This window comes from Macrobrachium rosenbergii, unplaced genomic scaffold (genome assembly GCF_040412425.1).
Source record: "Macrobrachium rosenbergii isolate ZJJX-2024 unplaced genomic scaffold, ASM4041242v1 282, whole genome shotgun sequence".
NCBI lineage: Eukaryota > Metazoa > Arthropoda > Malacostraca > Decapoda > Palaemonidae > Macrobrachium > Macrobrachium rosenbergii.
The window spans coordinates 622,627-694,715 of NW_027100730.1; the positions used below are offsets into that span (position 1 = coordinate 622,627).

At 37.2% G+C, this 72,089-nt stretch overlaps 1 long non-coding RNA gene across 2 annotated transcripts; it reads left to right on the forward strand.

Moving 5' to 3' along the window:
- Positions 1-18,422: 18,422 nt before the first annotated feature.
- Positions 18,423-22,873, forward strand: LOC136838220 (uncharacterized). Of its 2 annotated transcripts, none has more exons than XR_010852907.1 (3): positions 18,423-18,576; positions 19,506-19,587; positions 22,421-22,873. It is a non-coding gene; the product is annotated as an uncharacterized lncRNA (long non-coding RNA). The 2 variants fall into 2 exon arrangements; XR_010852906.1 differs by having other exon boundaries at positions 18,431-18,581.
- The last annotated feature ends 49,216 nt before the right edge of the window (positions 22,874-72,089 follow it).

Sequence of the window (72,089 nt, forward strand, 5' to 3'; positions counted from 1 at the left end):
TACCACCCCGAAATATCTGGTCTGTACTCAAACTGGATAATTCACACTTCCTATGACGTGCCCATGAAAGCGAATCAGAGAACGAAGGGTCTACCGGAACCTGACGACTTCCGGTGACATGGCTAGAACATCACCCAAGGTACGATGCCCTTTGTCTCCATGGGAAGCCACACTGATGACAGGCCTTCATCAGCACTGGCTCGCTGAATACATAGGTACTGTTTCCATTTACCTTTGCCCAGAATATCTAAAAACAAAATGCTTAGCTAAAAAAAAACGAAATATATAAAATTATTATTCCAAATGTTTTTCAGATATAATTGATAAGTCCTGATGAGAGATAAGAGTTACGACAAAAAAATCGAATGTTTTTTTTATCTATAATATAGCTCAAAACTAAAAGAGTCGCTAAAATAAAAAAAAAGGATAATAGAATTACTTTTTATTATTATCCTGGCTACAAAAGCAGAAATTCCCTCGAGTAAAACGAAAAGGGAACTGTTAGCATTTATGGCATAGCGACAGAGAACACAGTCAATAAATCTTGAGTTATGACTTTATTTTCAAATCCAGAGAGAGAGAGAGAGAGAGAGAGAGAGAGAGAGAGAGAGAGAGAGAAAGGAATCAAGCCAAATATGAGGCTGATAGAGTTTCATAGCTCCTTGATAATATATGTAGGAAGTTAGATTCTGGATCCCTTCTCTGGATTATTGATCTAAGCAATAACTCTCAATACGCTGAATGTGATATCCTCATTTCAGTTTGCTCGATACGTTCAATGATCACTTTCTCCGTAACAATGAAATTTTCCACCGTTTGAATTAAAAGTCAGAGAAGCAAAGTCACTAAAGGCGATAATGTTAAAATCATGATTTCTTTTATTGCTCCAGGGGAAAGACAAAGCGGCCATTAACAGTCGCAGCCCAATAGCAACCTCCACCAATTAAAAACTCCGTGTTTATGTTGCCATAAAAGTGCTGGGTGTGAATATGAGTGTTCAGTAATTGGTTCGAGTTCTCGGAAAAGGAGTTTTGCAACCTACATAAACTTACAATGTTATGAAAGTTATGACAAATATTTCAATAATTTTGCACTTTAGGATAATAATAACAAAGAAAAGTGGGTTAACGGTTTGTACTCCGTTTTGAATCTCTAATATCTTGAACCTCTAAAAATAAAAATAATAGCAAACTCGGAAGGGATAAATCGCGAAATTCGAAATAGAATATATTTTCCAGACAAGATAAATCTTTGTGATTCCAAATGACTCCTCGCTCCATAAAGCACGTTTTTTATATATATGGACAAAAATGCCTTGGAATTGTGCCGAACGATTACTGATATTTATACCAGATCCCAATAGTGCTAATTTACTGGAAGCCCTAAATTGCAAACGTTAGGATAATGAATAAAAAACATGATTGCATCTATTTTTCATTCATTTATTCAGATGCTTCGCTTAGGAAATTTCGTTAAACGTAACTCTTTGAAGCAGAAATAATACATCATGTGCAATATAAGGCTCTTATGCATATAGAAAATCTTCAAAGTACTCTTAAAAGAGTTACGCGAGAGTAAAAGGAATAAGGAAGAGAGAGAGAGAGAGAGAGAGAGAGAGAGAGAGAGAGAGAGAGAGAGAGAGAGAGAGAGAGAGACTCTGCTTGTCTGTACGTTTGCAAAAGGCCTAAATAATTTATGCAGCACAGCGACCATCATCATTTATCTGTTAGTTTGTGTGTGTGAGAGAGAGAGAGAGAGAGAGAGAGAGAGAGAGAGAGAGAGAGAGAGAGAGAGAGAGAGAGAGAGAGAGCAGTGTAATAAAGTGGAGATGTGTTTGCTAAGTCTACCCCAGTTACCATCCCAGAATAGCAGAAAGTGTTTGTCTTTCCTCATACAACAAGTTTCTATAGGCCTTTTCATCTTCTTAATTCAGAGAGAGATGAAAAGGTTTCACTGTTACTCAAATGAGACGAGAGTAATTATGGTGTGTAACTGCCTCATCATAATTAACAGTGGTTAGAGAAACAAAAATCAGTTAGAATACACTGCACGTAGTTATAGGCGCAATAATGAAGCCAACTTTCGGCAGGAAATGTCATGGGATACGTAAAGTGGGACACATGATTCAGGTTTGAAAGAGATCCAGTTTTTTCCTTTGTTATATGCTAAACCTTCATCTCACCACAGCCACTGAACAGGGCTATTTTCAGGTGTTAGAAATTGATCATGAACTTTGCACCATCGCACAATGTCCTTGAAACCGAACATGTGCACCAATGATCAGCACCCAAGTAGCCTCTTCGCCCAAGCTAAGACCAGGTAGAACCAGGCAGCTTTTTCCTGATAACTCCGCAGGTGGGCGTAGGGGCTCCCCCAGAAACCCCAGTCCCTAACCCGCTGAACGGTGAGGCCATCTTTCCTGTTGCAATGTGTCAAATCATGTATGAGGCTGGATCTCGGGACCTCACTCTGGAAAGTCCAGGCGAAACCAACTACGGTGCCATAATTTGCCGTTCTTCAAGATACCCCCTGGCAATGAGGGACAGTTTGAGTTCGTGTAATATGGTTGAAGATCTTATTCCAGCCGGTATAGACATCCCAAAAGATCCCTCGTCAAACAAGTCACGATCCTAACCAAAGTCGGTCAAGGAGAATCCTTCAACATGAAAATTTGCGATGTAAGGACTGCATCTAACAATACCACCACTGGTCATACACCTGGAATTAAAATAAATGTTTTCTTTACAGATGTAAAGTAAACAGACTGAGTTTAAACCTTTGACATTCAATTCCAGTCTCTGTCTCCAATGCAGCGTTTTCTGGTGGTGGCATTTTTGCAGTCAGGTGTCAGTCCTTCTATTCAGAGGATAATCTTATTAAATTTATTTTATATTCAGGTTCTGGATCCCAGAAGGTACGCACTGATTTAAAAACATATATGTAATTATTCTCTCGTGTTAACACTGCACCGTTATACAGTACTTCCAGGACTCTATCAGTAAATAATTACATATTTTTCCATTTACAACGAGAGCTTTTTTTTATATAGGAGACACAAGAGGCGATAAAACATATTTACAAGTTTCTTGTGTACATAATATCCACCATCTGTTTCGTATTTTAGAAAGGACAAAAGACTTTCTAGCATTACACCCATTCATATGGCATCGTTCATGAGAACAGCAGTAAACTGTAGGGGGACAGACGTCGAACGAAGACTTGGAAATGTTTCCCTTCCTTGCACTGCCGTTTGATGGTCATACACACACACACACACACACACATATACATATATATGTATATGTATGTATGTATGCATGCATGTACCGTATGTGTGGGTGTGGGTGTAGTTGCAAAAGCTCTTTGTACATCCCGCACTGAAACATTTCTCTCGACTTTAAAAGAGGTTGCTGAATACTAACAACAGGACGTTTGTTACACCCTGACAGCAGCGCACTTCCAGGTAACGAGAAGCGTTTAGGAACCCTGGAGATAAGTATTCCTTGCTACAATAATTCTTCGCTTGCGATTTCAGAGTGTCAGCACGATGGATAGGCGGTGAACAGGTAATTACAGTTTGCCAGAAACACTCACCAAGAGCTATTTTACAAGGTTAAAGGAAATTCAGTCAGCTGGTGCTTGAATGCACTCTGAGGTTTTATAGGATTGGTTAAATTTAGGCTGTCAAGCCAAGCACTGAAAGGGCACTTTCGGCCATTCAGCGCTTGAGACAGTGGAAAGGGAGGGTTGGAGGGGTTGGACAGCAAGATGAAGAGATCTAGGGAACAAATAATGTGAACTACAAAGATCTAAAGTAATCTAAGTAATTGTTATAGAGGTTGGACAGCAAGACTGAAGAGAGGAATAGGGAATGGAGGTAAGGTATAAGACTAAAAGGTGGGTGCAGCTAGGGGCCGAATGACACTACAAACGCATTTTAGAAATGACTGCAGTGCACCACGTGAAGTGCACGGATAGATAGACAGATAGACAGAGAAAATACACAGATAGACAGATAAATAGACAGATAGACTATAACTTATAACAGACTTGGAAAAAATTCACGCTTCCAATTTGCTATATTAATGATAAGACAATGTTTAGTTTCATTTTCTTTTAGCTGCTGAAATTTTCCACCGAAATGCTCAAATGAAAACTGCCATTTGTATGTTTGCCTTTAATTCACTAATATTCCAAGGTTTCCCTGGAAGAGAAATAAACCTTTCCAAATGCCAGTTCTATATCAGATTCTAAAACACAGGAAAACTACTAATTCAGCCAAGGGAATTTTAAAATCCCTCCGAAACGCCACGTCTCGTCTCCATTGTGCATAGCACCGTGGAGGAGTCGAAACAGATCAAGTGAGACGAAACGTCACAATATCCTTCCCCCTCCGTCAGAGCCAAACCCTGGCCGAGCATTCGACTGGAAGCTGGCGATTAACTTATCTATCCGAATTTGAGGTGGCCAGCAGGCATTTGGGCAACGACATTCCCTCAACATCCGTCGTGAGAGAGAGCTTTAAGGCGAGGGGATATGTTTCCCCTCTGATGATCGAGAATGTCCGAGGGGAGAAGCGGAAGACGGAATTCCAAAGGGCCAGTGTCCTCTTGGAAGGGAAAGGCAATCGAGATTCGTGTCACGGAACCCCAGTAAAATTTATATTTGGTAAATCATACTTGGGAAACTTGGAATATTATATGATATCATTCCCCCACTGCAATATTAATTTTTTATTCCCTGATTCATAGCCTGAAAGAAAATATTTTTCAGGTGATTAGAGTATACGTACTGTCAATTATAAGATATGATTATTTATATATATATATATATATATATATATATATATATATATATATATATATATATATATATATATATATATATATATATATATATATACATACATACATATATACACATGCAACCAACCACATAATAGTACCATCGTCAGAGAGATAAACTCGATCCTGTATTTTTAGCCATATCAGTGCATTAAAAGAATCCATGAACTTGGATTCCTCTACGCCTGATTTATGTAACGAAGGAAGTCTTTTCCTATCACTTGTCACAAGAGTCGTCACATCTTGCTTCTGTTCAGTCTATCTATCTATCTTTCTATCTATCTATATACACAGCACCCCGCCTGATTCCCCAGGGCTCATATTTCCCCTAAACATTTCTCCCTCATTCCCCTCATTGGCAATAATTTCATTTCATTGCCTCCTCTCGGCAAGAGGGAGAGTCAAGCTGACGCCAGTCGCGCTTTTTTTGTTTATTTTTTCCTTTACATCGAGAGCGTTACTTCACTTGCAAACGTTCGTGTTAATTAATTTCCCCTTGGCATCATTCCTTGTCTCTTCCATCTTTCTTTTTTTTTTTTTCATCCACATCATTTCTTATCAGGTGAATTGGTCCTCCCTTGTGCGTTCCACCCCTGTCTGTCTGTCTGTCTCATTCTCCCTTTCTCTCTCGTTTGCATGTTATGTACCAAAAGTGTGGCTATTTGAGCCCAGCTTCTTCACATATCTCTACTCAGGACCAGCTAAAACCCAGCAGAAAATGATGAGGTAAAACTTCACAAAACAAGTAATGACCGTTCCCTTCGGAAGCCTCATTGAAAGTAGTGCTTGTGTTTCTTACCTAACTTCCCCTTCGTGGAAGTTGGACCCGCTTGGCATTGGGGGCGACAGAAGGAGAAAAAATATCTGTTTTGGAGCATGACAGCAATGTCAACACCAGCAATAGTACACAGTATAAAACCATTCGTAAAGTTATCATTATCTACTGTAAAATACACAGCAATGTGCTCTTGAAATGCCTCACAGACCTTATTCTATTTGAAATTCCTTTGCTACACCTCACAGTTAGAGTTGCTTTGTTACCTGCAAGCCCAACAGACATTTTCTTTCTTTTATATATGAAAAGAATTCATGGAAGAATGCTGATAAGTTTAACTGAAATGAAGACAAGAAAATGCAATCTTTGAAACACCTTGATTCCTGAAGGAGTTTAGTTATTTTGCTAGCTAAAAAGACGCTCTCATTTAGTGCTGCTAAACACATTAAAATGAAAAATGCGGTTATTCTGATGCTTACTTCTTTTTGCTAGACTCAGATTTTCAAATTAGTAAAATACTGAAGACTCAAATATTTCTCAAATCTTCACATTCAAAAGGAAAACTTTTCTTTTATCATAGTGAAATAAAATAAAAAGAAAATCAAATAACGAGTGTTATCCCACTTAATTATAAGATATAACAATGAATTGCTGACGATCACGTGTCATGAAACCTAATAATTATAACAGGTTTGGACTTTTTAAAAAGTTAACTTATCAGTATCAAAACTTGCTAATCATAGTGACAGTTTATTTACTTCATAAAAAAAATGGTTTTAGCAGAGACATAACAGCGCATATTCAGGAAATAAAATGACGTTATTTTAATTTCAAAACTAAATCCTTTTTCTTCCGTTGGCCGTTTAGGAAGTTGCAAGAAGATTGATGATCTATGAACGCTATCTCGTTTCGAGAAAGTATCAATCAATTAGTATCTGTCTATATAAAATAATAACAACTGATTAGTTATGACCGAGATAAATGAATATCTCGTGTCTTTATCATTTCTAAAAGAAATTTTATTTTTTTCATAACCTCAGTACAGAGCCATGACTTTTAGCTCATTTCTAAAATGACACATGAAATCGATGATGAAAATATAATCTAAAATAATATTACATCAATAAGAAAGATATATAATTTAAGTTGTCATAACTCACATGCAAAGCAGTATTGGTATTCCCCCATAATGCTTACAGTCAAAACTGTATATCTGTGCTAAGGAGACATTTTGTCCACGCAAAGGCCATCATGCATGTGACTCGATCCACCGAAATGGCGACTCTTTTCAGATGGCTGTCACTGTGCCATTTGGCACCAAGCAATGAAAGCAACACGATCCTCACGTTCTCTAACTTCGCCGACGATGCGGTATCCATCAGAGCGCACTTTGCTTCCGACACGGGCAAAGTTATGCTCCCGAAATTTGTGGCTGAATCTCATCACATATTCAACAGCCCGGCCCCAAACTCCGGCAGGGTTAATGGCGCATTCTCTGTGAATGCATTGCCAACATAACATAATCTTTAATCTTTGCAAATGGAAATTTGCAGTTGATAAAGCAAATTATTGATTTACTTTAAACGAAACAAAAATGAAAACTTCCAACAAACAAGCCCACAGGGGCCACTGACTTGAAATTCAAGCTTCCAAAGAATATGGTGTTCATTTGGAAGGAGTAACAGAAGGTAATAGGGAATACAGGTGGAAGAGATCGACTAAAAAAAAAAAGTGAATAAGATCATAACTAAATAGATGAAAATGAGTGGTAAATTATTAGAACACAAGCTTTCGTTCTGTATTATTTTCGACATTTTATGAGTCATCAAAAATGCTTGACAAACGTCACTACCTCAATCACAGTTGAATGCTCTACAAAGAGTGAATGTGCTGTTGTGCAGGAAACTCCTCATTCACTGCTCATTGCACTCACAGAAGACTCATCGCAATCTCGTTCATCCCTTTCAGCAACATGCCACTCAAGCTTTCCAAGGATATTTGGTCCTCGTCATTCTTCAGGGATTTCTCGGCATTTCAACCAATACATCGACATTTAGTAGACAAGAACATTTGCTCAGCTGTCCTCGCCTTTCAAGAACATGATTGTTCTTCATTTTCCTCAACTGAAATTATTTTGCCACGAGATAAAAGTAGTTTAACGGAATTAGGTAACAAATTGCCATTGCATCACTAATGTCGCTACAATGGAGGAGCGCACTTACAGCTTCAGTAACATTAAATGCTTCGATATTTTCAAGTGCTTTGCTCTCTGGAAAGGATTTTCGCTGATATTCTTTCTTATTACTTGAAAATCATACAATAAAATAAATACTACTCAGAGGCCACTCTGTTAAAGGTACAGTTTTAAGAAAAAATAAAAAAAAAAAGGACATACAAAATATTTCGAGTAATAGGTGATTTTTGATCCGTACCTGGATATAGACAGTGTAAAAAGATTCAAGTCTTTCATAAAATTTCAATACATTAATCTTCTGTGCCTTGAAAATTGATATGAGTTGGAGAACTGAATTATTGGCCGTTAATTAACCCTCTCCAGTCCAGACGGGCAGACCGGTTGTTTACTCCTGGGTGAACAGTTGAAGAGTTAGACGCATTGGAAGTTTCCACAAAATGCTTTCTAATTTTACCTATGTAATTTTTATTATCACTAAAGTGGTACCATTGGAAAGCTGAAAGTTTATTCTAGCGTATATTAAAAGTTCTCAGAAATAAGATAACACCTACCACCGTTTTAGAGGACCAAAAATAATTTTTAGCATTTCTTATTCTCTTCCTCTGTCTTCAAAGGTCAAAAAACATATTTTCTGGCTAATCAAATGTAATAAATATTACATAAGAGATAGAACATTCCTTACTTATAGTGATGGTAAATATTTCAGTCGAAATAAATTAATATCTTATGAATGACAAGGCAATTAACAGAAGCAACCATCAGGTCCATTACGGGTGTTCAGTTTATAGCCGGCGTTGGGAGCACTGATGGCTAGGCTCGTCATCATTTAACGTTTGCCAGTCAGTCCAAATATGTAACAATATATATATAATTGGGACCAATATATATATATATATATAATATATATATATATATATATATATATATATATATATATTAAGACATGCTGATTAGCTATAGGTTCTATGATGGTCCTGTCACTAAATTCAATGGTCGTCATTGGGGGGCTATAAATTGATGTGGTGCGGGCACCAAAATGTAGTTCTTCAAACGTGTCTAATGAGGACAATGTCCCAAGGTCGGTGTTGTTACTTTTATTGGTTGTTTTGTAATACCGGTGGGAGTAACAAACACCTGTGTGACATTAAAGGCAGTTTGCATTCAGTATTTGTAGCATAGTTTTGTTGGTTATTGCTGCAGCTATTTTTGAGGTTCCGTTATGTCGGATTCATACCGTGCTGCTTTTGATTTTACAGAAAATAACACCTTCTCACAGGTGGCACAAGATCCTTTTTTTCAGACTGATTTATGGTCTACATAATGCATACTGGAACAGTTAGGACAAGGTGATGGTAGCATTCATTTTTTCCCAGGTCAATGTGTAGCTGACAGGGCTGTATGAATTTTCTGTATTGGGAAGTTTGATATATTCCTTGCCTGGTAATATTGGTTTATTGAGGTAATAATGGTATGTAACTTCACCTATCCAAAAATTTTTTTATAGAAATTTCTGAGTGGCACTCGCGAACCAAAGTCATGTTCATTATGAGCCGCGTACCATAAATAAGAAGTAATAGTATGCTAAAAGTAAATGCTGATGAGGGGACGCTCGAACTAGTTGTACCATCCATGTCGGTCACTTTGCCCAGTGACTTTCTGGGATTCGGAAAATGTCAAATTATGTCAATCTATTTTCAGTTCGGTTTTAATGCAATCGAATTCAGCTTTTCGTACTTGGGACCGATGTCAATCCACCTTCACTATGACAGCTGATTGGGAAGTTTGTACACGTGGCTAATTAAGAATCTTTTTCGTCAACGCCGTGATATTTTTCATATCCATTTTACTCTACCTCTTGAATAACTTACAACTTAGGAGAATTTTGTAAGTGCTTCGTCCTCAGTGGGACTCGGATTGCTGCCTGGTTGGGTAACAACCAAAATACAGTGACTATGACCACTGAGCTATGAAGCAAGGTAGAAGCTGATATAGAGTCATCTGTGCATACACCCGTCGAATTCAGATTTTTGTACTTAATGTCGAAATCAACCGCCGCCCCGCCTCCCAAGATAGCTGATTGGGAAGTTTGTAACATGTGGAAGACTATGACTTTTTGTCATATACATAATGACACCATATATATATATATATATATATATATATATATATATATATATATATATATATATATATATATATATATATATATATATATATATATATATATATATATATTGTTCTGAGCAAACTTGTAGGGAAGAGCTAAGGCAGCAAGCTCAAGGTCATTTCCACATAGCTAAGACTGACCATAATCTGCCAAATGCTTAATAGTAACTAAATGTGTAGACGAACGAATGGAAACCAGAACTTCTCGATGATAAACCAAATGCCCTAGCCAGTGAAAGCTAAGTTCTGACCAGTGTATAAACTCATATGAAAGTTATCTTTTTTATTAATACCATTCTGAGTATAAGTTATCGCTTAACATAATTTTGACATTTTTTCGTCAAAAAAAGGAAAGAGATTTACTCGCCGCAGCATAAATGAATAATCCACAGCAGCCACTGGGAACAGGATGCGTTCATTGTGATAATACACAAACCGTGGGTCCCGTTCACGTTTGCAGTCCAGTTGCCATGGGAGCTCTAGCAACATTCATTTGCAAAGTCAATATTGCAGTGCAATGGAGGTTTTTATTTCTTTTCCCTTCACCCTAATATTTTTTTTCTGAATGGCAGTGGAATTTTGTTAAATTTACCAGCCTCCCTAAAATGGGCATGTGTTTGTGTGTATATGTTACTCGTGGCGGTGTGTTCATTTTCATCACTGATTATTTTAGTAATAAAAACTGGATTATACATAACACATTTAATGGTCATGTTGCATGATTGTGTAGTTAACGGACTTACGCTTGCATATACATAAAACACACATACACACTCATATATATATACCCACACACACACACATATACAGTATATATATGTGTGTGTTTATAAATGGATGTATGTACGTGTGTGTGTGTGTGTGTATGTTCCACACACTCTGAGACACATTGACCAATTTCAACCAAACATAGTATACATATGACTTGCCATCTGGGAAAGAACACTGTGGTGGTAAGATATCACTGGCACCAAAGGGTGGGGTGTGGAAAGGGGATGAAATGTAAAAATTACAGAAACGGGAAGGGGGTGACATTTGAAAATAACTGAAATGACAGATATTAGTGTCTAATCCATAGTTTTTATGGTTGCTTAGATTAATAGTGACACTCCTGATGCCCTTTAAGTCCAAGTTCAACCCTGATGGGGGTGGGGGTTGAGAAGGGGGTGGGAAGGTGGTGACATGTAAAAATAACAGAAACAACAGATATTAGTGTACTATATCTATTATCAATTCACTGGTACCAAAGTGGACTGACGACGAGCCAGAGGCGTGGTTGGAAGAGGTAGAAGTGCTGTTCGCAAGTTACACTACCACCGAGATGGAGAAGGCCTTACTGCTCTCCAAGCATATGGAAGGTAAAGCCAAGGCCACCCTCTGCTCACTGGATAGTAGTACAAGGGGAGACATGGCTGAAGTTCGAAGGATAATAACTAAGGCTTACGAGATCACCCCAGAGAAATGGAGACAGTGGTTTAGGGGCCTTCCAAAAGAAATCGGTCAGACCTGGGCTGAATGGGATTATCGCAAGACCTGAGCAGGTCAATGCTGGCTTGATTTCATGACGTGCACTGAGTTCGAGGACCTGTTTAACCGGATGATGCTGGAAGATTTCTTCCAGTGTGCTCCTGGGTCCCTTGCTGTGTACTTCAAAGACAAGCAACCCAAAACACTCATGGGAGGCTGTTGTATGGCTGATGATTGGGAAAACTATAATCCATCTTCCAGCACGGCTCACCGGCGCACAGTGCCACCTGGACATCTCCCAGGGCCAATTCAGCCGAAGAATGGGCCACCTTTCAAGCCAGTATGCAATTACTGCCATAAAATTGGACACTCTGAATCTGAGTGTTACTTTAAAGGGGAGCTATCAAGAAGCACCCACAGAAACCTGTTAAGAAACCTAATGAAACCTCTCCCTCCATTAACAAGCAAACCTCTCCACCCAAAGCCACCAAAGGCAAGCAATCCTATCCAAGAGGCCCCTGCAAAGACTGTGGTGATCCTGGACATTATAGTGCCAGATGTGCTGCCTGCCCAAAGCATGGTACCACTACCATGCATGTCAACTTGATCAGTACCACGTCCACCGTGGCACGGCTGTCTGACATTCCTCACCCTGAGAGGGTGGAGATTCAGACCATCTCAGTGGCACCCCTTGATGGCTAGGTGGACACTGCACCTGTCTGATTGGCCAATCCCAAGTGACAGCCAGTGCCACTGTAGATGAAAAGACTGGTTGGACGATGACTTTTGAGTGGAGGGTTTTACTAAGTCCATCCCTACAGTCAAGCTCCAGGTCACGACACCTTGGGGCACTCAACCTCACTGCATTGGCGTGGTGAGTAAAATTAGGCACGGAATTGAGAGTCTGTTGGGACGAGACCTCCTCTGGGGATGTCCTCTCCCAACGCCCCTCCGTTGCCTGGCTACCTCCGCAATGGAGGCATTGACTGTAGCATCACCTGACAAGAGCACAGCCACGTTGGAGGGCGTGCCACCGTCAATAGAATCATAATATGAATAATACGATTATTCATAAAAGTACTGTATTGATATTCAAATGTGAACAAACACACAGACTCTCTCTCTCTCTCTCTCTCTCTCTCTCTCTCTCTCTCTCTCTCTCTCTCTCTATATATATATATATATATATATATATATATATATATATATATATATATATATATATATATATATATATATATATATATATATATATATATGATCATTTGTTAATTTTATAATTGCCGGTCTTACATTTTCAAATATTTTCAAATATGTGTTTTCTGGCATCTTTTACCTATTGATACCAAAATTTCTACTAAGTTACATTTATTTTCCAATATTGTCTTGAAACTGAAGTTGATACTGACCACTAAACATCAAGTTGGTCGACAAAATAGTATATAATTTTTTCAAGAAGACGTGCCCATGTAACTTGGCTTTTGCGGAAATGCATTTTGGCAAAAGCTATGGTACTTAACCATATCTCGCCTGCCTTTCTTTGTGTAGTAACCAAGACAGATAATGAGTTTCGTGTCCTTTGTACACTCCAGGTGCTTAATGACTCACACTCCTGTTCTTACTTCTCCAGTCTTAATCACAAGGAATACACGGATAATTAATTGCCACAAACTGGTGCAGAGCAACAATGGTCACCGTGGCAGGAAATCAGATAAACTTTCTGTGCTCCTTAGCCTCGGTCCAGATTACAGTCCTTTTCACAGGTTTCGGATATTATATTTTGGTTTCATTTGATAACCAGTTCTCATACATCTAACGTCTTCTTCGGCATGTATTTCTTATGGTAATGGCTACGTGATTATGATCAGCTCACCTGATATATATATATATATATATATATATATATATATATATATATATATATATATATATATATATATATATATATATATATATATATATATATATATATACTTACAGTAGAAGACGGAGCTGCAGCTCTAGGTACATCTCATCAAAATAAATCGTAGGGAAAGGCATCGTACTCAGATCCATTTATTTTGCCGTTTCACTACTCATGGTCGCATCCTCAAGGCTAGAATAAACATACAAACGTGAACATTAAAACAAAGCATTGCACAATCCATAAAAAATTACGCAATATTTAATAAAATTCAATGAACATCAGCATGAAGAAAATTTCAAAATAATTTATAAATATCTGAAAACAGGAAAATATACTGAACATTAAAATTATGTACAAAATATCTGTATGATTCTAAAAATAGTAAAATTACATAAAACACTAAAATAGTAAGGTCATTCTGTTCCTTATCCTCGCAAAGAACGGCAGCGACTAAAAGAATTTCATAAACAGCTGAACAGAGGAGGATTGTTTACTTAAAGACGGAACTCTCTTTCTTATCATAATGGGCTCCAAGATTGTTAGGTAGTTTTCATTGTGTCCTTGACCTGTAATTGTAAAGTCCTTATCGTCAATATATGTTTTACATAACTTAGAGTGATTCCTAATATTTGATTGTTTCGGGGTTTGTTTATCCACTGCCCGTTCAAAAACTTATGCCCCTGTGAGAATCCACTCTCACTTTGGGTAACCTCCTCGTACAACCCACATAAGTCCCGTGATCACATCTCGGGTAACTATATTTATAAACAACATTAGATTTGAGAAGAGGACTAAGGCGGTCTTTCGTTTTGAACAGAGATCCGATTGTTGATGGATTTTTATGGAACGATTTGAAGGTTCAGCGCCGGGAATTTCTTCTTTAACAATTGTCAGGAACTTTTTTCTGAAAAGGTCATCATGAAAAAAAAAGGGAAGCTATCAAACATTTTTAATTTTGATGCCGTCAAAACTGTTGGCACCTCTATGAAGAAAGAGAATATGAAGTGAGGTAGAGAAAAAGGAGTGAAAGGATTGCAGCTAAGAGCCGAAGGGACGTTGCAAAGAACCTTAGTAATCTACAGTGCACCACGTGAGGTGCACTGACGGCACTGCCCACCTGCGGGAGAGTTGAGGAATTGCTTAAGCTGAAGATGGCAGACTCAGTAAAGAATTGCTTAGGCCGAGGAGGGCAGACCAGAGGTCAGGGCGAGGAAGTGAGGCATAACATCAACAAGTGTAAAACCTTCGGCCCCCAGCTGCAACCCCTTTCATTCCTCTCACTGTACCTCCGTTCATATTCTCTTTCTTCCATCTTACTTTCCACCCTCTCCTCACAATTGTCTCATAGTGCAACTCTGAGGTTCTCCTCCCGTGACACCTTTCAAACCTTCTTACTGACTGTCAGTTTCTGTTCCACCGCTGAATGACCTCATAGGTGCCAACGCTTGGTCTTTGGCCTAAATTCTTTTATCTTATCTATGGCATATAAGGCCTTGTCCACACGGTCGGTTATCGCCCGGCTGCGTTCGTCCTTCAACCGGCTCCAGTTCCCTTGGGTGGCCGGTAATAAAGTCACAGGAAAAAAGTCACAGAAAAAAGTCACAATTTTGGCTAGGAAAAAAGTCACAGGAAAAAACGTCACATTAATTTATGGCTTCCGGCAATAAAGTCACAGAGAAAAATTCACAATATTTTTTGGGAGTCATTCTCTATGTGATATTTATATTTATAGTATTTCGTTTATGTTTTACGATAATCCCCAACGGGCTTGTACTAAACACGCTGCAAAGGTGGATATATACCGGGTTAAAATCCTTTGGGGACACTATCTAGGAAATGTTAATGTGACTTTTTTTTTTCCTGTGACTTTTTTACCTGTTCCCTTTTTTTACCTGGATTCGTCAACAACTCTTTACCATATTTCTACGGACTCGCCATAACCCATAGGAAAGGCATTCTCTGACTCCCAGTTTTGTGAAATTGAGTGGCGTTCATTTTTACTATATCAGAAACTTAGCAGGTTTACTGACACATTTCCTAGGTAGTTTATAAAACACGCAGTGGACTCTATTCAGAAACTCTATAAGATAAATATTACAGTGAACGACATAACGCTCATAAGCCAGGACGCGTAATCATTATTCATAAAGGTTCCTGTAAACGACACTCTGAACTTCATAATGGAAAAAATCAACTCCTTACGAAGACCTATTTCCTCTGGGCAGTAAAAAAAAAAAAGTTAAATGAATCAAGCTCCGTTTAATCAATAACATGACCTCTTTTAACTGGAAAGTTTACAAAGACTTGAATGTGGGATAAGCAGCCCGCCATCCCTCTTTAAGCCAATGTCTGTCTGCAAGTACTTTTATGACTCAACCCCAAAAGTGGTTTTGGTGCGACACGTTGATGACATTTCCACCTTCTGGAATAATAGTTGAGGAGATTTTGATACCTATTTGCAGCAAAAATGAATTCACTTCTAGCATTACGTTCAAAACTGATTGAGAAAAGGACAGGAACTAGGCTTCTTAGACATATCAATAGGGAATCATTCAAGGACAGTTTCAACGTCTAAAGAAGACCAACGTTCCCTATTTCCTGCATTCATTTCCTAACTATCATGACATTGCAGTTTCAATGAAGACTGAGGTATCAGTGTAATTTTTTTCTCGGAGGACCAGGAACCTGTACTGACGGTTACATAGACAAAGGAGTCGATTTCACCACCTGTAAACAACTCAACCAGCTGCCTAACTATGTCGGCGGAAAAGCTATGTCTATAGGAACATTGAACCTGATTACCCTTCTGCTTCCATATCGAAGAATCGTAGAGAATGCGCTTATTAATGCCCTTCAAAATAAAAGCGAATTATGCCTATACAGCAGAGTTGATATCAACTTACACCTTTCTTGATGGGTCAGTGGTCAAACGTCACTGTACATCACCCATGGTCAAAAGTGTAACATTGTTTCTAAATAAAGCAACGTTTCCAATATCACTGGTAACGAATCACTTATCAGTTTATAATTCTTCTGGTTGTAAGCTATACGCGAGGTTTAGTGAACTAGGCAATAAACGATATTTGTGGCTTAATATTTGTGTGAGCATATATATATATATATATATATATATATATATATATATATATATATATATATATATATATATATATATATATATATATATATATATATATATGATCATATTTTTAAGAGCTCCACCTAATGTAGTGAACTGGATATTTTATGATATTTGTGGCCTAATGTTTGTGAATATAAGAAAACCCCTCAATAAATGTATAAGACGAATTCGACAAATTCATCATTAGCTACGCGTTACAAATTTACCAATCAGCTATCATGGTGAAGATGGGTTGATATCGATTCAAGTACAAACCTGAATTCGACAGGTGACAGCAAATGTCAACATTTATTATGGTGACGAAACATTTATTATTCTATCTTCTTGGATGTAAGTTAAGTTATTCCCGAGGTGTAGTGAACTGGACATTAAAGTGTATTGGTGGCTTGATATCTATCTATCTATCTATCTATATATATATATATATATATATATATATATATATATATATATATATATATATATATATATATATATATATATATATATATGTATATATATATATATATATATATATATATATATATAATATACATGATCATATTTTTCATAGCTCTACCTACCACACACACACACACACACACACACACACACACATATATATATATATATATATATATATATATATATATATATATATATATATATATATATATATATATATATATATATATATATAATAATCTCATGATAATAATTTTCATAGCTCCACCTAATAATATCGAAACAGGGATTCGAATATCAGGCAATGATCGAACAATACGGTCTGGTTTCAGTAAATTCATTGACCACTCTTCGAATTAGCCGCTAATTACATCACTTACGACAGATGTAAATTATTTATTTAATGCCACTTTCTCCTCCTACCTTCTCAATTTCCCCAAAATTCTGGGATCTGTTTATCACTGCAAGCCTTGAATCCATATGGCAAATCGCCGAAGGTGACCTTTCACCGTAGTGGATTACGAACCTACGCACCTTTGATTATTAGTAATAATAAATTTAATTATAAAAATTACCTTGCATTCATTGATGCGAGTTAATCAGCTCACCGTTGAATCGCCTCAACGAAAGTGTTCTATGCTATTTTTGTCTGTGACCGTGTCATTGTGACGCCACGTTACATTAACCAATAATAATGATAATAATATCCTTTGTTTCAGCTCCGGGTCATAGAACGCTAAGATGAACACAGTATACTAAATTAAGTACGCTAGAAATAAAAAGTAATATTCATGAACTCTTATGCCCAAGCACTGCTAATAATCATAATAATAATTCCAGATAAAGACCAAACACCGATGCATAATTCAGGTAGTTCGCTAGAAAGGAAGAGTAAATGGAAAATCTCCATAATAATAATAATAATAATAATAATAATAATAATAATAATAATAATAATTTTTTTTCAGATGGGCTAACTACTGATACATAATTGGGGTAGTTCACTAAAAAGGAAGAGTGCCCGGCAACTCTCAATAATAATAATAATAATAATAATAATAATAATAATAATAATAATAATGGGCCAACTTTTTTAAAAGGAAGAGTGCCCGGCAACTCTCAATATAATAATAATAATAATAATAATAATAATAATAATAATAAATAATAATAATAATAATAATAATAATTTTTTTCAGATGGGCTAACTACTGATACATAATTGGGGTAGTTCACTAAGAAGGAAGAGTGCCCGGCAACTCTCAATAATAATAATAATAATAATAATAATAATAATAATAATAATAATAATAATAATAATAATTTCTGTCGATTTTCTGATCATCGCCTTAAACTTCTTCGGTGGCGAGGGGGCGATAAAGCGACGTCCCACAAACAGGCAGTTGCAGCGGTCGTTGGCTGTTATCCTCAAGAACAGCTTGTTTCAGCGTCGTAGAGTCCCCGGCTCCGTTAGACAGGTTTCGTTGATACTAACTCGACTTTCTCGTTCATTAGCGTTTGGGATCTCGGCCGTGCTGTACTTGACGATCGTTGACTTTGCTTTGTTTCACTTTGGTTTTGTGTGCAGTCTTCCACAGGGATGATTTCCTCTCTGACGGGCCCTTGTACGTGTTCAAAGTAAGGTACTTAAATTTTATAATTGTCTTTGTGTTTTCTCGTCAGTATCGTAGCTCCTGCCAAATAGTCTTTAATTCCTTTTTAAAGTTTCTTTCTTCATTTCAGGCGGTATTTTGTTGTATAGTTTTGGTGCGCCGTGTACAAATGCTCTCTAGCCTGACTTGCAATTTGTTCCAGGTTCAAAAAGCCTTTTATGCTTCACTTGGATGCCTTTAGGATATTCATTTGAGGTCTAAAGAAGCTTGAGCAATTTCTCATATGTCGTATTGTGAACAGACTTTGCAAGAATTGAGGAGTGAAGGCGTTTTTCAAGGTTTGGGTTGGCGATATATTTCTTAAATATTTAGATTGTCGTACTTTATCTATGACATACAGTTGTCGTATGAAAGGTTTCAGTTTGCGGGTTTTGTATCTTCAAATATTGGTGTTTTCGATTTTTTGTTTTAAATTCCGACAATTTCGACAATAACTGTAAACATTTATTGTTGTAGATTGTCCTTCAACATGGTATTTAAGACTTTCGAAGCCAATTTATTACTAAGCTGAACTAGAACGCTTTGAGTGGTAATTCTGTGCACTTAGGTTTTAAGCTAGCAATCTTGTGCAGTGATGCGGGTGTTTTCATTTTAATTATATGCTGCAATGGACAGTCTTACGATGCAATGGGGTTTAAAAGTGGAGGATTAGTGTTAACTAGACTACCATAGCCTTCCTAATAGCGGGTATATAAAGTTTATTTTAACTTTAATTATTGTAGGGTTAAGTGGCAAACTAGCCATAACACTTTATCAGTATTTATAAAACCTTGCCGCCTCCGTATTCTGAAACTTTCGGATGGCCCAGCTGATTGTAACCAATAGTCAGCCTTTGGTTCTTTCCACTTGCAAGAACATTTTGGGGTTTAATATATACAAATTTTCTTATTTCAGGTCAGGGTGTGTCATTAAGTACGCGTGCCACAATGAGTTGTCTAAGATGTACCGATACCTTACGACTAAACAGGATTAATGGGTGAGTAAGTGTTTTTTTTTAGTGACTTGAGCAGCCCCTCGAACATTTTTTAGTTTAGTTTTTTTTTCAGAATCAAGAAAAGTAATTTTTCATTTTAAGTTTAGGCTTTGTTTTAATGCATTTGGTTTATTTTTTGAGTTTTCAAAACCTTAGTTTTGATGAATTTTTAAAGTTTTATTTTTTAAAAATTGAAAATTGCAAAGTTAAAACTTTTCCAGTTTTCTACATTTCAAGAAATTCTAGAACTTATTTCAGCTTCAGAACTTTTGTTTTAGAGTATTTAATTTTATTTAGTTTACTTATAGTTTAGCATCAAAAGTTTGCGTGTGGTTGTGGGAGTTTGTGGAGTTTGTGTGAGGTAATTTTTGAAAGTTTGTAGGTTAGTAGTTTTAAACTTTTTAAAAATTTGTTTTAACTTTTGCATTTCGTGGTTTGGTCTTGTAATTTCAGCTAGTTTTGTTCTTTAGAATTAACAAAGTTTAGTGAAGTCTCTATTTTGGAATTTTGAAGTTTTTGAGCACTAACAATTTTTAAATGAGTAATTATTTCAGCTTCAAAAGTTTAATGTGGAAGGTAATTTTTGAAAGTTTGTAGAGAAACTATTTTTTTTTTTTAGGTTAGTGGATTTAAACAATTTGTTTTAAAACTTTTGCCTTACGTGGTTTGGTCTTGTAATTTCAGCAAGTTTTGTTTTTTAGAATTAACAAAGTTTAGTGAAGTCTGTTTTGGAATTTTGAAGTTTTTGAGCAGTAACACTTTTTAAAGCTCATGAATAATTATTTCAGCTTTGTAAATTGAGTTTTGCGTGTAAATTGAGTCTTTGAGTTTTTTGTAGTTTAGTCAAATTGAGTTTTGCGTGTAAATTGAGTTTTGCGTGTAAATTGAGTTTTGCGTGTAAATTGAGTTTTGCGTGTAAATTGAGTTTTGCGTGTAAATTGAGATTTCTTTGTTTTTAGAATTTGCGTGTAAATTGAGTTTTGGTTTAAATTGAGTCTTGAGATTTTTAGGTGTAAATTGAGTTTGTAAAGCTTTGAGATTTTGCGTGTAAATTGAGTCTTGAGATTTGCGTGTAAATTGAGATTTGCGTGTAAATTGAGATTTGCGTGTAAATTGAGATTTGCGTGTAAATTGAGATTTGCGTGTAAAGCGTGTAAATTGAGATTTGCGTGTAAATTGAGATTTGCGTTAAAGCGTGTAAATTGAGTTTGCTTTGAGTTTGCATTAAAGCGTGAGTTTGCTTAAAGCGTGTAAATTGAGTCTTGCGTGTAAATTGAGTCTTGCGTGTAAATTGAGTCTTGCGTGTAAAGCGTGTAAATTGAGATTTGCGTGTAAAGCGTGTAAATTGAGATTTGCGTGTAAAGCGTGTAAATTGAGATTTGCGTGTAAAGCGTGTAAATTGAGATTTGCGTGTAAAGCGTGTAAAAGATTTATGCGTGTACGTGTAAATTGAGTCTTGCGTGTAAAAACGTGTAAATTGAGTCTTGCGTGTAAAAACGTGTAAATTGAGTTTTTCTTTGCCCACTTCCCAAGTCCACCTTTGCCGGGGTGGCGGTGCCACCTGGCAGGCAAAGGTGGACTTAGAGTTGTGCATGGTGACTTGGGTCACCATGCACAACAGGAAGTTCAAAAACAAGCATGGTGACTTAGTCACCATGCACAATAGGTATTTCAAACCAACCAACTTCTAACTTGTTAGAACTGCAAGGTTGATAGTTTTCGTGTAGCTAGGACTTAATGGGAAGTTAGATATAGAACTTTAAATATAGGATAGGATAGAATAGGGTATAGAATGTGCTAATTTTATATAGATGCAGGGGTTAGGATAAAGATAATAAACGTTCTAGTCTCTTAAGGATGCTGGGAATAGACTGGGGTAAAAAACGTGATAGTCAGACCTAGGGAGACATTTGACATTGTAAATACCAGAGGGTATTACAGTACTTGAGCCCTTTGTTTGGTATTAGATGTAAGTTTGAATGTATTAATGCAACTGAGAATTGGGTAGGGTAATTGTCTGACATACTTTTATAACTTAGAATTTCATTCCCACTAGTAAGTCGGAACTAGACGGGTAATAGGTGGCTCTTAATTTTTTTCTAAGAGGCCTGTGTCTTGGGTTTTTAAAGAATATTTTTGACACTGTATTTGTCAGGTATTCTAATAGGCTGGTTAATAATGGAAATTGTAATACAAATTTGGGCAGTCTTGTTAATGTTCAGTCAACGTGCTCAACACTCCCACCCTCCCCCTCTTACTCTTCAAGCAAAGCTTTCGTTAGGAAATCGACAGTTCTGATTGCATTGCATATTTTCATTGACTCGTACCTTCATCCACCTTTCCTCCAGCGCCGAAGCTTGCTTCGGGAACCCCTTTCTTATTCTGAATTCCCATACTTAATTTTTCGCCCCTTGGGGTTGTGCAGTTTCAATTCCCTTTAGACTGGATACTAAATTACGTAAGTTGCCAGATAGTGTTCGCATTGCATGGCACCTTGCATAGTTATGCAGCACTAAAGTTAGATGCGATTGTGTAAGATTGGTGCCCTATTAAATGTCTTAAAGGATGGCTCTTTATCCTATCTTTTTGGGAGTTTGAAGGAACAATAGTAATATATGGGATTGTTAATGTGAAAATTGATGGCAGTTTGAAGTAATACTTATACAGTACATGGGATTATTAATGGGAAAGTTTACTCATACGATATAGTATTAATTATAATAACTTTAGAATAGCTGCTGGGGCTAACTGGACAGGCTATTTTCACTAAGAGGGTAAGATATGTCATGGAAACTTTTAGTGCATTCTAAAACCAAACTACTTTTCTTATGCACAGGCTCTTGGTGTAGCTGCCACAGACCATAACGCCGACACTAATACTAATGGAAAGCAACGCTTCTCGTTAACAGAATATCCTGGGAGGGTTCGAAGCGCTCAGAATTGTTACCCAGACAACTAGAACTCGCCTTCTAGACGCTATGCATGTCCTGTGACGGTTCGAAGCGCACTAAATTCAGTTACCCTGACAACTAGAACTCAACTTCTAGACGCTGTGCATATCCTGTGAGGATTCGAAGCACTTCAAATTCGGTTACCCAGACAAGCAAAACTCAATTTGTAGACTCTGCGCATATCCTGTGAGGATTCGAAGTGCTCTAAATTCGGTTACCCAGAAAACTAGAACTTGTAGTTGCTGTGCTCTGCCTACTATTCAATTTTTTAATCTGACTACTTTGGATATGTAATATATTTACGTGCATGAAGACCAGAATATATATTGTCTGTAAACCATTGTCCATTTCTTTAACCCCAAAATGTCATGTGATGGCGAGACTTTGTAATACTTCTTGAAAGACAAAGAATGTCCTATGAAATCGAAGGAATGGTAGTTACTGATTGGTTGGTTAACAGGAACGGTAGTTACTGATTGGTTGGTTAACAGAAGTAAGATGGGGAAATTGGTGTGAGAAATAAAGTAGCTGTAATGGTTTTTAATTTGGATGAGATTCTAGTTTATTACTATTGAATTTTGCAATAGTCTATGCAGATTTAAACTTCCTATTAAGCAAAGTGGTATTGTATTTTGACCCCTCTGATGACAAGAATAATCAATGTTCATTAAGATCATTCCTTACGATCTGGAGATCGCATTCGGCTGAGAATGCTTGTAAAGGGGACTTGAGCGATTGTAGTTGGAAGTGAAAATTCACTTTGACATGAGGTACCGCCAAGAATATATTTTAAGGATCTTAGGGGTTGAATTGAGTCCAAATTGCTATGTAAAGGTTATAGTTAGTTTGTAAAAGTTTAGTTAGGCAGTTTTCAGGCAGTCCTGTTTTCTTATGCCTATAAATTGTGAATTTGTCCCGAGAACGTCATTGTAATTTGTCCCGAGGGCGTCATTGCTTATGCCTATAAATTGTGTAATTTGTCCCGAGGGCGTCATTGCTTATGCCTATAAATTGAAGCCACTGACTGTCGGTGATTACTACAACACGGCTGTAGCGTTGGACTTGTCGGGCTGTAGCGCTGGACTTGTCGGGCAAGTGAGGCGATAGTAATGCAGGATTTTTGCATAATGCGTAGTTTAATTAGTTGGTGGCCGTGTCTCTGGCTCTAAAGTTTTTGCATGTTAAAACTGCTCAAATTCGTGAGGAAAGGGGTTGTGCTTCTGGTCCTTAGTTTTGCCAATCTCTTGGTAATACTTCGTTTTAGAACTGCGAGTAAATTGGGTTCGCTTTAGAATTGAGAGCACTAGGACAAAACCTTAGGAAAATGGTCTTCCTTTTATCCTGGCAACGATCCACAGACTTCGGATAGCTAAGGCTAGTCACCTAATTCTGGCTTTACATTTGGTTTTCGTTTATGCACCGCCACGAAACTTCATTCTTCAATGTCTATACAAAAAAAAGCCAGAAAATATCGAGAACCTTTTTCGTCGGTTTGTTTCAGATTTCCTTCCATGGCCGCCGAGTAATAACTAGTCCTGATAACTACTGTCTATTGACCAGCTAACTACCGAGTTATCTGCCAACCGATGACAAGTTTATGACCACGTGAAAACATGTCATCAAATGCTTGTCCCTCAAATTCCCATTATTCTGATTCGCCCAAATGACTGGTGCCAATTTGCTGGATTTTGATATTTTGTCGCCCAAACGATATAATGAGTAGTCGCCCAAATGGCATATTGACTAATACCCAAATTCGCCCAAAGGAAATGCGCCCGAAGGGGCACATTAAGTTATGGTGGGCGGCAATAAAATCACAAGAATAACGTCACAAAAAATAAAATTTTATGGCAATGGTGAAAATCAGAACAAATTATATTAGGTAATCTGTTTGTATATTTTTTTTCTGTAAATGTTCTGAAGTGTAAAATACAAAATTTAGTAAAATCAAAGTATTATATACATCCTAGATAAATATTCTAAGCAAAAATATTGCAATGATATACTTAACTACTGCAAATGAAAGCTGATTCCTTGCGATGCACCAAAACCAATGATAATAAAATAGAAAACATTTTTGTGGATGAAACCTTAAGTCTGGAATAAAACCACATGTACTGAAAGTATCGGTAAAGTATATTGTCATGTGAATGTGTCATTTTCATAATTTCCGGGGTGTATGTACACAGTATAAGTAAGCTACAGTTACTTATTGTTCCTTACTTGACCTAGACGGCAGAGAGATTAGCGTGTCCAGGTGGCCGAGTGTGGACAGCAATTATAGGCTTATAAGATCACCGCATTTTGTAAAGTAATATTATGTATATAGGTGAATTTGCTCGCTGTAGATAAACTCCTTACAGCTGTCCGTTGCTGAATTTATAATCAATAAGTGACGACAGATAGATCCGCATAACCCTTTAGGCTGAATATATATTCGTGTGTACTTCCATGCTTCTAGGAATTTCACACCATTAGCTATGTATAAATGTCTATTAGTCAGTATTGAAAAAAATAGATAGCTGTTTACAAGAGAGGCAGAAATAAAGTATGTCTACTGGAATAGGTTTAGCTTTGTGTTGAAACATGATTATATGGGATTCACTTGTCAAGTGTTTGTCAAGCCCAAGATATACCACTCTTTCCTTAGCTATGATGTTAAGATTATTATTATTATTATTTTTAAGAATGTTTTGAAGTTCAGAACACAAGCACACATGTATGTAGCGGAGTCAGCGTAATGGGCCTAATGGCCTGTCCACACTAGCGGGCATGCCCGTAGGGCACCTGCAGCTCTTTATATTCTCTCTCTCTCTCTCTCTCTCTCTCTCTCTCTCTCTCTTACTCAGACAATCGCTCGCTCTCTCCATACCCAGCCGATCAGCGTAGTGGGTTACCAGTGTTTGCAAGTGCAGTGCCCGCTAGTGTACAGGGCTTTAAGACCTTCACATGAGGCAAAAAAACAAAATGTTGAAAATTCGAGAACAATCAGTCAGTCCCAAATGGGCTAATCCGGTTAAATATTTTCACATGTAATGCCATAATATATGTACAATGATGTCAGTTTTTAAAAGTCGTGTATTGCCAGGGAATAACTGATTTAAAATATTTTTTTATTGCTTTAATTGGCTATAACTCTTAAATTATGACTGACTTGATTGTTTTTGTTTGATTGCCTGACATCTTTCTCAGCCAAAATTGTGAATTTTTCCCCTGTGACTTTATTACCGGTCACCACAAATTCATGTGACTTTTTTTTTTCCTGTGACTTTTTATCCTAGCCAAAATTACCACTGTTTTCCTGTGACTTTTTTCCCGTGACTTTATTACCGGCCACCGTATAACCAAGTAAAGGGTAAACTATTCAAAATTTCGTGTAAGTGAATACTGAAGGAGGGCCTTTTAGTATAAAAACATCTTACAAAAGGTAAGGAAATGCGTTATGTACAGTATAAATTTGTGTGTGTGCGCGTATAATGGGAAAGTGACTAGGGAGGGATTTGGGTTTATTTATATTTACAATATTTAGTTACTTAGGGGGTGACTAATTAGGTACATTATATTTATATAATATAATTGCATTGTGTAACTACATTATTACATCAGTTTTACATTGTTTCTTGTTTTTATGGGTCCAATAAACTTAATGATTTCCTCCGAAGTATTTGGTTGGTGGTGGTTATGGGATTGACCTTGACCTTGTGTATACAACGTAAAACGTCGCACAATGGTCTGGAAATAAATACTGCTGTACCTTGTTATTGACTCATCACAATGAAATGCTGGACATTTTTTTAATCTCCTGCGGCCTACAATCCATTTCGCCCACATACCCACGAGAACACACACGCGCGCACACACACACACACACATATATATATATATATATATATATATATATATATATATATACACAGTGGTTAATAATCTGTGTTGAACATATCGAAATGAACTATAATTACTATCGATAGCCACGTAGAGTGTAGAGGACTGAAGACCACGAGGAAAATGACAGCAGGTGTCCAGGGAATAGTGACCCAGATTAGGAATGGGGAACTCTTTGTGATCAAAAACCTTTATTATGCCACCTGCAATTTGGGTGTGCCGATTCACTGGACCTTTAGTTTACAAGTGAAAAGGTGCTTTCACACTTGCCCACTCAATACATCATCTCCCAGGCAGCGCTCCTTTCCTTCGCAAATCGCATGCAAAACGAATGAACCAGGTATAATACTATGCAGTACCTGTATGTCTGGAATCAAATTTATCCAACTGTCAGTGGCTCTTTTAAATTACCTTTTATATCTCATAGAAATGAGTATGGGCTACAAATAATATCAATCACTGTTAGGAGTTGTTCTGTACCTAAATTTGTTTTATCCTGTGCGGTTCGCACGCTCACACCACACATACACATATACATTTATATATATATATATATATATATATATATATATATATATATATATATATATATATAATATTGTTATAAACTGGAGGCTTAGTTGGGGAGAGAATTGGAACAATTTAATATAATGTACTGCCAAAGAACCAAGGGGGCCCGAATTTATAAACAAAAAGAAAGTTATTTGAAACTCACCTTAGATTTTCCTGGATTTATAAGTAACTGATTAAGGTCGCCATTAAGAATTAGACTTCTTTTACAACTAAAAGGGGTTTATTTACAGAGACTGGGGGCAAATATGCAAGAAGACAAAATGTAAATTGTAACCAATGTACAGGCACACACAATATATACAGTAGAGCAATAATGCAGTACTTGGCAAATAAGCAATGTAAAATGAAGGGGCACAATCATCCCCGTTATAACAATAACTCGGTTAGGTAAAAATTACATTAAATCGTCTCTGATGGTTATCCTTCACAAGGGATGAACTCCAGGGTAATGGAATCAATTCATTTAAAAAATTTCTGTGGGGGAGTCTTGCAATCAGGCTGCGACCAGGAATGGTTGCGACAATTGGATGGCAGTCAGAATTAGCGGACAAAGATTTGCAACTGAGCAGATGATGACTCCCTGCAAAAGAGGTTAGGAGTTAACACCACACGAAAAGAGAAATGATATCTCCCTATCAAAGTATTACACAAATGCACGTTCTTAAATTCTAAACATTATGTAGCCCAGAAGATAAATATAAGAAATCACGAAATCACAGTCTTGGAATCGTAGTGGATTGGGCTCTGAGACAATGAACACGTGTTGCCGCCACACAAGGGGGCAACTTCAAACACTTGTATCACTTAGACTAATTTGCCCTTAATTTGCACTGGGAAGGGATAATTGGATATTTATCACTGAGTCGTTTTACTTGATTTCAAGGCAGTTATGGGGCGAGTTACGGGATGCGGAATCGGGTCGACTTAACAAAGGGGAATGCTTTTGTGGAAAAAGGAATTGAAGTTTAAAGGAATGGAAAAAATCAAGGGATTTCAGGGAGGAGGGAAAGGGCTGGCGTACTGACTACTTGCGATTCACGAACCTGTTCGACAGTTGTTGGAGCCAAAACACGATCGACTCGGCCATGCATCGACGTAGCATTCACCCAGCTAAGACGGAAGGAACGCAGACTTGCGTCTTCGACGGGATGCCGGAGGTCTCTGACTGCATCTCTGAGACGGCGCTTGGCGTGGGGCCGTGTTTGTCGAAATTTAGGCCTATCTGACCTGCAAAAGTCATTCAGCCAGCAAAAGAGCGAAGGGAAAGGATCCTTAAAGATTAAGTACTTAGAGGTTAAGGTCCTACCTGTCGGCTAGCCCCACTATCCCTTTAGCTCGCAATACCTAACTACTCACACATCACATGAGGGGGGTGAAAAGGGGGAAGGTGATTCCTACATTGGTGAAAACTAGCGCTAACTGCTATTCTCTGGTTTGAAATACGCCTGCTCCTCCCTCGCCCGCCATGCTTTCCCTGCCCTGATAGTCAAATGAAAGAGAAACTGCATTCCAAGAATAATGATGCACTGGCGGCTAAATGAAGGAGGGATAAATCCTTGACAACATATATATATATATATATATATATATATATATATATATATATATATATATATATATATATATAATTATGCATGTGTGTGTGTGTTTGTGTGCGTGAACTGCCTAGGATAATAGAAAGGATTATGAGCTGCAAAAAAATATGAAGCGCTGACTTTGAGATGTTGCAGTGAGTGGGCGAGTGTGAAAGCACCTTTTACATGAGAACGACAATGTAAATACTTATCAACCTACATATTTCATAATAACCACTCACTTATAATTTACTTGTGATTTGTAAATAGAATATCAATGTACAGATGTTATCAATGAAACATATTCATTTATACATGGCAAGTTTCAATTGTTTATATAAATATTAGTCAGTACGTGGACCCTTCAAAAAAACCGATGAACTCAGAAGTCAATATTAGAGAAACCAAAACGCCGGTGTTGACTCCCTTCCCAAAGATACAACCCTACTCATTTTCCCATAATCTAGACTCGTTCATACGCTGTGAACACTTTTGCCCTGTTTCGAGTACATGGACATAAACACGTGACATGCGCACATGTGTGTGTGCGCGAATCCACCGACCTGCACACTGACCAACTTTGATACCCCATGTGAGTGACCAACTTTGATAGTAAATGTGAGTATATATATATATATATATATATATATATATATATATATATATATATATATATATATATATATAATATATATATATATATATATATATATATATATATATATATATATATATATATATTTGCTATCAAAGTTGGTCAGTGGGGTATGCAGGGTGGGTATATGGATTCGCGCACCGGTTGTAAATGCCCCTGGACTACAATATAATCCCCCCTGTACGATAGTGTTGACATATCTTGAAGAATATTTCAAGTTTATATTTGATGGTTCTCTCAGTAATTTTGTATTTTTCTGCACTTTTGTTTTGCATTGAACAACATTACTATATATATGAGCCTTCATAAAGGATTTATTTCTGTTAAATTGTAAATAATTCATTTGCAGTTTACTAACAGGCAGCATCATGAATTACGGCTCGGAGAGACGTTCTCGATTTCAACATGAGGCTTACAGTGAAAATTGCCCTTTGTTGGCGAGTTGGTTGAGCTTCAGACCGTCATTCTCATGGGCTGGAGAGTCAGAGAAATAAGATGTTGCTAAGTAACCAATTGATTCTTAGCCAGGGCCAGCCCTAGGAGCACCAGTGGTCTGCAAAACTAAGCTATACTAATTCAATTTTGTGGATGCAGGGCGACTTGGTGACAGCGTTACAAACACAGGAGTGGAAACAAAGCCAGCAGCAACTAGCGAGAGGCGACTTTCACCTGGGGAAACGCGGGCGAAATGCGCTAGTGTCGCCAGAGAGAACCCGAATTTTGACGCAGTTTTGAATATTATTTTCGGGGGTAGATTATGAATTGACTCGGGGGAGAAAGGTTTTCTTTAATTTATAGAGCTCAAGTAGAGAAAACAGGCTGTGGATTGGATAAATTTTGGGGACGCTATATCCAGCTGTTACAAAGATATGGACGGTTTTGGGGTGGGCTTCTGTGAGAAGCCCTCGATACCTAGTGCGAGAGAGACGGATGGCTTCTCCCAAAAGCCCCAAGACCGGAAAGGGTTAAAACCGGTCCTCTCCCTTTGATTACTCAAAACGAATATCATTTTGAAAACGTAGGAATATTTGGTCCCAGGAAGCCAGAATGAAACTGTCACAGCTAAGAGGGCTGAATTAATTCCTAGTCTAGGAAATTTTTTAACTATTTTAAAATAAAATGACATCATACTTCCAGTCTAGGCTTCAGCCAAAGATCACCTTCAAAGTTCAATACTTGAATTTTCCGCGAATTTTGAATAAAGCCAACTTCTTTATATTTACATGAGACTTCCATTCCTAGGCAGGTAAATCTTGAAGTTTCCTAATATGAAAAGGATCTGCAATGGTAAATATCCCTGAAGATATAGTACATAACAGAGAAAAGACATAATTCTGATTTGTGTTCAGAGATTTATTCAATCGGGACTAATGTATAAATGAAAATCATGTCTCTTACTGTAATTAGAGAATAATGCTACAGGGTCTCCAGACGTTAGGCTGCAGGTGTCAGAATATTTCATGTCGTGAGGAAGGAGGGTGGCACCTCTCCATTAATGCAAGTCCTGTCATTACTTGAAAGAGGATCTACTAGAAATATTGGGGACCCATTGACCTGACTTTGACAAGAATAAAACTTTATCACATAACATAATGCACTTATAATAAAACACGCCAAGATTTATTCGCACGCACAGACATACATGCACCTGCACACACACACATTATATATATATGTATATATATATATATATATATATATATATATATATATATATATATATATATATATATATAAATATATATATATATATATATATATATATATATATATATATATATATATATATATATATATATATATATGTCTGTAAGTATGCATGTATTATGCCGCCCTATTAACAAGGTCATAACCTCCTTCCACATCTGTTTTAAGAACAATGTCATATCATCTTATATCTCAAAGATTCTCCAATAGCAATGGTCAGTCTGCTTACTGGATCAGCACATTCTCTCTCTCTCTCTCTCTCTCTCTCTCTCTCTCTCTCTCTCTCTCTCTCTCTCTCTCTCTCTCTCTCTCTCATTATCCTAGTCACTAACCGAACTAAAGAAGAATAGCAAAAACATGACTACAAAAATGTAATTTATTCAGTAATTTAACATGGTAAGTCGTTTGAAATGAGATGAAAACAATGAAATGGGAATATCTACATCCCAAAATTAGTACCCTCAAATCAACTAAGTAAGATATCATGGTGCTATCAATTTCCACTAAATGGGTCTCTACAACATAAAGTTAAAATAATTCAGCATGACCGAAGTCATGATAAGTCACATTCCCCTCCATGTATTTGACCTCTATTCAATACATCTGAAGAGCAAAGGTTAAAAACACAACTTTTAAAAATAGGCACAGAGAAAAAATAAAAGTGGGATGTTTTCCCACGTTACCAACCCCAAAAGAAATGCACATAATTAAACATGGTAGAATCATCAATAAAAATCAAAGAGACATAGCAGATAAAAATAAATCAGTACATGTTAAACAAAGTTAATTAAACCCATTTAGGTTTCCTTGGAAATAAAGTTCCAGCTCACCTCACAGTCAGTACTCAAAAGTCCTCCAACCAAGCGGATCCTGTCACAAAGCAGTCAAGGCCCCCAATGTTTAGCCTGTTTTCAAAATGGAATATTCACACCAGGTGGCATGCCTATCAGAGCGCACTCACGCACGAAACTGACGATTTCCAGCTAATGGACGCATTCCGATATGAACAGAACATCGAAGAGTTATGAACTCTGTCTCTGTGGGAAGGCATACTGACGCTAGGCCTTCGTCAGCACTGACTCGTTGAATACGCAGGCACTGTTTCCATTTACCCCTTTGCCCAGAACGTCTCCAAGCAAACTGCTTAACCCCCCCAAAATACCAACAATATACAGTAAAAATATCAATATCCGAAAGCGTTTCACATGTCTGTACATGACTCCAAAGTTAAGTTTGCAAAATCGATTACAGGACCTCACTTTGTTGAGTACAAACACACACACACACACACACACACACACACACACACACACACACACACACATATATATATATATATATATATATATATATATATATATATATATATATATATATATATATAAACTGTCTTAACTATATTATATTATTATTATTATTATTATTATTAATTATTATTATTATTATTATTATTATTATTATTATTATTATTATTATTATTATTATTGTTATTATTATTATTATTATTATTACAATTATTATTATTCATTATTTGCAGCTCAAAAGGCTGGTTGAAAATATCTTACTAGATTACGGGAAAGTGTGACAAAATCGATTGATATCATCATTAGCATTATCACTACAACATACAAACCATGATAACTTCTTCAGCGATTTCAAGAGAAAGTTCAGGGTTCAGAGGCAGCCTTCATTTGCCAAAACTCCGCTGGGAAATCTTTAGGCAGCGCAGGTTATCGCTTTCATATCTCGACTCCCTAATGACTTCCTCGTAACCCGAGCATCTGATGCAGCCTTATTTATCTTAGCAAAACTTTTCGCGAAGGATAAACCGAATATGTAATTAGGACCTTTGAACCCAGCGAAACTTTCCGGTTTCCTCTTTACAAGCAGATCAGTTTTTCGAGTTTGTTCATCGTCGTAATGCATTCATTCACGATAGTTTTTCCTCGTTATTCATCTTCTTCTTTAGTCAGTGGCATTCCCACTTTCTGTCACGTAAACTAATGCATTCGCTCATAAATTTTGGTTTACATAAAGTGCACATACATTTTTATTATTCATTTGTGTTCGATGCGATGATGAAAATCAGCATTTTGCCAAAGGATGTGATTGGAAGAAATTTTAGGTCGGGGGGAAAAAGCAGTCGGAATAAATCCCTTACCTTTCATGAAATATTAACTCTTAGTTGTTAAATTTCCAATATCTTTCAGCAGAGTTTCAGTGATGAGTAAGCTTTCTTAATAATGAAGTGATCTCCATTATATTACAATGAACTATTTAGCTGTGAAGTCATCGCAAGTTAAGCATGGCTGATCTTTGATTAACATAGCCAGATTCAAATTATAGCTTTTAAGGGATTAAAATACTATGTTTAATTCTATGCACAGACATATTTCTTCAGTGCATATCTAATGATATTGATTTTAAATACATAAAACGATGTTTTAAGTTATATTCTAAAAAAAGATGAATTAGTAATATAAATATTGAATGGAATAGTTAGTTTACTGATTCAGCTGTCAATGAATTTTGAACTATTTTCTTATAGATAATCTTACCTTTGAATGATACACATCACTACACGCTTTAAAAACATCAACACTGACGTAATATATATATATATATATATATATATATATATATATATATATATATATATATATATATATATATATATATATATTAATATGTGTGTGTGTGTGTGTGTGTGTCTTGTATGAAGTGTGTGTTGTCTTCATAAGTCAATAACAAACATTAGCAAAAACAAATGTTGAAAGAGCCTCATTTGAGAGAATCCTTTCATGGCTATTCGAAATTATTAGCTACATTTCCTGGAAATGCCTCGCAGTTCGGACATGAACATAAGTTCCAACGCAGCAGGGTCATTTACGTCGAAGAAAAACGAAAATCAAACAAAGCACGAAAGCGAGAACAAGAATTATGGGACGGAGAGCCCGGTAAAATGCCACTAATTTATGGGACTGGCAGTTTCCTAAATGCTCTGTCTTTCTGGTTGAATTTTTGCAACTATTCAGCTGTGATATTTAGTGAAAATTACTAACGGGGGTTGTTTAAGGTAAGAATATAAATCCGCGAACATTTCTCGGCATAACTTATAAAGATAAAACAAATTAATGAAAGCTCTTGGAAGACATGACTCTGTCATTGCATCAATATAAACTTGAATGAACGAACAGGAAGTTCTTGATGGCGGAAGTTGCACGAAGTCTTTGAGAACCGAAGTCACTGTCAGTTTAACACTGAGGGAAATGAACCTGACGAATTTCCGATATCTTTCTTTTGGTAAATGCAAATGTAATATATATAAAGTATAATTTATTATTAAAACAAAAGACATTAGTCGATGAACAATATCCAGTTTAGAGAAACCGTGCAGGAAGTAGAAACGGCATTTGGTTAGATTTCCTAGAACATCAAACAGCATAATTCCTTTAACTTTGCAGTATAAGTGTGTAACTCATATTCTATATATTTTATAAGTAGGGGATTCATCCTCATTTCAGCGGTTAAAGAATGAATGTGGCATTGGCTACAACTCTGGCATTTCTGAGGGCAGACCAGACCTATCAGTACTGGTCTTCAGCCCAGGTAAAAATGGAGAGTTGGAGCCAGGAAGGGCTTCTGTCCCTAAAGTATCTGGCGAAATCTATCATGGAATGAACCGTTCAGGAAAGAAACACCTGGAGAAGTTTTATATGTGCATATATTTTTTCTTACAAAATAATGCGATATATATATATCTCAAGTGATGAATCAAGGAAAAGTAGTAGTTGGTATATCACACCATCCAGTCTCATTTCTTTTACTCCCCCTTTCCACATATTTTCATTTCTTAATTCAGCGAGAAAAAGGTGGATGGAGAAGAATAAGGGTAGCGATGAATTTGGGGCGAGAAATGCGTAAGGTCGCCTCCGACATATCCAAACCAATTTTATTCCCCAACTCGCGACTGGGTTGAATCATTTATATGGCGGCTCCTGGGAAAAAAACCTAGATTGGTTTTCGACCTGAGGGGCCTCTCACTCTCTCTCCTTCTCTCTCTCTCTTAGCTGATTCTTCTTTGTATTCTTTTATTTACGTAAACAGACCAGTATCCTTGCTTTTGTCTACATTTCCTTTATTTTATAATTTATTTAATCTTCTAAAGAAAAGACGATATTTTTCTTTCAATTATCTATAATATATTTCAAGAATCTAATGATATAGAAAGAGAGAGAGAGAGAGAGAGAGAGAGAGAGAGAGAGAGAGAGAGAGTCGCCTCCGAGAGAGAGAGAAGCATAGTAAAACACTTTGTTTCCCATGGAGTCAAAACAGGGCGCAAGAATCATACTGAAATCGTTAAAATAATTTTTAAACAAGCTCGCCCATGTGCATACCTGTTCACTTTTCCGGAAACCAAGACTTGGTTTTCATAAGACCCTCCCTCATAGGAGGGGTCAATTCAACTAATCCACCAATAAGAAGGACGTTGTTTGATAAGCCCCGCCAATTAGATTTCTACCAAGGGCTGGACAGGAACTATCGCCCTCCTATTATAAGATGGGCATTCCATTTTGAAAAACCTTTTTGATTCACGTAAAGAGAGACAGACCAGAAGAAGAACAGAGCCTTAGGGGAGCGAGATTTTGTCTTCCTCCCCAGTCATGGGTTGAGAGGAAGCAAGGCTCACACTTTTTCATCTTATTTTTGTAAATATACGATATTTTAATTAGTCAATTAATGAAGTAAGAAAGCTCACTATGTCTTCAAGAAAACCTCCTGGGACTCAAACGTATTACCAGAAATAATAAAGCATCTATAAAGGTTTTTCACTGGGCAACGAATAAAAAGGCGCAGAAGATGGTAAAGAAACATTACAAAAGAAATCATCACATAAAAAAGGTGACATACGTCATTACACGTTTTACCCAAAGTTAAACTATGTGACATCATATTTCCCCAAAAGAAAAATTTGCAACCGCCAAATCATCAGTCAGCAAAAGAAACTTGACTCGGAAAATACTTTCCTGAATGCTTGAACGATGCAGAATCTCTCTTTGTGTTCATCTCGTACAATAAATTGATCTGTACTGCCACCCCCTTCAAAACGGCAATGTCATTCATAATGAAATGGAATGTTAATTATCAGTCATTCAAGAGCAGTTGATATCTCCCACGGTCTATAATAGACACTGTAATCATTATAAAAGCATATCGAAAACAACCAGTTATCAAGAAATATTTTGCATAACGTCCAAATTTGACCCAGTTTAATTTTGGGATCATCTCGAGAATCGTTCGCATGTCACTTGATGTCATAATTCTACATAGAAGTATTATATTTCTGAACCGCAAATGCATGCGTGCATACTTTTGACAATGTGTATGTCCACTTATAAGTATTAAGAAAGAAGGTCCCATTCTCTGCCACTTGTTTTTATTCTTACAAAACTCTCTCTCTCTCTCTCTCTCTCTCTCTCTCTCTCTCTCTCTCTCTCTCTCTCTCTCTCTCTCTCTCTCTCTCTTTGATACCTCATACATTCAGCCAGCGAAAGAAGCCAGAGGATGCAATATCCTGGACCTCCTTCGTGCTACAAACAAAGGAAGGAAAAGTTTAAGGCTCAATAATGATAACGCCACAGTTTTCTTGCCGGTTTTATCTCAGTTTTTCTAATAAAAAAAGCAAAGAAAAAACTATTTTTGCCTCAGGAACCTTTACGTATTTCTACCCTGTGCAAGTTGGAGGAGGGCCAGTAGCCAGGTCAACTCTATTTCCGCCAGGTTTCGGGTTTATTTATCACTGAATTCACTTTCTTTCCTAATTCTTGCTCTTATTTTCAAAAGATATATTCACACGTAATATTCGTTTATGATGTTATGAATAAAGACAAATGATAATTAATTATTCTGAAAAGTTGCCGAACAAATATCAATTGCCTGATTTGATAGTGTTTGTACGAACGGCTCTACTAAAATCAGTAATACTGCTGCTAGTAACGATTAATATTTACTAGTTAAGGCAGAACGCACCACTCAAATATTGGGACTTAACCCTCAGCAAAGTATTGAAATTGGACATACATAGTACCTTGATACATACAAAGCACCTTGATGAGTAAGAGAAAATTGCCAGGCTTTACAAACTGGCAGTGAGTCGCCCACTCTCGCTGTTGCCTTATGCAAAAATGGGGAAAAGGGATAAAGAAGGAAGTATTCTGGTCCAGAAAAAAATGAATAAGTTATTTTAACTTTTTTACCCAAATGTACTAAACAGATTATAGTTCAAAATGTGTTCGTCTGCAGGATAGTTCATTTTTTTTATAATTTAACTGATGAAAAATGAAGGTTTTCCTTAAGAATATATAGAGACAGGATGAGTAAGAGGCAGCGTCTGGGTACTTACTAATTTATTGTCACAAATTTCTGATGAGACATGGGCCTCCGAGGACTGAAAGGTAGTATCTAACATCAGAGCAAGAAAGGCATGATTTTATGGGCAGCTGTGGTTTCTCACACCAGGAAAAGAGTTAACAATTCTTTGTAAAAAAATAAGGAGATACTCCATTACATATAGTTTGAAAGTCTGAAAACGTTTTACAATTACAGATGGTTTTGGTTTTACAAATGATAAGCTGAAAGTTAAAAAAAATACATGAAAATCACTGCTTCAGCCGTCCGTCTCTGATTTGTGTTTTCTGGGAAAAAGCGATGGTCTGCTGTAGGTCATGCTTGCTGTTTTGGACGGCGGATGCCTGGAGAGCCCCAGAGGGGGGCCTACAAATAAATATCTGTAAAATATGTTTGAAGTCATCAGAATTACCTCAGCTACTGGAGAATATCACCAGCATATTATTATTATTATTATTATTATTATTGTCACGAATATAAGTCACCTCTCACACTTAAAGTGCAATAATGCACCACGCTAATGCAATTTACATATTCTATTAAGATAAAAACTAGGCTCGTGAACAACACTGCTGCCTAACAAAGACAGGTTATGGGAAAGCATTGACCCTTCCCAGAAGAATCTCTCCTTCTTCACGCCTTAAATAACCTTTTAATCCTCTGCCTTGATCTAGTGACTGCCCGAGCCTTTCTTGCAGTACTGCCTTTTGGAGGCAACAGAGAAAGTCTGGCATGGTTCCCATATGGCTCGAACGTGGACGAGCGATGTAGAAAAGGGGCTGCCAATCAAGCGACGATATTGCCACCTGGAATGAGGAAAAACATAATTCTTACAAATGCATAAAGGATAAACCACTACCCATGCACTCTCAGAACTAGGATAACCAGATAAATGCCTGGCCCTGGACTCCAGACACTTGTCCTTTGCCTCATCTGCTCCATCAGAGCTCTGATTTTCCCACATGGCTGTTTTGAGCCAAAGTCTTTCTTTGTGGTGAAGCCGCTTAATTCATTCCCTCCCTGCTGGCACTGAAGATGAGGTTCCCTGTCTCCTACAGCAAGGTAATGTACCCAAAGTGAGGTTTTGAGTCAGTCACAACACTATTATTCTTCTACTGAATTTATTTTCCTTTCTAAAGTGAGATATTTTCACGAGACCTGATTTGTTTAGTGCAGTGAGTAAATTATTCAGGTTCACATTTATTCCAATGCCTAGAATCGAGTTGCTTTGGCACCTTAAATCTGTGTGAGTAACTGATGCATTCTCATTACAGACAGTTGCTAGCTGTGGAATTATCTGTTCATCCTTGTGCTTGTACCATGGTTACCATCACTGCCTCTCACCCAACGGTGTCCTATGAAGTGGATTTTTCCCCTGTTATTGTTATTGTGTAATTTACTGTAATTTTAGTTATACGACAGGAATCTGTTCTCATCCTGTCTGGTTTTGCAAATTCCCCGCTCTTCTGATCTACTTTGTTAATATAAATGTAAGTGATTTTAGTGAACTTCAAGCATTTATCTAAACATTCCCCACTGAAGTAAAGTCTTCAGCTTAACCTTATTCTTGACGTTGGTTACCTGAGTCTGCACCTGCAGTCAGAATCGAACCCATGTGGTAAGTTTCCTATTCTTCCCCAGAAAACATAATATTTGGCGACCATTGCCCTAATTCTTGTAGCCTTGCAAAACGCACGATCATTGCATGCCTGCAAACCCCCATAAGCTATCAGATACTAGCTTTGCTAACGCTGGATACAAGACAGAGAAACGAATCTTTAGCATAAAATCCCCATTACAAGCACAAGTGAACAGGTTTCCACAGTGTAAGTACGTTATTTTAGTTTACGTGTTACGTGCAAACCAAAATCGTAACTGTAAAAGCTGTTAGGGATAAGTTAAACCATGTGCATGCTCCACTAACAGCTCACAGAGAGAAGAGAGTATTAGTCATCTGAAACAAAAGCTTTTGGTGCTATCGCATGTTAGCCTGCATGTTTTCAATGCTATAGTAGTCAGGCAGTGAAGTGATAAATCAAGTGATACTGAAGGAAATAGTGCCTTATTTTCTCCCGTGTGTACCAGACGATTTGCAGTCTGCCATCTTTAGTTAAGTAATACAGTTAGGTGGGCCGTGAATTCACCCCTAACCAGCAATTTTTACTCGCTGGCCTCCTCTCTCTCTCCTGATAGCCTTAAAGATAGCAGAAGAAGTTAAATCAACACGATTCCCAAGTTCATCTTTGAGAAATCTTCATTATTCCCGTACTTCAATTTTAGTTCAGGATCACGTGAGCCTAGGAATTGTGCACATGAAGGACTCGCCTCTTTAAATCATTATTATTGTATCCACAAGAAAGCAAACTTGAAAAATTTATTCCTTAATGCAAGTCATTAAAGTCTATTAAATCACACTCATTACACAGTGGAAGAATGATTTACCACTATTGTTCGGCCTTTCCACAAAGTTCTGCACAACCCTTTTTCGTTCAGATGGTCGCTCACGTGCCAACCCTGTCATAACAACCCCAGTCACAAATGGCTCCATACAAGTAAAATAAACACAACCCTCATGATCACGTGCTAGTCAGGCCCTTATTGAGTAACAGTAAATTCTTCTGTGCACAGATCTAGCCAAATATAACTCTGCCCGTGCATGGTGGATTTAAGATTTTTGTACTACCACATTTAATCTCGCGCAATTCAAAAATATGCACAATCTTTTCTTTGTCACATTTTATGCATTTATTCTTATCTGAAAAGCTAGCTAAATTATTTCAGTCATGCATTTAATTGTGTTTCCTCAGAAGCTACTGCTTCCTATTTGCCCAGAGCAATACAATTTCATAACATTTACTGCAAAACCAGTTGAATTGAATGACTGTGATAAACAAAAAGAAAAGAAAATAAAAATCATAAGCATATTATTATTAATTATTATTATTATTATTTTTTTTTGGAGGGGGTGTCCATCACAGCATCCCATGTGACTAGGTGGTTTTTATAGTGTTGGGTTCCAGGTTGCATCCTGACTCCTCAGGAGTCCATCACTTTTCTCAATATCTGCACTGTTTCTAGTAGCACACTCTTCTGCATGAGTCCTGGAGCTACTTTGGCATCTTGTTTTTCCAGATTTCTTTTCAGGGATCTTGGGACGGTGCTTAGTGTTCCTATGATTATGGGTACAATTCCACTAGCATATTCCATATCCTTATTTCTATTTTCAGGTCTTGATACTTATCAATTTTTTCTTTTTCTTTCTCATCTACTCTGGTGTCCCACAGTATTGCACATCAATGAGTGATACTTTCTTCTTGATTTTGTCAATCAACGTCATGTCTGGTCTATTGGCACGTATCACCCTATCTGTTCTGATACCATAGTCCCAGAGAATCTTTGCCTGATCATTTTCTGTCACCCCCTCAGGTTGTTGTTTGTATCACTTATTACTGCAAGCTAGCTGGTGTTTCTTGCACAGGCTCCAATGGAGGGCTTTTGCTACTGAATCATGCCTCTTTTTGTACTGCTTCTGTGCAAGCGCTGGACATTCACTTGCAATGTGGTTTATGGTCTCATCATTCATATTGCACTTCCTGCATATGGGTGAGATGTTATTTCTGTCTATTGTTATTTGGACATATCTGGTTCTTAGGGCCTGATCTTGTGCCGCTGTTAGCATTCCTTCTGTTTCCTTCTTGAGTTCTCCCCTCTGTAGCCATTGCCATGTTTCATCACTGGCCAGTTCTTTAGTCTCTCTCATGTAATGTCCATGCATTGGTTTGTTGTACCATTCCTTTGTTCTGTTTTTCATTCTCCTGCCTCTGTATATTTTTGGGTTTTCGTCTACTTTTATCAGGCCTTCTTCCCATGCACTCCATAGCCACTCGTCTTCACTGGTTTTCAGATATTGCCCCAGTGCTCTGATCTTGATGTTGACGCAGTCCTCTATGCTTAGTAGCCCTCTCCTCCTTCCTTTCATGTTATGTATAGTCTGTCTGTATTTGCTCTTGGGTGTAGTGCTTTGTGTATTGTCATGTGTTTCCTAGTTTTCTGGTCTAGCTGCGGAGTTCAGCCTTCATCCACTCCACTACTCCTGCACTTTATTTGATACTGGTACTGCCCATGTATATGGCTTTCATCATGTTTCCTGTGTTGAGTTTTGACTTGAGTATCGCCTTAAGTCTCTATACATATTCTTTCCTGATCGTGGCCTTCATCTCTTGGTGTTTTATATCCTCTCCTATTATTCCCAGGTATTTGTAGCCTGTCTCATTTATGTGTTTGATGGTGTTCCTGTCTGGTAGCTTTTCCCTTCAGCCCTTGTCACTTTGCCTTTTTGTATGTTGACCAAGGTGCATTTTTCTATTCCAAACTCCATCCTGATGTCCCCAGATACAATCCTTACAGTCGGGATTAGAGTATCTATTTCCTTGATGCTCTTATTATGCAGCTTGATGTCGTCCATGAACATCAGATGTTAATTCTGCTGCCTCTTTTCTTGAGTTGGTACCTAGCATTGATCTTCTGCAGAACTTTTGTCATGGGAATCGTGGCTACTACAAAGAGTAGTGGGTACAGTGAGTTTCCTTGAAAGATCCCTCTCCTGATGCTAACCTCTCCTAGTCTTATTCCAGAGCTTGTAAGTACTGTATTCCAGTTGCGCATTGTATTTTTTAGGAAAATGATGGTGTTTTCCTCTGCCCCATATATTTTCAGGCATTCTATTAGCCACATGTGTTGTATCATGCCGAAGGCTTTCTTGTAATTAATCCATACCATGCTTAGGTTGGTTCTCCTTCTCTTACTATTCTTCATTACCATTTTGTCTATCAGGAACTGGTGTTTTGTGCTCATACACTTCCTTCTACAGCCTTTCTGTTGGTGGGGAATGGTTTTTGTATCCTCTAGGTATGATACCCGTTAGTGACTTCCACAATATTGGTAGGCAGATGATAGGCCTGTATTTATTTGCTATATTTCCCTAGTTCTTGTCTTTCTGGACTAAAGATGTTCTCCTTTGGTCATCCATTTGGGCGCATGGTGGTTTGTGATACAATGCTGGAGTTGTTCTGCTATTCGTGGGTGTAGGGCCTTGAAATTTTTGAGCCAGTATCCATGGACTTCATCAGGACCTGGGGCTTTCCAGTTGGGCATTTTCTTTAGCTGGTGTCTGACTGCGTCTGTAGTGATCTCAGTGAATCTATGTTTTATTCTCCCCATACTTCTGCCTTGACTTCCTGGGGCCATGTTGCATGTTTGTGGTGTGATATGTTTTTCCAGAGCCTCTTACTTGATTTGGCTTCAGGAATTTCCTGGTGGTTGTCTTCCCCTCTTAATTGGCTGTATAGTCGTTTCTGGTTGGTTCCAAAGAGTTTGTTCTGTTGGTATCCTTTATTCTTGTTCATGTACCATTGGATCTTGTGTGCTTTTGCTTTAAGCCTCTGTTTTATATCTTCTATTGTGTTGTTTAGTCCCTTCTCCTGTACTTTGTATATCTCTTTCAGTTCCACTCTAGTTTTCTTGCTTCTTAGTCTCTTTTCTGCCATCTCTTTAAGTTTACTTAAGTTAGATCTCACCGCCATGATTTGTTTTTCCAGGTGCCTTTTCCAAGATGGTTGCTGTTTTGGTTTCTGTTGGGTTGGTTGTGATGGTGATGTTGGTGTTTGTATCCCCATGAGTTCTACTACTAGTCTTGCTTCTGCATATGCCAGGTTACTTTTTTCTGTGATACTGGAGGTGTGTATTAGTCTCATTATTTCATTAACTTCATTTGTTTTTTCCTGTAGTTTCTTTGTGTTGTAGGCTTTCATGGAGGGGATCTTTGTTCTTTCTGTATCTGGCTTCGACCATTGTCTGATCTTTTCCACCCATCCGACCTCTCTGTTACATCTCCGGTGTTCTTCGTGTGCTGTCGTTTGGTAGCTCATCATTTCTGTCATCTTCTGTGGCATCGTCTCTAGTTTGTCTTCTTTTCCTTTTGTTGCTGGGTGTTATTTCTCTTTACAGTTCCTCTCTTTCTGTTGTGGCGAGCCAGTTCTTTTTCTTTATATTCCTTACTTAGTCTGCCAGCCTCTGCTCTGTTTGTGGGGTGTTATGTCTCTCATTCCAGATGTTGACCAAACTTCCTCTGCATCCTCTTTCTGCCGGGTTGCTTCTGATGTAGCATCTCCATATTTCCTTATTTTCTTCTCTTGTCCATTTCTTCTTCTTCTGGTTTGCCTCTGTAGCCCCAGTCTCTGGTTGCTGGTTACTGTCGTTGTGGTGGTCAGTTGCTGGATGACGACCTCCAAGTACCTGACCCTCCTCCCAGTCGATTGGGCTGTATACCTGGCTGCCGGATGAAGCTCCTCTGTTGCCAGAGGTTCCATTTACGTCGTTGTTGTTTAATCTTCCATTTCTTTCCATCATTGCTGAGTTTTGCTATTTAATCCATAGCTGGACCCTACCCCATCGGGAACAGCTGAGTAGACTGGTGAAATTGTGGTAGAGAGCCTTACCCAAGGAATCAACGCCAAGGAGAGCTGTTACCCATCCAGCGACCTACCAGCCCCAATGTTTGCTTAACCAGTCCAATAATGAGTTAAACCACTCTGCCACGGCGCCGATTATTATTATTATTATTATTATTATTATTATTATATTATTATTATTATTATTATTATTATTATTATTACTGCAAAAACACAAAGTATATCACGTACACTGGAAACTACCATAAAACCAAATCGTTTTATAATTTGGAGGTATTTTGTATTTGAATTGACGAATTATTAATGGAATCGGCCCAAAATTTAAAACTTTTCACCCAAGAAGAAAAGGCTTTAATTCAAAAACAAATTTAAAGCATGTCAATTTTAAGATTATTTCACATGAGTTATCTTTCGAATCTAATAGCCATACTCTTTTTCAAGGCACAGCCTGCAGTCCCACGAACAAATATTAGGAATCTATGAAAAAATTGCCCCAGAAATTGTTTCTAAATTCCACTGAGTAGACGAAATCAGTCAAAAGTAACCATTTATTTTCATTGTTTTGATAATTATCTAAACCTTGATTCCAGGATTTTATAGAAATGAATGATTTTACATCAGTTCTCTTTGACACCTGTTAAACTTAACATGTGGCAAAGAGAAAAGAAGTAATATAATTCATTTCTATAAAATCCTGGAGTCAAGATTTAGATAATTATAAAAAGAAAATGTTACTTTCGATTGGTTTTGTTTAATAAAATGAGACCTAGAAACAATATCAAGGTATTTTATGTACTGATTCCAGCCATTTACTTGTAGGACTACAGACTTTAAACTGAAACTCGTCGAACCAAACCAAAATCTAAAGAAGAGGGAATCTGGCGGCAATTTAGGAAGAGTCTAATCCCGAGCAATCTCCCGTGACAACTCTAATAGCCAGCCGGACGTGTCCCAGCGTCGAGGGGAATTGTAAAGGTCAGGGGTCATTTTCCCAGAAAAGTTCCCCCAGACGTCAGGGTGAGGGCTCTGAAATGTGGCGGGAGATGAAATTAATGGGATCAGCGGAAATGTGACGGAAATGTGAGAGTTCGGCTTCGAAGCTCCGAGGGGAACTTCTGACATTCCTCGTCTTTTTCACAGGTTATTTGGATTGTTGTGGCATTATACCAATTCCAAATGGAGGTATAAATAATAATTTTCCCTTTCCTCTCCTACCTCTCTCTCCTATGTCTTTGTATCATGATTATATATATATATATATATATATATATATATATATATATATATATATATATATATGTGTGTGTGTGTGTGTGTGTGTGTGTGTGTGTATATACTGTATATATATATATATATATATATATATATATATATATATATATATATATATATATATATATATATATATATATATATATATATATATATATATATATATATATATATATATTTATATATATATATATATATATATATATATATATATATATATATATATATATATATATATATATATATATATATATATATATATATATTCACGACCACTCATAATTCAACCCCATAATCAATGGCGAAGCCTTGTGCTAATGACAAAACCAGACACTCCTTAAGCATAAACAGAGGCTCCATCAACAGATTCTCGGCCCCCTAAATGAGCCAACATCTCTCTCTCTCCCCAACATCTCTTTCGCTCTAACATCTTTCATTCCAACGTCCCTTTATCTCTAACATCTCTTTCTGTGTCGCTCAGTCTCTCTTCCTCTATACTAAAGGCTTCCCAATAATTCCGAATGACAGAAGACACTCTTCGCCACTTCTTCCATAAGAAGTAACTGACCTACACACTCTCTGTCTCGTCTAATCCCTGAAGATCACATATCAATCGTTTCATCTGCCTTCCCTTTTTAACCCGAATCTTGTGACGCACCTTTCCAGGTACACTGGAAGTGCTTTCACACCTCCACAGTTCCTGACATAGCCCACTTTTGCGAAGATTCATAATTAACAAAAAGTAAATTAATAAACAAATACGATATAATTGTAAGTATTGGAGGTATGGATGCCATAAAGTAAGCATTGAAAAGAATTTCCTTTGAGGATTTTCTCCAGTCTCTCTCTCTCTCTCTCTCTCTCTCTCTCTCTCTCTCTCCGTTAAATTTCGCATTTATGTGATAGTCGAACTGTAACTCTCGCTCTCTCTTTCTCAAGTATCTCTTTGATACAGCATCTTTACAACTGCTTCTATTTTTATTGCACGGTATTCGGACTCACAATGGCCATTCCAATCGCAAAAAAAAAAAAAAAAGGTTCCCAGATGACCAGAGGGAAAGAAAAGATCTGGCGAATCCCAAGGAGGTATTTTTCTGGAATCAGACCCACCGATTCGAACGGTACGTGACCAAGTCGAGAGAAGTTGCAGTAACCATTTTTACGATATTATTTTTTGTTTTTTTACTTTATCGCATCACTACGCAAATGCTCGAGTATTTCTTACGGTTGTTGAATCGGTTTTTCGAAATAATTGGACGGTTCAGTTAAAGGAATCACTTTCTCGTTTTAATTTTTTCTGTCTTATAGCAGAGGCCGTTAGGATTGGCAAAACCACGCCTTTTTCCACCCCCCACACCCCCCCTCCACCCCCAAACAACCCACTTCTGTCCGCTCAAGCACACAAAAGAAGAAAACATGAAAAGAGCCCAACTTGCGCGCAGAACCCACATCTGCCCCCAGTATTCACCGAAGACGATGACTGAAAACTCTCAAGGAAATAATTGGATGCTCTGGAAAATAATTCCTTCCTAAGTAATTAACAAAGTAAACTGCAGCATGAAATTCCCTTATGAGCTAAAATATTTAGCAAAATACAAGTCCCGGACCAGAAATTACATTGACTGTTAGTATTCATGTTGTTGGATACCCATCTCATACAGATACCTGGGTTAGAGAGAAACAACATCTATGAAAATCCTTTTCTGACCGCAAAGGACCTGGAGAGACGAACCATTCAATGGCAATCCTGCTGTTATTGAGCTCCTGCATTTTGGCTGTGTCAGTGCTGCCCTGACCACCGAAGACTCTGAAGAGCGACCGCGCTTTTTAAAGGTGGGAATAAATGGGACCTATTCTTGAGGACTCAATCTTGAAATATTGGTTACATTACACAAAAACCTGACGCTTTTCGGGGACCACTGACTACAGTACAGCAGTCCTCGTAAAGCTAAGTGTTTTATTTACATTTCTACCAATAGATCAGGCTATAATACATATAGAAACGTTTCATTTATCCTACAAAATATTATTATAATCATAAATCCTTAAGCACATTCGGTTCTGGGTCATCTACTGAAATGCAGTATTTGAGGAATCTTAGATGAAGTGTTGATAAAACTGAATATTTTTGCTGAAACTGAAATTTGGGTTAATTAATAAGCTTTTGTGTAACAATATATAAGACTAGAGCATCCTGTTGTCTAGAGCAGCTGAATAAATCTATTTTTATGACAGTGTTTATTACTAAACCCAGCAGTAAGATCAATTTTTTCACAAATGCATTCTAAAACTCAGAACACTAAATTTATGTAAAATTGAAGTGTAAACCTACGACTTTGTTATCATTGCTATTATTTTTCGTGACAATTCAAGAATATAATTCAATAAATATTACTTATTTATAAGATGCGAGCAAAAGAACCTTCGTAATTATGGCTGAATTTGTGACAAATTAAACATATTTCTTAAGCGTTTATTTTCTTTTTTTGGTGAAGGAATCCTTTGTAAGATGCCCCATTATCCAGTCTTTGTTGAAATGGAAGACAATTCCAGCCGGGTATTTTTCTGGAGTCGTGTTAAGTGGAAAGCGCAGTCCATCACCTCGACCTTTCCTTTGAACTGTTCTTTCATTTGTAACTAGGCTTTTTATTTTCTGGATTAAAGGAATCCCATTTGTAGATGAAAGAGAACAAGTCTTTCAATTGTCATTAACGGAAGACTAGTGAGAGAAAAATCATTATGCTTAATATGAAATGGTTTACTTTGCATTTTATGAAACTGGCTTTTTAGTTATATATATATATATATATATATATATATATATATATATATATATATATATATATATATATATATATATATATATATATATATATATATATATATATATATATTTATATCTCGAAGTGTGTTTAAATATTTGTCAAAGTTTTCTTGGCTCACAGTTATGGAATGTTGGGACACAACTTTGCTTAGTAACACCGATCAAACTACATATACACCTTATTTATGAGGCTAGAAAGATATATGAAGTGAATTCAAGCTTTTCTGAAAATATTCATTTTGTTTTCTTTGATATCCGATGGTTATCGGAAGTCAATTCGAAATTTCTGAAACCTTATGTGAAATAAAGTTATAAACAAGCCATTCCCTTTCTCGTCAAAGATTTAGGACCAGGTCTAATGGACCCTCGCGTCCCAAACAGCAAAGCAGATGCAAATTGGGAGGTGGCCCTTTTTGTGTTGTGGTATGAAAATTTCCTTTCGAGCCACTTGATTTAGCTCAGGTCGTTAGCCTTACGGGAAACCGAATTCATTTCTTACTGGCTGAATTGAACTTTTGCCATCACAGCTACACTCCTTTTCATTATGGAGCTCAAGTTAGCAAAGCTTTTATGCCCTCCCTCGGGGCATCCTTGCCAAGTTTCGCTGACCATTAACGATTTTGTGCGCGATTTTTGCCCGTTGATTCTGCGAACTCCCAGCCGAGTGATGAAAGTAACAAAGGAAGAAATAACTGCGTTTCATAAAATTACACCTTTTATAAATTCAAAAATAAATTAGGAATATTTTCAAACGATACGTTACCATTCTAACTGCAAATTTCGTGAAAGACAAGTCAACCATCCTTTATTCTGAAATTGGTTGATGATTCATATCAGATGGGTTCCTGTCCTTAGAATAAAAGTATCATTACTCCATAAACGATTTCAACGAGCTATATTATTTGTCAGTACTTGGGTCAGTGCATGTGGCACTGACGCCCAGGTTGACAACCCGATTACCCGCTGGCGATTATTGACATTGCAAATGCGGACGAGAGCTCTCGAATGAAAGGGGAGGTCAAGCTCCTTTCCACCTTCCAGCCGGCGGCTGAAAACACTCCACCTGCGAGTGTTGACCTTACATACTGTGAATATTAATGCCACCTGGCGATGGGGAGACACATCATCAAATGACGCAAGTGCCTTCATTGGATCATTATCCAGAAACAAACAGGAATCACACTTCATAAAATAGATGCCAATTTGACTGATGCATTTCGTTTATGGACTAAACAGATAATTTTAAGGAAGATGTCTTCACAATTCTCTCAATGATACAAGGGTGCCAGGTATTCTTGTCATTAGTGAACCATTCCGAGCTTAGAATAACTACCTTTTATTTGACTAGCTGTCGATTATTTCATTACTACGTCCTGTCAAACTGGCAATGGATTCACGGCTGTTTGAAAATCTGAACAGAAATACAAAGTTTTATTATTAGAAAAATAAGTTTTTCGTTTGTAATCAAAAAGGTATTCTCTTGACTAGACGAGAATCCTTTTACAGTCATTTCAGCAAAAATGCTCAGAACTGTAACTCTGAAAATTGGATATAAAAAACAATGCTCATTAATTTTCCTGACAAAGGATACTTTGTTTACACAAACACTCACACACACACACATATACTATATATATATATATATATATATATATATATATATATATATATATATATATATATATATATATATATATATATATATATATATATATATATATATTCAGCTATATTCAGCTACACAGGTAAAATCAAAGGAAGGAGTACAAGCGCCTTCATGTTATTTCAACACATTTTCGAAGGACATTGTACCTCGAAAATGTGTTGAAATAACACAAAAGTTCTTGGTGATCCTTTCTTTGATTTTTCCTGTGGCCTTAGCTGAGTATATTGTCACACGCTATTTAGTGACATATAAGGATACACACACAAACACACACACACACACACACACACACACACATATATATATAGTCAGTATGTTTGCCTTGTTCACTTAATTAATTTAATTTGATTGTATTTATGTTAAGTTTTGTGTCAAGCCATTTTGGGCAGGGTTCCGCTAGATCTTTTGTCTCCTCCTCAGCGACCTTTTGCTTGTTTACCTGTTGCTTTCTCTTTTCAGTTATTGCAGTCCTTGCTCAGCCTCTTTGAGAGGCTTTGTTTTTGGTCCCGAGAGGAAGCGCGACAGTCTGTTCTGACTGAGCCATCACTTCAAAGCGTGTGGTTTGGGATACGGTCACTGACCTTTTCGCTGCTGCTTCTTGCCCTCTGCCATTGACTTTGGGAGCACCTGCCCTTATTAATAAGACTGCTGTCAGCTCTACGGATTTAGCTGGCCTTTAGTTAAGCTGCCTACGGGTACTCTCTTTGATCCGGTTAGGGGCATATTACCTACTGAAGTCGTCGGCTAGACGAGAGAGGAATGGTTGGCGCTGCTTTTGCCTGTGGGGTCCTAGCGTCCCTGCCTTCCAGGGGTAACTCCAGACGTGGTGTTTGGTTCTTACTTTAATGAGGAGACCTTGGAACATTAAATTATTTAAATCATTAGTGTGTAAAATCGTTAGGTTATTCTTTCTTTTCGACTTTCTCTTGCTTTCTGGACCCCTGTGTAAGTGTGGGTGTATTGTTTTCTTTTTGTAATAGTGTAATTGTTTTGACCATCATTTTGTAAGGATAACTGTGCTTTTTGGATATTTTGTATTACGAGGCTCAGGTGTTACGTCTGTCCGGTGATTATGTATTAAAATTGTGGTTTTTCTCAGTGTTTGTTTGTCCCCACTGATTCATCTTGCACATAGTGATTGTGCAGTATTTGCACGATTCCACCCATTGTGGACTTTGCTGCTGGTTGTGAACATTGAAACTTCTTTTTTTTTTTTTTTTACAACATTATATAAATATATTATCAGGCCTTTCTGGACAAAATGTCCCAGTTAAAAAATAAACATTAATAACAAGGACTCTAACACAAACAGGCCTTTCTAACTTAATAAGACTAAGGCAAAGTAAAGAAACCCATGAATGGCAAGACAAAGTAAGAATAATTGCTGAACACCAAAATTTCGTGAAGATGCTGCTTTTGAGGAGACATTTCCCCGGGAGAGGAGAGGAGATGAGGGCCCTCCCGAAATGCAGAAGAGAACCAGTGGGACGGTAATTGGGGTTGGAGAGAGGCCGAGACTATTATTGCTTCCATCAAGACAGATGAGGCAATTGCACCTTGTAACGTTGCCAATGAACGAAAGAGAGAGAGAGAGAGAGAGAGAGAGAGAGAGAGAGAGAGAGAGAGAGAGAGAGAGAGAGAGAGAGGTAATAATAATGAAATGCAGATTGTAAACTATTCTTCGTTTAAAATTTCTGCATTAAACTTATGCAGGATTATAGTGTTCATTATTAAGAAAAACATCAAAATTTCGTACATTTGTCCCTAAGGAAATTTAAAGGAAAAAAGTAAAAAAAAAAAAAAAACAGTAAAATCCTATGAAGGCATAAGAATTGTTAAATGATAAAGAAAACATATGCATGCAAGTAAGTGCTTTTCAACACAGTTCTAGTATACAATCAGTTCATGATACAGAAAATGCAAGCATGCAAAGAAGTATTTTACTTTTTAAGCATAGTTCTAGTATACAATGATTTCAATTACAACAAATGTTGATAAACTAGTTTAACTGACAACAATCATCACATATTCTGTTTTTCTCTCCTTGTGATATCGTAGAACCTTCCACACATTTTCTCTTTTTCCTTACGATTACAACTGTCTTATCCATTGCCTCTGTGACACAAGGATCCAGATCATTATTTGAACTTTGCTATTCTTAATATCCTTTCGCGATGTTTGAACACGCAGAACAACTGCTGACTACCTTGAATGTTAGCAGGAAACTTTCTTCCTTCTATTTAAAGTTCCTCATCATTAGGTTTCTAGATGCTTCTTGATTCCGTTTATTTTTCTAATCTCCATTTTCCTTATCAGAGGTGACACCTTTCTCAGACCATCTGAAGTTGTTATTTCTGTGCTATCTGAGATTTTAACTGAGTCTTATAAGTCTATCCAGGTTATTTCGTGTCTGATATGATTTATCGTTAGAGTTTCTTTGTCCTAAATTATTTAGTTTCACTTGCATAAAAAGAGGCACTGTATCAAATGAAGAGTATCTGATTTTGTCAAAAACATTAAAGCACTTTGGTTATCAAGAATGTTTAGTTACTTTCTTTATAACAGACTTGGATTGAAGCGTGCCAATGCTTTCTTTGTGGTCAAGTTTCTCCTTTCTTAGTTTAGTTTCTTGTTATTGTTTTCTTTAAACCAGAATAAGAAAAAGGCATTAGGTGCCATGCCCCATAGCATTTGATCTTCAGATGATTAGTATTTTTTTTTATTATTATTATTATTTTTTTGTCATTGGAAAGATGCAAAAGAATTAAGAAAGGCCCAACAACACAATTACCTTAACCGCCACATTCGCCATCCCGTGATTTTGGTAAAACTGTTGATTTGAGAAATTGTAATTGTTAGAAGATCAAAAGCTTTTAATGCAGTCTTTCCCTCTGCGAGGATGGTGAGAATATAAGTGTTGAAAGAGGCGAATGAAACCTGTTACCGCGCCAACAACCTTAAAGAATTGAAGTCGATACATAAACAGTGATTTCGGAAGAATCGTAACCGCGAAATATTTTCAGCATTTATCTCCATTTCCTTTCTTTCATTTCGACTAACACTGTTGTTATGTCTGTTATAAATATACCGACTGTATTAGATAATGAAGTTATAGAAGAGTATTTTAATATACCATCAATGCACCGGACTACACTATAAAGCATGAAAGGCATTGGAATTTTAAGTTCATTTCGTAAATTTCCAGTGAGGAACATTCAAACTTCATTTCCATACCGTGTATGTGTTTGTATAAAAACACAAGTGATTTGTATTTCATTGTTATCAGATAAAGCAAACTGCGTTGGCGTTGAATTACATTAATGAATCGGTGGCCGGTGGTGTGAGAATGTCTATTTCATTATGAGAGGCGCCTTTTATGCAAATCGCCTTGTTAATCGTGGAGGCCTCCAGAAATATTTCATGATGGAGAGATAACTGGATCGTCAAAGGCCGGTGACGAGCTACCCGTTATATTTCATTGATAGGAATACAACCACTGGCTCTTCTCCTAAATAGGTAGATTTATGCTCATAGGAATATTATTCTCGCGCTTGGCTACCCCAGGCTTCCAAGATCATCAACTTTGTCAAGGTATAACCGGTAAATTTGACATTTTCCTTTTTCCCATTCAAAGTTATTAAGATTTCAACTGTCTGGCAATTTTCCAAGACTCACAATTCAGTAGGCATCGTCTACCTACCATTAACCCCGGTGCCAGCGCCTCTGGAGTTAGTGTGTTGTGGAGTTTGGCAGTGTTGGTAGTCGAGGTTCTTATGGTTCTGCACAGGGTCTCAAGTTCCAGTGACAGAGATCTCATCTGACACGCGTGAGAAATGGAAAGAGTTTTCTTTTTGATAAATATAGGTTTAAAGGATGATGTACTGCGACTCTAAGGGGCCATGCCTAGTTGCCTCTTTCTTTCCAGAACTGTTTACATAGACGAATGAATAACATTCAGTGACAGCATATCTTTTTTATTATTGATTTTCATGGGTATATTACTTGAGTTGAAAGTTTTTGCTCGGGCACCAACACAAGAAGTCAGCCACGATTTTTTTTATTTATTTTTTTCAAAACCCGGGTAAAACTATCTTTACTCCCCCTTTCTAAAGAAATGAATAAGATGAGATTTCATATCGATTTTAATTTTGCTTTCCCAATAATAAATAAATTAATGAATAAAGACATTTACTATGAAATTTTTCGTAGCACCATTTTCTTTTTTGCTTTTTAGCATTTAATAATTTGAGCAGTCTACAACTAAAGCATCTTTTCCTTTCTAACTTGCTTATTCATTTACTGCTCTTGATTAGTTATAAGGAGAAGTCAGCAAGTCTTATCTCTGTCTTTCACTCTCCCCATTATTCCTCGTTTCCTATTAGATCTTTTGTTCTATTTTTTCCAAATATAAAAGTATACCTAAAGTTTTATATTAACTTTACTGACCCCATGTTGGGTGCAGACACATCTCAGGTGAGAGGAAATCTCCTTTGATAGTCGATATTTATCAGATATTTATTATATATATATATATATATATATATATATATATATATATATATATATATATATATATATATATATATATATATATATATATATATATATATATATATATATATATATATATATATATATATATATATATATATATATGTTACAGGAATCAACTTCACTAAAACTAACACCAGCCATTTTCTCCAGAGAACGAAACAGAACTCTTCTCAAAAGAACAAAAAAGAAATTTTCTCCAAAGAACGAAACAGAAATTTTCTCCAAAGAACGAACGACATACTACTTCAACCAAAGAGTGAGAGGCACAATTTCCAAGAGAATTATTTGGTCAAGGACACGTCGTAAAGGCACCACCAGAGTGTCTGCAACAAAAACGAGAAAGCAAGACCATAAAGACATCGCGAGACGGATTCCTACGCAGCGGAGAAAGGATGCAGAAGGTCACTTCAAGAGAAAATAGACTGATAGATAAATGAGCAAATAGATGGAGAGAGTCTTAGTTTCTTGAAGTGTTTATGTGGTAATCCAACAGCTACAGGAATGGAAAGGACTGTTTCTGTGGAGATTTGATCTGAATTCCTTAAACTTTTCGGCAAAAAATGCATATATATATATATATATATATTATATATATATATATATATATATATATATATATTAAAATATATATATATATATATATATATATATATATATATATATATATATATATATATATATATATATAAATATATATATATATATATATATATATATATATATATATTATTAATTGATATATATATATATATATATATATATATATATATATATATATATATATATATATATATATAAATATTGTGATTTTACTTGTTAATATTGTTATTATTATCAAATACATGAGAAATCATCTGGTAATAGATAACTATACAATTGAATTTCCTTCAGTAGAACAAATAATTTTTTTTGTTCCCCACTATTAGTTAATTAGTATGATATCATCAAAGTTTTCTGGTATTAGTGAATTCCCCTGTCCTCGGTAACTGGAAATATCTTCAAAGAACTGAGCTCTGAGTAATCGTTCCAGTCAAAAGAGTGAAAGCACGAGAGAGGAATTTTCGGAACGCTGACATTCCAGGCTGATGGCCTTTTCGGTGAATGCCATAAAACCTCAAATCACTGAGACTATAAAACGCCATATATTCTAAGCAATATCTTCCTTGAAACATTTTCTTCACAACACTTTTCCTCCTTTTATAGGAGTTTTACTGAAAGAGAGGTTTTGTGAAACCAAGACTGATAAATAATTTCAGCGAGAAATAAAAAGGGAACTGTCAGTATTTGATAATCTTACTAAATATATTCTTTCAAAAATAGAGCTTTTAATACATGATAGTGTGAGGTGAGGTACAAGTAAGATACGGAGACCACAGATTACTGATTTATTTACAAAACTTTCACACAGGTCAATAGCTCGTGCAATTTAATGTAGCTCCCGACCTCTGACAGGTCGAGAAAGGGATTAAATTTAAGCATCTGTGTTTGTTCACAGACAGAGATAATATATGAACTGAAACAGAACATTTGATTGAAGATCTTGCAGATATGGCTGGAAAGCTGGCATAATAATTCATACAATGGTAATAATACACAGATTGTGACAATAATGACAATGGAGATATATGTGCAAAAGACATAGAGCCAGTTGGTTCTTTGACCGCATAGTTTCTCTCACTCTTAGTCATCGTGGAATAAAAGAGATTTTGATTGTAGGTGTGTGTAGGCGCCCACACGTGGGCTGAGGACTCCCTGCCAAAGTCTTATGGCTGTAGGATGGTGTACTGTATGTGTGCAGGTTTCCAGATGATCAATGGAAACCCACGTCATTTTCACTACTGTCATCTGGTATGCCTCGGGTCATCTCTGGAGGATGCCTTGGTCCATTCCTGCACTTGGGGGTTGGGGGGAAGGAGCCCTCTGTGTTAATCTACCCACATGAATGTATAGGCTATTTTACGTCCTGCAGATCGTTGGGACACTCACCTTTCTGTTTGCGTGGTAGGTCGTCTTTGCTGGCATTATTCTCTCTCATTTTTCACGTGTCGGATGGCGATGTCGGATTGTTTGTTCTTGGAAGGTGTCTGCTGGCAACGTCAATGGTTGGCCGTAAGGACTTCTGCTGAAATGCGTTGACCGTTGCGTGCGGTGTTGTTCTCAGGCCCGGTAGGACCCAAGGTACTTCCCTCCTCCAGCTCCCACCCTGGCATCCGGCAGTGGGTGATGTTTTTAGCAATCGGTGCAGCCTCTCGATGATGCCATTTGCTTCTGGGTTGTAGGCCTTCTTTGGTCGCCTGGTGTCCCAGAAACTCTGTCGTTTTCTTCTCCCATTCACTCTTGTCTTCCTATTTTCTTTCAGTCTTTGTTGCAATTTTAATGTCTTTGAAATAGTGTTTTAAATTTAGGCTAAAGATTAAATGTCGTCAATGTAGACCATGCAGAATGGAAGGTCCCTGAACAGTTCATCCACCATTCTCATGAATGTTGCCCCTGAGTTACAGAGGCCAAAACAGCTGTAATTCAATGTGTAGGTGCCGAAGGGGGTGATGACTGCGGTCTTCTCAATATCTTCTTTTGCCACCGGGACTTGGAAATACCCTTTTAGCAGATCAATTTTCGTGAAGATTTTTGCTGCATTCATTTGGTTTGTTATGTCTGCTATATTTGGTAGTGGGTATCTGTCTGGTTTTGTTTTGATGTTTAGCTGTCGGTAGACTCCTTGCGTACGGGTGATGCCCATGGGCTGGGGGCTTTCTGGCACATTCCCCACTTATTCCATTTCTTTGGATACCTTCTTCATATAGGTGAGCTTCTCTGTGGCCAGCTGTCTGAATGGTGAGTGGAATGGGAACTTCCGGTCTCTATGTGGTGGTGCTATGTTTTGCTGACTTTGTTCAGTTATGCTAAAGGTCTTTCTTGGATATGTCTTCGTATTCCCGTAGAAGTCCTTGCATTTCTGGTGGTGGGACGTTGGTTGTGATTGGGCATATTTGTTGGTCCTGTTGATTTGTTGATGGTTTGGTTGTGGTATATCTGCTTGGCTTTTGAGGAGATGATGTTGGTGTTGTTCTTGGGATCAGCTGTTTAGCTGCAATATTGACCAGGAGGATGTGCACTGTTAGGAAATCTGTTCCTAAAAATGCCATCGTCACGTCTACCGTGATGAAGGACCAGTCATATTCTTTCCTGCCGAAAGTAATTTTCATCTCCTACCCTCAGTACATTGTCAGTGGTGCCCCGCTGGCTGTCGATATGTGGAGGTTGGTGGGGGGAGCGGGGGTGAGTCGTTCGTTTTGGGCTGGCTGGGATGAATGACTGCATGCTCCAGTGTTCACTAAGAACTCCACATCAGATCTTTCTTCTTTTAGAAAGAAGCACATGAGTCTTTTTCTTTTGTGCCTGGAAGGAAGACAGCGTTGAGCAGGTGCAGCTTCTCTTACGAGGCAACCAGTCTGCTCACCACTGAGTTAGTATGGATGGGTCACGTGTGCGACCCTACTGTATGTATTTTGAGAATAGGCAGCCTTTGTCACAATTTTTGGCTTTGTTTCCAAACCTCCAGTGGAAAAAAATCATATGCCCTGTGGAGGTTCTTGTTTCTTCTGCTTAGGCTTCTCTTTGCTAAATTGTTTTGGGAAGCTTCTTTTGTATATGAGGATGGCTGGCTCTTCTGACTCACTGTCTGATTCCGTGTCTGTTGTCTGCTTGGTCCGAGTGGTGCTGGTACTGCTGCTGTTGGTTGTGAGGGGTCCGCTGCTCTGTGGGCCAAATTCAATTCATCGACCATGATCAGGAATTCTTCTATGGGCACGGTGGAGGCTTTGGGCATGGCTACTGCAGTCTGTTGGGGTAGTTTTGTGATGAATACCTTCCTCACGATGTCCGAGGATGACGCAGGTTGGCTGATCATCTCCTATTGGGCCCTCCAAGTGATTAAGAAACTTATTGGCTCTCTGGGTTGTACTGCATGCTGAAGGATGAATTTAGCAGGTCCTTCAGTAGGTTGTAGATGACGGGGCATCTAATTCTTTGAGCCATCCTGTTATCTGCTCAAAGACGTCATCCTGCAGGAATTCGAGGACTGTGTCTGCTCCGTGTGTTGCCAAGGTGATTTTCTTTGTGTGGAAAATCGTTTTCGCCTTGTAGTAAAATGAGTCTGGGTTGTGGGGCGTAAAGGGCGGGAGGCGTATGGAGGCAGCTGTGATGTTTTCGCTGTCTTGGTCAGGCATCTCTCTGAGGTATGAGTAAGATACGGAGACAACAGATTAATGATTTATTTACAAAACTTTCACACAGGTCAATACGTCATGCGAGCCGCAATGTAGCTCCCGACCTGTGTTTATTAACAGACAGAGATATACATATGAAATGATACAAAACATTTGACTGAAGATCATTCAGATATGGTTGGAAAGCTGGCATAACAGTGCATACAATAGTAGTAATACATAGATTGTGACAATAATGACAATGGAGATATGTGTACAAAAGATGTACGAGAGAAGTTGTGTTCCTCTCGACCGCATGGTTTCTCTCACGGGTTAGTCATCGCAGGATAAAGGAGATTTTGATTGTATGTGTGTGTATACAGTTTAAGACCTTAGTTTTTACCAGACCACTGAGCTGATTAACAGCTCTCTAGGGAGGATTAAACTTATTTTACGTGGCTAAGAACCAAGCTTATTGTGAATCGAACCACATTATAGGAAATTTTCTATCACCAGGTTTCTTCATCAGCCGGGCGGGATAACTCCGGCCCATCAGTGATCTGAAGCTCAACCGACTCAGCCAACGAAGGGCTTGTAGGTGTGTGTAGGCCCGCACACATTGGAGCTACAATAGAAAGTAAAATGTCTCTTTTTCCAAGGCCCAAAATTCGCAACTGTACCAAGTGCTTCTATTTTTTAACTCAGTCTATAACCTTCCCTTCAATAAATGACCAATAAGTCTATATGATAGGAAAAACCTGCTCTTTGTTTCAGAAGAAAGGAAAAATTCAGTAATATAGAAGTGAAAACAATAAATATGCAACTACCAATCAACTTGTTTATCATGAAGGAATAGCCAGTGACTCCTAGATAGGAAATAAATGCTACATATGTTTTTGTAAAGAAAGATTGTAAAAGTATCCATCATTAATTTTTACTGACATTGTGCTGGTTGAATACATGAGGATTTCTTCATCGTCTTGGTTTATCTATATGGAAGACCCATAATTCATAAAGAAAACAGAAGTAATAAAAATATTCACAGCAGAAACGGTCAAAGCTCAACTGCCATGTCAGTAAAAACTTGAAGGTTTTCGAAGGAACCAGAAAAACGGCGCGCATAGAATCGGTTACCCAAGAGACATTGTTTTTCTTCTACGAAACCTCCAGCGGAGAAGAAAGCGAAGGATATTCTTCGAAAGGACCCCACTCGCACAAGCTGAGGAGATTGCCAGTGCGATTCCTTTTATATTTCGAAATCCTTTATTTAGATGGCAGACTGTCAACCACCGAATGATCATTAAAAGTCCATTTGTAATGAACATGACACGTTATGAAACTAATGTACCCATATAGTCTAGAATTACGGTAATAAAAGGAAGAGTCTTGACAAGACATATGTATATATATATAATATATATATATATATATATATATATATATATATATATATATATATATATATATATATATATATATATATATATATATCTATATATATATATATATATATATATATATATATATATATATATATATATATATATATATATATATATATATATATATGTATATATATAATATTCACAAATTGAATACGACTAGATCTCCACTGCATATATTTGACCTTGTTTAAAATACATCAGCAACGACAACAGCAGTAATAATAATAATAATAATAATAATAATAATAATAATAATAATAATAATAATAATAATAATAATAATAAAAAACAGATGCAGCGAAGATTTTATGCATCCGAATTGTTGTCCCATTCCCAGAGTATTTTTACAGAGCAGGAGCATTTCCCGAAAAACAAAACTATGTTGCTACATATTCCATTTTTGTTGAAACAAAAGGCATTACTGAATTGTCCTGGGCCCTTTCGTTGAACAATAAACACAACAATATTTGTTGCTTCGTATACAGATTGCGAAATTGGAACGTTGCTTCATTTTCAGAATACAGCGTGAAGTGTACAGTGAGCTGAATAAGTCATAGGTACAATTGACCAACATTGCTTTTTTGAAAGCAAATTAAACATAGATTGACTCTCAGTTATTATCTTAGAAAATGAGCTGAATCTAATTTAGTCATAAAACCTAAAATTGACATTAAAATCACCAAGTTCAAGAAACAGCTACAAAAGTATTTTTTATTTTCAGTTTCGAAAATAAATAAAATCTAATTCTTTATATTTCATTTTTAAAGATAATTCGATACTGCACTTGGATTTGTTTTATGTATAATGATTATTAGGAAAAAATACTACTTATACTTTTCGAAAACGTTGCTTTCGAGTCATTTTTCCTATCAGATTCCGTTTCTTAATATAAATGTCTTACAAAAATTTTATTCGCTTCATTGTATTTTAAGCACATTGTCAGCAGTAAGGTAAAAGAAATTTTAAAAAGTCACATGTGAGATTATTAACCATTGAATTTAATCTTTAGATGATTTCCAAGACCACAAAAAACAAGAATTAGTTCAAGAAAGAGGCACAATTATCATCCAGCCATTGAGCAATAGACGGATATAAGAAATAGAGAGCATTAGCAACAAAGAAAAATGTTTGTTTGTTAAAAGATTGAAGTTGTCTTCAAAACAGAAAGAAACTTCTTAAGGAAGGAATGACCTAAGATGGAGAAAAGACATTAGACGATAATTCCGGTGCAACATGTGGAGGGAAAAGTGATACTCAGGAGATCCTGTGGCGATCTCGTGTGGCACGGCTGGGAATATCCTTCCTCAGATCTTGAAAACAAGGAGGAAGGGAAGAAATGGACGCTAATAACGGTACTGGGAGCCTGGCAGAGAGACAGAACTTTAATATTCAGTTTTCTTTGATCAAAGTCTTATCAATTACGTCATTGCTTGTCATACTGATTAGTAGTATGAAGTAAGGAATTGTAAAGTAAAAAGCGAGAAAGCACACAAATAAGCAACAACAAACATGTTTTTTTCTAACTTTCAGAAGTCATTTTATTTCAGGCGATAACAACATTTTAAAGGACCTTTACAAAATATAATTTTAGTGAGTAAATGGAAAGCGTTAACGTTTGTGAAGTGGTCAATACACTGTGCAAAAGAGCGTGACATTAGAGCAATAAATAGATCTGGTCTACTGACTGCACCATTAAGTTAAAGCTGACGCGTCGAAAAGAAATGCATCTGCATCTTTTGGACGAAGGTAACCTAAAAAGCAATTTGCATTCCAACCGTCGCTAAACCTTTGGCAGATACTTTTATTGTTTTGTTCTTCTCTTCAGAATAACTGTCAGCATCTTGTTCTTATAGTTGTCATTATTGAAGAACTGTCTCTAAGCATCGTTCGAAAACCTTATAACAGAAAGAAATGACTTTGCTTGCCTTTTGTGTCTTTGATTTGTTTATAAGACACTGAATATTTCCTCAAACGTTTCACTAAACAGTAATTCCAGGAATACCAAAACAGATAAACGTGGTAAGCAAATGTGGTATTGCCTTCAGAGTTGTTCTGTTTCTTGCTTGCCGTGAAAAATGCTTGGCGGTAGGTAGGTTTAGGAATAATTGTTTATGTTATCGTGTCTTGTTTTAAACCTCCAACAGCGTATTACTAAGAGCTGGAACGGGCGTTTCGATATGGGCGTCCAAGCTAATATGCTCAATAGCAAAACGCCACTCCATGTCATTGACTCTCAAAAATATATCCTTATTACTTTACTTATTTATTCAAAACAACTTCCGAGATTGATTTCATGACTCATAACACTGAAAGTTATCGTCTCATTCCGCATGAAAAATGGTTGACTTAATATTACATTTCACTAATACAGAAATGAGTTTCAGCTTTCTTGATTCAGCCAGGGTCTTAAAGCATGAAATACTCTTTTCTCTGTTTGAATACATGAAACTATTTCATGCTCTTCCGTTATGAAAAAAGACTTTATTTGCATGAAAATTAACGTCAGATTATGATACACGTCTGATCATTTAGAACTAGCTCAGTATCTAAAATTGACATTTTCAGGCAAATTTCCAAAACCAAATTAATGTTTGAAATTAAATACTGATCTACATTTTTTTAGAAATCGCACAGCCCGTTGTACAAGACAAGTTCCACAGGCAGAATTATCCGATTTATAATTAAGTATATCTTAGTTTAACCAGACCACTGAGCTGGTTAACAGCTCTCCTAGGGCTGGCCCGAAGGATTAGACTTATTTTTACGTGGCTGAGAACCAACTGGTTACCTAGCAACGGGACCTACAGCTTATTGTGGAATCCGAACCACATTATGACGAGAAATGAATTTCTATCACCAGATATAAATTCTTCTAATTCTGCATTGGCGGCTCGGAGAGTCGAACGCTGGGCCAACACTGTTTTGCGGAGTCTTCAATATTTCAACTTTAGTAAATTGCAGCATACTTTGTTGCTTTATGGAAATTCAAACATAATATGGTTCAAAAAAACTACACTTTTCATTTCTGTGGATTTTCTTGACAACGAATGGCAATGTTATCGAGTTAAACTTATCTGTTAGTTAAACTTATCTGTTAGTATATATATATATATATATATATATATATATATATATATATATATATATATATATATATATATATATATATATGTGTGTGTGTGTGTGTGTGTATATTATATATAACATATAAACCTCTTTTAGCAGTTAGCGAGACCGTTGTCAAGGCCTTGTCAAGGCCTTCAAAATCACCCCCAACCGATGGAGACAACAGTGGCGAAGTCTACCAAAGGCGACAAATCAAACCCGCTCTGAATGGCTTTTCAAGAAGACCAAAGCCCTAAAACGATGGCTAGTTTCCTTAAAAGCTATCTCTGTGGACAAAATACTCAAGCTTTTCCAGCTCGAGGACTTCCTGTTCCATATCAGTTCTCGCTATAGTGTGATAAAGCCCATAAGATGGTAGCCGAATGCTGTCGCTGGGCAGGCAGCTGGGATACCCACCATCCCCATCTTAGTTCTTCTGGGTGTAAATTATACCCATCTGTACATACCTCAAACCATTCTCAACCACCTCTCAAAAATGGGCATCCCCTAAAAGAAACCAATGTGTGGACACTGTAAAAGAACAGGACACCCCACCTTGGATGGGAAGAAAAGGGCCTACTCCTTCCACTGGGACAGAGCCAAGCAAAGATTATAGTAAAAATTATTGCACCGCCAGTAAGGTCTATGGGCATTCAGCCCCATGGGCAAAATGCCCTAATAAAACAAAATTACCTGCCATTGCCCTAGCAGTTACGAATTCTAAAACCTTAGGCCCTCCAGCCAAGGGTCCCATATCTAGCTACCCCTCACACCAGGTCACAGCATTCGATGACACTGGCATGCATATCTCCCTCATGAGGGAAGATAAGATCCCCTATAGGGCCACCATTGACACACATCAGCTTATCACAATTGAGGGTATCAATCAAAAGAAGATGATTCTCCCCACTGTCAAATTGAGGGTCACAAGACCTCACAGATCTAAAATCTGCACCCTGCAGTAGCCACTTACCTTCCTGGAGGCTATGACCTGGGACAGGATTTCTGGTCCCCTCCTAATTTACAAAAATCCAGAGGACCCAACCTTAAACTCGCTGCCAGTGCCACTTGAGTGCCCTGAGTGTGCCAAGCTCCATCTGTCTCGAGCTACGAGCCTTTACCAAATTCATTTCTTTCCTGCCCCATGTTTTTTTCTCGTATTTGAATCACCCTTCAGATCCCAAATTTGACGCAAAAATCTCTGTCAGTGCTACCAAGTGTCCTGGACAGTGCCATGTTCTTTCGCTGATGTCGAAGAAATTCCACTCAATTCCTTTGCCTGGGCCTGCCTTAGTGCCAGCGCTAGAGCATGCCATAGATCCTCCGTTGAGAGATGCCAGTCCTGATCGTCTCTCTCACCCCCACTTGGCACTGGTACCAGTGCCGGTACAAGAGCCAACCCAAGGTAAACTCAGGTCTCCTCGAGATTCCCCAACCACAGCGAAGCTTACAAAGGTGGGCCTCTTAACCCATGCCTGAGCCGGTCATTATGACCTGCAAGCCTCTCATGCCAACCATGACCTCTTCCTCTCTTTCCCAGTCCTCCTCAGACTTGATTATGAGTAAGGATTCTACCATATCTCTACTGGCCAATGAACTCAAAGAACTGTGACAACCCATGGTAGAGCTTGCAATTTACCCCTGGCCCTTCGGCTGTCAAAGCCAGAACAGGTGGCACTTCAAAGTCCTCCTCAGACTCAGCTCCACTGACTCCCCTACCAAGTCAAACCATCGAATAAAGGGGTCCATATAAAAAAGATCACAATTTTCAACTCCAGGTAGCAATCAGCCATTGAGCTCCCCTGGCATCTGTCCAATCTGGCCTGCCCCTTTATCTTACGAAGATCTTTGGCACCTCTATCCAGAATGATGATGCCAGGTTTCTTCACCTATTTAATTTCCTCAACTTTGCAATTTATTCTTTTCCTGTAATGTTTTTTTTTCTCATTTGATCATTGCTCAATTATTTTATGCCTTACCTCACCTTTTACTTTGCCTCCCACTCCAAGTATCGTGGCATCACTTAACATAAGACCACGAATATTTTGTTGTATTGCCTCTTCAAGGCAGACTACCTGCATTACTTTGTCTTACAAGGTTTACTTATTATTAAGTGCATGAAATAGCTTAAGGTTACTTGTAATAACCTACTAACCTTGATTTTATGTTGTTACATTATTTGTGATTATTTTTGTTCAAACTTGGATTAATGCTGCTGTAACACAACAATCAAACATATTAATAAACTAATTCCTAGCACTAGAGTAAATGTCATAAGTGATATCATATGCTTTGTAATTGATTTCTTCTGCAGAATTATTAATTTTTAAATGAAAGTGTAACCTAGGGGATTATGAGGAGAGATTTTCAGCTTGTTCAGTTGAGTTAACTATTTGTAGCCATTCCCACCCAATCTAAGGTGTGAATGTCAACTTGGTTGGGGAGGCACAATGAGGGAAACCTCTTCTAAGCCAGCTCTCCCTTCAAGAATTACAATAATATAAAGTATGAGAATAAATATTTAACTTTCCTTGAACTCATAATAAGATTTATGCTCGCTGTTTATTTTCAGTAGTGGAGTAAAAGTTTTGAATAAAGGAAATCTGTGGGTAAATTATTCGTCCCTTTGACATTTCTCTCACTCACCCCTTTGGGTAAACTTTAATCTTCCTTTGACTGAGTGATCTGCCCTGAGGCCTTAACTCCAGGAGCTGTCTTTTGGAGATTAACCCCTGCTGGCGCTGGAGTGACTCGGGAGAGAAAGCGAGCCGGCCCATAGCAACTGGGACCCATGTGCTGGCACCATGACACCTGAGCATGAATCACCTCATGCAAAGGCTGTCCATTCGCCAAACGCCACATACGAGCCTTCTAATAGAAGATGGAGTACCATTGAGTACAACGCCACCTAGAAGGAAGGGAATCTTAATCCTCTGACCTTACAAAAGGGCACCACACAGGCAGAACACTTTCAGAGATGTTGTACACCCTATCCAGGACACTTATAGCCCTCTTGCTCCCTTCGAGCTGCCCCTTGCTCTTCCCCACGTGGCCTGCCTAGAAGCCCGAGTTACTTTTGTGGTGAACCCCTTTCACTATTACCCTCCATTGCTGGCGCCCTTACACAAAGAAACCCCCCATTTCCTGAAGATGAGGAGGAGTGCTTGCTGTGGAACTATCTCATCATCTTTTTTGTGCACTGTGGCCTAACCTCTGTGTCTTTCATTGCAGTGCCCTTTGAAGCAGGTCACCCTTGTGTTTCCATTGTGGATCTGTTCATCTAGTCGAACTCTGTTCACCTGTTCATCATTATTCCCCATTCTTCTGAGCTATGTGTTTGATGTAAGTATAATAAATTAAGTGAACCCTAAGTGTTTACCTGATAACTCCCTCATTTGAAGAAGGCCTTAAGCCAACATTTTCTTATATGCTTTTGTCTGAACCCAGAACTAAAGTCAGATACTACCCCCCACCCTTCCCCATGGTAAGTTTCCATGAATCTTCAGTTTAAAACAATTTAGTGGCCCTAGTTCAGCCAGGTTAACCTATGGGCCAGATCAAAATCATATATCAGTATATATATATATATATATATATATATATATATATATATATATATATATATATATATATATATATATATATATATATATATATATATATATTATAAGAAATTAACGTAATTTATTCAGTTTTGCAGGCCTTTTAACGTATGATTTGCTTGTTTAATCCAGTTTCTTTTGCCTTTCTCTCTGAAAGCTGGATTTTGGGTCTTTACCTTCCCTCAAATATTGATACTCCACCCAGAAGTTTGTTTCTTGCATGTTTGTGATGGTGGTTCGGCCAGTTCTGTGCCACGTCAACCCCTCTCCCGGAGCTGTCGAGGGGCCTTGTGGCATTATCTCAGGAGTTCTGTTCTCGGCTCCGTCATAACCAGTGTGCTACTTTTTGGCAGTCTACGGCAGTTTACCTTTTGGATTAGAATTGTTGCACACCTGATCGTGTTGCGTCACTTGTGAGTGACTTTGTGTTTGGACGCTTTGTTGCTGGAGGCTTGGACTCGGTGCCTCACCGTGCTTATCTACCCGTTTTCTTCTTCATTTCTAGGAGAGCTCAGCATTTGCTCTCGTGAACGGCCCATTGTGCGGCGTAAGATACGCTCTGTATTCTCCTGCCTCTGCCCTTTACACTGCGCCCTTGGGTCGTGAGGAGGCCCTCCAGTGGCGACGCCCACTTTATTTTATTATTATATATTTGTTATCGTCATTAGTTTCTCCGTGTGGAGCAGCATCCCCTATATCTTTTGGAAGGACGTCAGTTGTACGCCTACAGTATGCCAGCGTCGGCTTTCATCTGCAAGGACTACCCTATTTAGCCTTAGTGTTTGTTAGGCGTTGTAAAACCAAGATATTGGATCCTTGTTAATAGTTTGCTAATGTATTTCATACAAGGTATTAATTGAATATTGTATATATATATATAGGTTAAGGTTTTCCTTTCCCCCTGGATTACTATCGTATGCTAGGGAAAGAGTGTTTTCTTACTTCCACTGTTTACTTTCTTTATTTCTTAGCATGCTAAAGGCGATTGAGGAAGTGATTGATTTGTTGTTGTGTGTGCTTGTTGTGTTCTTTCTCACCATCATTCAGTTTTCAGAGGGTTCTTTTGCTATGTGTTTTGTAATAAATTATTGTTAATTTAGTTTGTGGCTTTGTGTATCCTCTCTGAGATTGTGCTCTTTGAGTGTTGGTTTGTCAGGGATCATACCTGTTTTGTGGTACTGATCTGAAATACAGGTCAAAAAGAACCTTAAAAACTTCAGACCATCTTGAAGTTCCTAACAATATATATATAGTATATATATATATATATATATATATACATACCTAGAGATGGAAATTACTATAAATCACAAAGACAGATGCTCATCTCCAGTTAGGAACCGGTCACTGCAAAAACTAACCCCAGGTTGTCATAACAAACTGCCAGCATAACTGATTAGAATCAATGATAGGTGTTTAGGTGTTCTCTGTTCTGACTTTCTAAATGGGGTTTATATATATGAGGTAAAAGATGCGCTGAAGTTTCTTCAGCGCAATCGAGATTTCTGTACAGCGTATAATCAACGCCACCAAAAATAGTTCTATCTTTCGGTGGCCTCGGTATAATGCTGTATGAGCCGTGGCCCATGAATCTTTAACCACTGCCCAGTCTTGTATCGTTGCCAGAAGCACGATTATGGCTAAATTTAACCTTAAATAAAATGAAAACTACTGAGTTAGAGGGCTGCAATTTGGTATGTTTGATGATTGGAAGGTGGATGATCGACATACCAATTTGCAGCCCTCTACCGTCAGTAGTTTTTAAGATCTGAGGGCGGACAGAAAAAGTGTGGACGGACTGACAAAGCCGCCACAATAGTTTTTTTTTTTTAACAGAAAACTAAAAAGAGCATAAATATGAAATGAATTCTCAATAACATTAGTAATTGCCAAACAGTAGAGACAAGACACAGCTCTGTCAATCACTCTCGTGTTGGAAGTCGTCTCTAAAATTACAGGCATCAGTTTGTGACAGTCCCTGACAAGGAAAGGCGTTTTGTTCTATTTAGTAATTAGGAACTATGTTTTGGCGCTAAGAGAGAGAAACAGGCAGACTGAGAAATAATACTGTTAGTTATTGTATAATTTTCCTTAGGTAAAATTAACGGAAATTTTGGCAATATTTTTAGAAATATTGATTTAGCAAGAAAATCGAAAGAAAGTTTAAATGTAGATAGCTGCTTATATATATAATATTTCTATGCATCTGTGTGTGTTTGTGTGTGGGTATCAGTTAATAAGAGTATATACGTGTCATAACAAAAATTCTTAAATATATCTACACAATAAAATATTGAAAGAAATAAAAGTTGGAAAAATTAAAAATATTTAGAAGAAATTCCAATAGAATTTTCACTTTGCACAATTAATCCCAGTATTTATAATTGAATGCCCTGATTCATAAACAGATATTTGCCAGATAAATTCACAACAGGGACACAAAGCAATAAAGCATGATTAACCATTAAATGATATCCGCTTCATTAGAACAAAAGGCGGCCACTCTGTCGACGAATTTATTGTCGAGGCCTTTAATTGGACACTGACTCATAATAGAGTTATGTAATCAACAAGAAAATTACGGCTTTTATTATTCAGTGAGCACATGTATACATTTACTAGAACCAAACGACTAAATCAACGCACAGACATTAATGAGGTTTTATCATTTCCGTAGGACATGTTATGGGTCGTTAATGAATAAAAAAAATAATACATCGATCACTCTATCATCCAGTTATCACGGTATTCTTCCAATGTGAAGAATGCATTTCATCGCGAACAAATGTCAATCACAGCGCTGGAATGATTTGTAAATATTTGCATCGAAGTTCCATTAAGAGGCATGGCCTTTGTTAAATGGTACGTGTTATTTGACGGATAGTGATTGTACAGCTCACGAACACATGTTGTACATACAATTACGCCATAATGCAGATGTGGTTGAATATCAGTTTTCAACATTGATTAGAATTTATTTCGTTTCTGTTCTTCATGTATGTTCTCAGTTCATTCTCTGTTACGCGACTTCCATATCAAGTTCGCTGTTATTAGTCTTTGTTCAACTCAGGAGGTGAATATCAGAATATATATATATATATATATATATATATATATATATATATATATATATATATATATATATATATATATATATATATATATATATATATATGTGTGTGTGTGTGTGTGTGTGTGTGTGTGTGTGTGTGTATTCTGACACAAGCAAAGAATAATGAAAATGGTATGACCACAACTGGCCCAACCTGTTAAAAAACACTGGTGCTTATAAGAAGAGATTTATAATATAATATTTATACAGGCTATGCAGCTGGGAGGTGGAAGAGTAATCTTTATTCAGAAGTGATAAACAGGGGCTGGATTGGCCTCTTTTGGGTGGTTGACATTCAACCAACATCCTAGAAACCTTGCTTTTGAAAGACATCACAACTGGGTGTTGATATGAAGTAGTGTAGTAAATTTACCTGATCAAACTCACAGCAGAACAATACGCCTGAAAATTTTCCTTGAGGAAATAATCTAAGGCCTTGCAGGAATGTCTGTTAGATTTTACTGTGCAACAGGAGGGGCCACATTGCCTGTGTCCAGAATGTCTGATGAAGTATTAGTCTAACCTCCTCCAGCTATTATTGATTTCAGTCTTTTGCTGGATAATTAGCTGTGCTGAATCCTGGCATCTAGTAGAGATATATTCTGTTACACACCAGACCTCTTCAGTAGTATTTCTGTCCTCATATGGAGAGCATGATAGGTGGATAAGGAGTTATGTTCGTTGCTAAATAGACTAACTGGTCACAGAAACCAATTATGCAGCCAAAGAGGCAATACATTACAATGAAAACATTACTTTGAATGAAAAAGTAATTTAGGGATGTAATTTTGGCCTAAATTATTAGTAAATTAAAACTTTTTGCTTAGTAATACAATTAGGACTGAATAAATTATGTAAAATAGCTTTAAAATTAGATATCATCCGGTCTCGCCATCAACAAAATAAAGTCCATTTGATTTAATAATTCTTCGGGAAATGAAATAAAACTCACATTATGGATGCTTCACCCATTAAGCAGCGGAAACAGTTGCAGTCTACTTCTAAATGCACAGCTTTCAACCACTTTGGGTGATGAAGTCTGGCACGAAATCATAACAAAATTCGATGAGCAAAAATCCTAAAACATTCAAATGTCTAGTCTCTGACAAGGTATCACGAATTTTCATATCTATGTATAATTAAAGCTTCTCTCAGAAAAGCTAAAATGTTCTTCATTCGCCCCAAGACTTGAAATCTCCAGTCCTCTTGTGCAACAGATATTACCACCAGATATCAAAAGTATCTATGGAAAAATAACGGGCTCTGGGAGAAAATAGTAATTCGTATTCCATTCATTTCCTCATCATTTAGTAAGTAATTGAAATGTCATAGGCATTACAAATTAACCATACCTGAAAAGGATAATGTCCTCTGCATATTCCTGAAAAGCTTTATAAATCTTGATCAAATACTTAAAAAGGGGGTTTATATTGCAATGAAACCTGTGCGCAAATTTAAACAAAATAATTTGATAAAGATACAAATGGAACTTGCCATTATATCTTCGTTAGTATTATATGCAGACGTTGCCATCTTAGTTCATACCGAACCATAAAATGCAACGTATCTAATAAAGCATAATAGGTTAAGATGATAAAAACTGATATTCTTATAAAAAGTATATTTCACTTTCAACCTGCAACACAAAACTAGGTTAACCTCTGGTTAGAGAGAAGGCAATTAACAGGCAAATGCTACATGCTTGAAAAACTATTCTACAAAAGCGCCATCTTAATTACGGCTTCATACTCAATCTTGGCCTTCAAATCATCAATCTCTGTCTCGAATCTGTATCTCAATACAAATAATCTGTTACATATTAAACAATTTAACAAAGCTCGCATTACAAATAACCGCAGGCGCCAAAACAAAAATAGACAGTAGTTTCGTAACTTTAGAATCACCTGGATACTAATGTGTTGCAGCTAAGCTCATTAATTATGCTGATATTTCATAATGGGGAGAGAGAGCAGGTTAAATTGGAACCGACTCGTTCACAGAAAAATCTGTTGGTCTGTTAAAGTCCCCGTGCAATATGTTAGCTCTGCTCTCTCTCTCTCTCTCTCTCTCTCTCTCTCTCTCTCTCTCTCTCTCTCTCTCTCTGGAAATTTTGTTTGTTTGTTGGTTCAAGGTTTCCTTGATTTGTCTTTCAGCTAAAGCAGATTGAAATACAAATAAAATTTGATATAACAACGCGCTTACGGAAGAGACAGAATAAAAGCCAATAGTTAAGCCTCATTGTTCCATGTTGCCTTTTTATGTGTGTGTGGGTTTCTTGCGGACTTTAAATATTGTCGTAATGATAATGTACTGTTTATTTTCCACTAGTTTTCTTGTTTGAATTCACTGTTCTATGAATAATACAATTTCAAAGCACCTATCCTTCACACAGAGAAAACCTTTTTAGCTTTCATTTCCTTCATTCAGTCCCGAATAACGCGATCATTGGAGCATCTCATCGCTTAAGCCTTCAGTTCTGGGAAATCTTCGGAGT